Genomic DNA, 70,674 nt, shown 5'->3' with positions numbered 1-70,674 from the left:
AACATTGAGTCAGTAAAGTGTTTGATAACATTGAGTCAGTAAAGTGTTTGAAAACATCGAGTCAGTAAAGTGTTTGAAAACATCGAGTCAGTAAAGTGTTTGATAACATTGAGTGAGTAAAGTGTTTGATAACAATAAGTCAGTAAAGTGTTTGATAACATTGAGTCAGTAAAGTGTTTGATAACATCGAGTCAGTAAAGTGTTTGAAAACATCGAGTCAGTAAAGTGTTTGATAACATCGAGTCAGTAAAGTGTTTGAAAACATCGAGTCAGTAAAGTGTTTGAAAACATTGAGTGAGTAAAGTGTTTGATAACAATAAGTCAGTAAAGTGTTTGATAACATTGAGTCAGTAAAGTGTTTGATAACATTGAGTGAGTAAAATGTTTGATAACATTGAGTCAGTAAAGTGTTTGATAACATTGAGTCAGTAAAGTGTTTGAAAACATCGAGTCAGTAAAGTGTTTGATAACATTGAGTCAGTAAAGTGTTTGAAAACATTGAGTCAGTAAAGTGTTTGATAACATCGAGTCAGTAAAGTGTTTGATAACATTGAGTGAGTAAAGTGTTTGATAACAATAAGTCAGTAAAGTGTTTGATAACATTGAGTGAGTAAAGTGTTTGATAACATCGAGTCAGTAAAGTGTTTGATAACATTGAGTCAGTAAAGTGTTTGAAAACATCGAGTCAGTAAAGTGTTTGATAACATTGAGTCAGTAAAGTGTTTGATAACATCGAGTCAGTAAAGTGTTTGATAACATCGAGTCAGTAAAGTGTTTGATAACATTGAGTCAGTAAAGTGTTTGAAAACATCGAGTCAGTAAAGTGTTTGAAAACATCGAGTCAGTAAAGTGTTTGATAACATCGAGTCAGTAAAGTGTTTGAAAACATTGAGTCAGTAAAGTGTTTGATAACATTGAGTCAGTAAAGTGTTTGAAAACATCGAGTCAGTAAAGTGTTTGATAACATTGAGTCAGTAAAGTGTTTGATAACATTGAGTCAGTAAAGTGTTTGATAACATTGAGTCAGTAAAGTGTTTGATAACATTGAGTCAGTAAAGTGTTTGAAAACATTGAGTCAGTAAAGTGTTTGAAAACATCGAGTCAGTAAAGTGTTTGAAAACATTGAGTCAGTAAAGTGTTTGAAAACATCGAGTCAGTAAAGTGTTTGATAACATTGAGTCAGTAAAGTGTTTGATAACATTGAGTCAGTAAAGTGTTTGATAACATTGAGTCAGTAAAGTGTTTGATAACATTGAGTCAGTAAAGTGTTTGAAAACATCGAGTCAGTAAAGTGTTTGATAACATTGAGTCAGTAAAGTGTTTGATAACATCGAGTCAGTAAAGTGTTTGATAACATTGAGTCAGTAAAGTGTTTGATAACATTGAGTCAGTAAAGTGTTTGATAACATTGAGTCAGTAAAGTGTTTGATAACATTGAGTCAGTAAAGTGTTTGATAACATTGAGTCAGTAAAGTGTTTGATAACATTGAGTCAGTAAAGTGTTTGAAAACATCGAGTCAGTAAAGTGTTTGAAAACATCGAGTCAGTAAAGTGTTTGATAACATTGAGTGAGTAAAGTGTTTGATAACAATAAGTCAGTAAAGTGTTTGATAACATTGAGTCAGTAAAGTGTTTGATAACATCGAGTCAGTAAAGTGTTTGAAAACATCGAGTCAGTAAAGTGTTTGAAAACATTGAGTCAGTAAAGTGTTTGAAAACATTGAGTGAGTAAAGTGTTTGATAACAATAAGTCAGTAAAGTGTTTGATAACATTGAGTCAGTAAAGTGTTTGATAACATTGAGTGAGTAAAGTGTTTGATAACATTGAGTCAGTAAAGTGTTTGATAACATTGAGTCAGTAAAGTGTTTGAAAACATCGAGTCAGTAAAGTGTTTGATAACATTGAGTCAGTAAAGTGTTTGAAAACATTGAGTGAGTAAAGTGTTTGATAACATCGAGTCAGTAAAGTGTTTGATAACATTGAGTGAGTAAAGTGTTTGATAACAATAAGTCAGTAAAGTGTTTGATAACATTGAGTGAGTAAAGTGTTTGATAACATCGAGTCAGTAAAGTGTTTGATAACATTGAGTCAGTAAAGTGTTTGAAAACATCGAGTCAGTAAAGTGTTTGATAACATTGAGTCAGTAAAGTGTTTGATAACATCGAGTCAGTAAAGTGTTTGATAACATCGAGTCAGTAAAGTGTTTGATAACATTGAGTCAGTAAAGTGTTTGAAAACATCGAGTCAGTAAAGTGTTTGAAAACATCGAGTCAGTAAAGTGTTTGATAACATCGAGTCAGTAAAGTGTTTGAAAACATTGAGTCAGTAAAGTGTTTGATAACATTGAGTCAGTAAAGTGTTTGAAAACATCGAGTCAGTAAAGTGTTTGATAACATTGAGTCAGTAAAGTGTTTGATAACATTGAGTCAGTAAAGTGTTTGATAACATTGAGTCAGTAAAGTGTTTGATAACATTGAGTCAGTAAAGTGTTTGATAACATTGAGTCAGTAAAGTGTTTGATAACATCGAGTCAGTAAAGTGTTTGATAACATTGAGTCAGTAAAGTGTTTGATAACATTGAGTCAGTAAAGTGTTTGATAACATTGAGTCAGTAAAGTGTTTGATAACATTGAGTCAGTAAAGTGTTTGATAACATTGAGTCAGTAAAGTGTTTGATAACATTGAGTCAGTAAAGTGTTTGAAAACATCGAGTCAGTAAAGTGTTTGAAAACATCGAGTCAGTAAAGTGTTTGATAACATTGAGTGAGTAAAGTGTTTGATAACAATAAGTCAGTAAAGTGTTTGATAACATTGAGTCAGTAAAGTGTTTGATAACATCGAGTCAGTAAAGTGTTTGAAAACATCGAGTCAGTAAAGTGTTTGATAACATCGAGTCAGTAAAGTGTTTGAAAACATCGAGTCAGTAAAGTGTTTGAAAACATTGAGTGAGTAAAGTGTTTGATAACATTGAGTGAGTAAAGTGTTTGATAACATTGAGTGAGTAAAGTGTTTGATAACATTGAGTCAGTAAAGTGTTTGATAACATCGAGTCAGTAAAGTGTTTGAAAACATCGAGTCAGTAAAGTGTTTGATAACATTGAGTCAGTAAAGTGTTTGATAACATTGAGTCAGTAAAGTGTTTGAAAACATCGAGTCAGTAAAGTGTTTGATAACATTGAGTCAGTAAAGTGTTTGATAACATTGAGTCAGTAAAGTGTTTGATAACATCGAGTCAGTAAAGTGTTTGATAACATTGAGTCAGTAAAGTGTTTGAAAACATCGAGTCAGTAAAGTGTTTGATAACATTGAGTCAGTAAAGTGTTTGATAACATCGAGTCAGTAAAGTGTTTGATAACATTGAGTCAGTAAAGTGTTTGATAACATTGAGTCAGTAAAGTGTTTGATAACATTGAGTCAGTAAAGTGTTTGATAACATTGAGTCAGTAAAGTGTTTGATAACATTGAGTCAGTAAAGTGTTTGAAAACATTGAGTCAGTAAAGTGTTTGAAAACATCGAGTCAGTAAAGTGTTTGATAACATTGAGTCATTAAAGTGTTCGATAACATCGAGTCAGTAAAGTGTTTGATAACATCGAGTCAGTAAAGTGTCTGAAAACATTGAGTCAGTAAAGTGTTTGATAACATTGAGTCAGTAAAGTGTTTGATAACATTGAGTCAGTAAAGTGTTTGATAACATCGAGTCATTAAAGTGTTCGATAACATCGAGTCAGTAAAGTGTTTGATAACATCGAGTCAGTAAAGTGTTTGATAACATTGAGTCAGTAAAGTGTTTGATAACATTGAGTGAGTAAAGTGTTTGATAACATCGAGTCAGTAAAGTGTTTGATAACATCGAGTCATTAAAGTGTTTGATAACATCGAGTCAGTAAAGTGTTTGATAACATCGAGTCAGTAAAGTGTTTGATAACATCGAGTCAGTAAAGTGTTTGATAACATTGAGTCAGTAAAGTGTTTGATAACATCGAGTCAGTAAAGTGTTTGATAACATCGAGTCAGTAAAGTGTTTGATAACATCGAGTCATTAAAGTGTTTGATAACATTGAGTCAGTAAAGTGTTTGATAACATCGAGTCAGTAAAGTGTTTGATAACATCGAGTCAGTAAAGTGTTTGATAACATCGAGTCAGTAAAGTGTTTGATAACATCGAGTCAGTAAAGTGTTTGATAACATCGAGTCAGTAAAGTGTTTGAAAACATTGAGTCAGTAAAGTGTTTGATAACATTGAGTCAGTAAAGTGTTTGAAAACATTGAGTCAGTCGGGCGTTTGAGTCAGTTCAGTGCTTGAATGAGAGTCTCGAGTCAGTGGAGAATCTCACTGAAGAAAATCATGAGTCTGTTGATCCGTGTGAGAACTCAGCCAATGCATATATAAGCCTACTATACACACACACACACACACCAGCACACACACCGCTGTTATGCAAATGTCGCCCTCAAACGAGAATTAAACGTGAATTAAATGAGCTTCTTTTCTCTGTGGGCTCAGTGAATGAGGCGAAGCTCCGTCACCATGGGAGATCCCCACGCCGCCGCCATGGCTGTTATGGGATTGACAAGACGAGAAGTGACATAAATACCGACGCCGGAGCTCAATCCAATTATGTGGTGTGGCCGCCTCAATACCTGCTAGCTTCGCGGCGCAGCGCTGGCGTCCCTGCTTTCAGCTGTGGACACACAAGTGACTGTATTCAGCTTCAGCTGGGAGCCAACGCCGCGGACTCACCTCGGCCAGCGCCGGGCCACGACCAAAGCTCGACCCCCCGACCCGTCAGACACTCCCATGATGCATCAGAGACATTTCAAAGAGTCATTACTCTAGCTCCTGCAACTCAACAACGCTAGCTCCAACAACACACTATAACTCCTACAATGCTAGATCCTACAACTCAACACACTAGCTCCTAAATGCTAGATCCTAAAACTTAACACGCTAACTTGTGCAACTCAACACGCTAGCTCTGACTACTCAACACGCTAGCTCCTACAACACATGAACTCCAACAACGCTTGCTGCTACAACTCAACATGTTAGCTCCTACAACTCAACGCGCTAGCTCCGACAACTCAACACGCTAGCTCCTACAACTCAACACATGAACTCCTACAACGCTTGCTGCTACAACTCGACATGCTAGCTCCTACAACTCAACGCGCTAGCTCCGACAACTCAACACGCTAGCTCCTACAACTCAACACATGAACTCCTACAACGCTTGTTGCTACAACTCAACATGCTAGCTCCTACAACTCAACACGCTAGCTCCGAAAACTCAACAAGCTAGCTCCTACAACTCAACACAATAACTCTTACAACGCTTGCTGCTACAACTCAACACGCTAGCTCTTACAACTCAACACGCTAGCTCCTACAGCTCAACACGCTAGCTCTTAAAACTCAACACAATAACTCCTACATTGTTATCTCCGATAACTCAACATGCTAGCTCCTACAACTCGACATGCTACCTCCTAAAACTCAACACGCTAGCTCCTACAACTCAACACATTAACTCCTACAACGCTTGCTCCTACAACTCAACATGCTAGCTCCTACAATGCTAACTCCTACAACTCAGCAGGCTAGCAAGCTAGCTCCTACAAAACTTGCTCCTACAACTCAGAAAGCTAGCACCTACAACTTATGAACGCTAACTTCTACAACGCTTGCTATACAACTCAACAACGCTTAACTTTACAACCTAAAAATGCTAGCTCCTAGAATGCTAACTTCTACAACCCTGTGCTGTGTCGCAAATCGCATACTAGCGTACTAAAAGTTAGTATTTTTAGTGCGTTAGTGCGTCTCAATTCTTAGTATGTGAAATTTAGTGCTCCATGCACACTAAATTGTCACTAACACGCCCACAAAACTGAGCATGGTTCGATGGACACTAACCACACTAAACGTCCGCCATCTTAATGACGTTTTAAACGGAAGTTACGTCATATATAAATGCATATATATTCATATACTTACAGGTGCATTTTCAGCAGCAGTAGGAGGATAAACACGTCTTCGCTGCTGATACCAGCTTAAATATCTCGCGAATATTTAGATTCTCATATTTTTTCTTTATTTCTTTTCCCAAACTTGCAAAACGTGCTGCCAGCAGGTGGCGATAGAGTTCCAAAAGCTGGTTGAAATCATTGTTAAATGGAAGTAGAAGAAGAAGCTGTCATGTGATTTCCGGTTAGTGTGTAGCAGCAGAGTTTGATTTGAGACATACTATCTGTGGAGAATTTGCGTACTAGTTAGTACGTACACTAAACTGATGCATACTAACTTCTAGTATACTAAGAGTAGTATGCGATTTGAGACACAGCACTGGTGTCTACAACTCACCAACATTAACTCTTAGGACTCTAGAACTCATGTAAGTGTTTATCAATCTATCTTTATCAATATGTGGTAGTAACTGATTTCTTCTGAGGGTCAGGAGGATTAATCTACATCAGAGAAGTTTCTGTTTATCAGTCGATTCAGCAGAAACATTGATTGACAGAAGACGCTTGAAAACATTTTCATGACTGGCGTGTTCGTGCCACTGTACCTTGAACACATATACCAGGTGTTCTCTGGGTCGACTACTGATGACATCACAAAATGTGTTTTAAAATCGCACGTCTTTCTCTAGTGTCTCCACTGCAGAACTTCCCTCATATGTTGTCATCATAACATTCATTCATCCGAACAAACGGTTTCCACCGACGGGCCGAGACGACGAGCGAGTCTGACGACTGTCGCTGTGGGAAAGCAAGTCGACTAATCTGAGAAAACGGCCTCCGTGTCGTCGCCGCCGCCTCGGAACACTCGCGACACTGAGCAGCTCATTGAAGGCTCATTAGCGGGGGATCGGTCACGGAGACTCAGAGCGACACATCGCTGTGCTAACAATCTCCCCCATTATCGGCCATTCATCCATTCACGCTCTAATCTCATCGCCTTCTCCCCGAGTTCCTCGCTCGGCCTGACAGCACCTGGCAGGTTGTTTAGAGTCGAGCTTGTAAACGTCCGTGTTAAAGAGCCTCAAACACAAGCGGTGGTTGGGGGGGCAGAGGGGGAGGGAAGGGGGGTGTCCGGACTGACCCCGACAGGTCTCTTCACTCATGTGCTGGACACGACGCAACAAGTGTCGGCCAACAATATGAAAACCCGCGCAGCCACCATGACGAGGAACACACAAGTGAGAGCGAGACCCCACATCAAACACACAACTGTCGACAAAAAAGGAAGAGAAACAAAGAAACAAAACAAAAGTTTACATATGTGTGCGTGTATGTGTGTGACCGTGTCTGCATGTGTGTGTTTTTGCATATGTATGTCTGTGCATCAGTCTGAATGGATTTGTTTGTGCATGTGTGTGTCTGTTTCTTTGCATGTCTATTTGTGTGTGTGTGTCTCTGCATGTGTCTCTGCGCATGTGTGTGTCTGTGCGCATGTGTTTCTGTGTGCATGCATCCATCTGTATGTGTGTGTCTTTTCCTGTGTGCACGTGTGCATGTTTGTCTGTGAATGTGTGTGTTTCTTTGCATATGTGTGTGTTTATTTGCCTCTGCTCATGCATTTGTGTGCAATGTGAGTGTGTTTGTCTTTGCGTGTGTGTGTGTGTGTGTGTTTATGTGCCTCTGTACATGCGTGTGTTGGTGTGTGTGTGTGTGTGTGTGTCTACACAGGGAGCTGATGTTTAATGGAAAGTTAATATGGTTTTAATGCTTGTCGCAGCACTTGGATTCCCAGAGTCTCACTAATCCTCTCAGTTCCACACAGATGCTGAGAGAGAGGGAGAGAGAGAGAGAGAGAGAGAGAGAGAGGGAGAGAGAGAGAGAGAGAGAGAGGGGGAGAGAGAGAGAGAGAGAGAGGGGGAGAGAGAGACAGAGAGAGAGGGAGGGATAGCGAGAGAGGGAGAGAGAGGGAGAGAGAGAGAGGGAGAGAGAGAGAGGGAGAGAGAGAGAGAGAGGGAGGGATAGTGAGAGAGAGAGAGAGGGAGAGAGAGAGAGAGAGAGAGAGAGAGGGAGGAATAGTGAGAGAGGGAGAGAGAGAGAGAGAGAGAGAGAGAGAGGGAGGAATAGTGAGAGAGGGAGAGCGGGGGAGAGAGAAAGGGGGAGAGACAGAGGGGGGGAGATGAAGTGATGAAAGAGTGAGAGAAAGTTTTTCATTTTCTGCTTCGTCCCAACAAGATTGTGGATGAAGGTCCCACAACATCAAGGTTCCTCCAGGTACTCCAGCCGAAGCTCCGGCAGCATCATCAGCAGCACATGACCCTGGTGACAGTCATCTTTAACCAGCTCCATTGTGGCGCTGAGTCTCCAGAGACCCGTGGAGGTTCTCGCGGGACGTTCACGTCGCCTTAACTCACCGCAGCTGCTGTGCTGGTTAAGATCTGTCCGGACCAGCAGGAATTAGTTCTGCCGGTGAACGGGTTTCCTCCCGAGAGAGCCATCTGCTGCCCGCCGGCACAAAAGAGGGATTTCGTGGAGGAATAAAAGTGTGAACTTCAGTGTCTCTCCTGGTTTCCTATGTTCCACCGCCTCATCCTAGAACCTGCGGTGACCGACAGACGCTCCACTTCCTCTCGACGTCTTCAGCAGCACCTGGAACATTCACCAGGAAGCATGAAGGCAAAACCGCTTCTTAAGGCTGCCAAGGAGGTCATTGTTGCTCTATCTGACGTCAACATATGAATAAAAAGTTATCTCTGTGATCATGTAGGATGTGTTGAGCATAAGAGTTAAGTAGGTTACCTCATGTTAACTTAAGCATGCTAATAACACATGCTAACTGTGGCATGCTAAGCATGCTAACTAAAGCATAAAATAAAAATAAAAATAATGGGGCTAAATTAATAGTAAGTTAATGAAAGATGATGAGTTAAGGGGATAATAAAACCATGACAACTTAAGCATGCTAATCATGCTAACTACAGAATGCTAATCATGCTAACTAAGACATGCTAACCATGCTAACTAAAGTGTGCTAATCATGCTAACTAAAGCGTGCTAATCATGTTAACTTCAGAATGTTAAGCACGCTGAATTAAGCTTGTTAGTGAAAACATGCTAACTTTTAAGCATGTTACTAAAGTCATACAAAAATTAAGCATGTTAGTATTCAAAAAATGCTAACAGCTAGCTCAATAATGCTAAGTGTGACCTGGTCAAAGTGAAACTATAAAACTGATCATACATTTCTTTAAGTCCTGCTGACAATATTTAAAATGAATCTAATGTGTTAATGTAAGTGTGTCTTAAATAGATGTGTGACTCTATTGTTTCATCAGTGTGTTTGTCCAAAACTCTCTTTTCATTGAAATATTGACATTAGAAAATGATCTTAAGCACCGCCCACTGAAAACACTGTTTTTCTGGAGATTAAATCTTGTTTACCAAAACCACACCCACTCTGCTTTGATTGGTCAAACATCAAGGTTTGTCACTGTGCGTCAGCCACCTCAGAGGGACTCGTTGTATAAACAAAGCGGGATGATTAAAGCTGGCTGGAGGAGGAGTGAAGCCATTATTACCTCATAATGGACTCTCGTAACCTCTCGTTCGCCCAGATTTCAGAGCAACTTTATAAAGTAATGAGTTGAAAACATACTGCGTCTTCTATTCAATTCAATTCAATTTTATTTAAAGTGTCTTATCATAACAAAGTTATCTCAAGACACTATACAGTTGAAATAAGACTAGAGTTGATTAAGGAAAAATAGATCCAGCAATTCAACAAAGAGCAAGAAGCGAAACACTGTACAGTGAGCTAAGGCGAGGAAACACTTTCTTTTAGAAGCAGAAACCTTGAGCGGAACCAGACTCATTGTTGACGGCCTGCCGCTCTGACCGGCTGGGAGGAAGGATGGGGGGGTAGACAGATGGATGAGGATCTTGGAGAGAAGAACATTTTAAACATGTGAGTGAGGAGACATTAGTTGACCTTACATTTTTTAGTTTATATGTTAATATATTTAATATTATCAAGTGTATTTTATATATATATAATTTAACAGTGAAACGTATACAGTATACAGTTCATATACTCATTTGTAAATATTAATTTGCAAGAAAAATGAAAACATTATCATATTTTTATAGTTAAAATGATTAATCACAACGAAATGTTAAAAAAGAAAATAAAGATCATTTGAATGAGCGACACTGGATGATCGATGGTTCTAGTGTTCTGATGGTTCTAGTGTTCTGATGGTTCTAGTGTTCCGATGGTTCTAGTGTTCCGATGGTTCTAGTGTTCCGATGGTTCTAGTGTTCCGATGGTTCTAGTGTTCCGATGGTTCTAGTGTTCTGATGGTTCTAGTGTTCTGATGGTTCTAGTGTTCCGATGGTTCTAGTGTTCCGATGGTTCTAGTGTTCCGATGGTTCTAGTGTTCCGATGGTTCTAGTGTTCCGATGGTTCTAGTGTTCTGATGGTTCTAGTGTTCTGATGGTTCTAGTGTTCTGATGGTTCTAGTGTTCTGATGGTTCTAGTGTTCTGATGGTTCTAGTGTTCTGATAGTTCTAGTGTTCTGATGGTTCTAGTGTTCTGATGGTTCTAGTGTTCTGATGGTTGTAGTGTTCTGATGGTTCTAGTGTTCTGATGGTTCTAGTGTTCTGATAGTTCTAGTGTTCTGATAGTTCTAGTGTTCTGATGGTTCTAGTGTTCTGATGGTTCTAGTGTTCTGATGGTTCTAGTGTTCTGATGGTTCTAGTGTTCTGATAGTTCTAGTGTTCTGATGGTTCTAGTGTTCTGATGGTTCTAGTGTTCTGATGGTTCTAGTGTTCTGATGGTTCTAGTGTTCGGATGGTTCTAGTGTTCTGATGGTTCTAGTGTTCTGATGGTTATAGTGTTCTGATGGTTCTAGTGTTCTGATGGTTCTAGTGTTCTGATGGTTCTAGTGTTCGGATGGTTCTAGTGTTCTGATGGTTCTAGTGTTCTGATGGTTCTAGTGTTCTGATGGTTATAGTGTTCTGATGGTTCTAGTGTTCTGATGGTTCTAGTGTTCTGATGGTTCTAGTGTTCGGATGGTTCTAGTGTTCTGATGGTTCTAGTGTTCTGATGGTTATAGTGTTCTGATGGTTCTAGTGTTCTGATGGTTCCGTCACTGACCCATTCGAAACGTTATTATTGTTACAAAAGTTCTGTGAAAGTCTTAGACGGTCACGTGAGGGAAGGGAGAACACACGTTGAAGTGATCAGTCGGTTCGAGTCCAAACATCTAACGGAAGGTTCTGACCAATCCAGGTCCGGACTCGTCCTCCAGCGGCGGACAGCGGGGCTGACGTGAGCGCGCAGGCGTGCACGTGCGCGCAGATATAAACCCCGGAGGTGACCCGGTGTCGTTGCACACTCTCTATCCGCACGAGACTTTGGTTCCGAAAAGGGAGAACCTTCTCAACCGTGACCCGCCATGATGTTCCCCTGCAGCGCGCTGCCGCCTCCGCTCTTCCCGGACCTGACGCGTCCTCCCGCGGCTCTGTCGTCCCCGCTGACCCGCTCCCTGCCGCCCGGGTTCCGAGTCGAGGACCTGCTGCGGATCAGTCCCGCCTACAGCTGCCTGCACCGGACCTTCTCGTCCAGGAGCTGCGGGGAGATGCTGTCACTGTGCTCGGGAGCCTGTCCCGGCTCGGACCGGTCGGTGGTCCAGACCGGCAGCCATCAGAACCGCAGCCACTGCGGGTCTCCGCAGACCTCCTGGCCCGCCGCGGGCTTCCTGAAGTTCGGCGTCAATGCCATCCTGGGACCGAGCACACGGCACCGTGAGTCCTTAACGCGTTCCAATGGATTTAAAATAGGTTTTTAAAAAAATAAAAAACTGAATTAGTGTTCTGAAAGTTTACAAAGTTACTTTTAAAAACTTATAAATACTCTACACTTAAATATTGTTTTTCAAATTTCTTAAAGTTAAAAAAGTAAATAAACACTTTCAAATATTTATTTTTAACGTCTTTTTTTTTTTTCATAATTCAAAATTCTAGTTCCTGGAAGTTTTCACAGCAATAAATTCATTTAAATGTTTATTTTTAATTTGAGTTTTTAAGAATTATTTTAAGGTTAAAGATTTTCTTACGTTTCTGAAAGTTTTCAAGGTCAATAAATGCATTTAAATGTTTATTTTTAATGTAAGTTATTAATAATTATTTTAAAGTTAAAGATTTTCTTACGTTTCTGAAAGTTTTCAGTCAATAAATTCATTAAGTGTTTATTTTTAATAGGAATTTTCAACAATTGTTTTTAAACTTAAATTTTTTTTAGGTTTCTGAAAGTTTTCAAAGTTAATAAATAATTCAAATGTTTATTTTTCTATGTGACTTTTATAAAAAATAAATCATTCATGTTTCAAAATTTTACAGTCAATTTAACGTGTATATTTGTATTTTTGAAACTATTTTACATTCATTATTTTCTTCAAGTTTCTGAAAAGTTTTTCAGATTTTTTTTAAGTTTGTTAATATTAATAGAGTTAATAAACATATAAAATATATATTTTTATTGATGTGTGAAAGTAGTTTCTAAAGTTTCTAAAAGTTTTCAAAGTCAATAAAAATCCAAATGTTTATTGACTCAAATATTAGTTAACGGCCCAAATAATGTTTGATTTATCATCTTTTTAATGACACTAGATTAACTTTCTATTTTAGTTTTTATTTTCACTCATGAGTCAAGTGCACGTGACTCGTGATCACATGACTCACATCAGACTCAGACACACAAACTTCAACTTCCTGTCATGTGACCTCTGAGGAGGCGTGTCAACGCGTCGAGGACCTGATTTAATTTCTGCTCCGTTGATGATTCATGTGAACATCTTGAGTCGCTGCTTGATTGAACGCTCATCGATCACATCGATCATCAGCTCACCTTTGCTTTCCAGGGTGTTCGTCTCCTCCGATCCAGAGTCTGCAGACCAAGTCCGTCCCACTTCCCTTCCTGGACCTGAGTCTCCATCCTTTCATCCGAGCGTCGTACCTCACAGGTGAGTCTGGTCCGGATCATGATGCTGCTTCTGGTTCTGGTCGCTCAGAGCAGGAAACCTTGACGGTGACACTCAAGGGGGGGTCAGAACCAGCTCGGGTCAGTGTGACCGCTGACATGAGCACCAGTCGTCCTGCGCTACAGATTGTCGTGTTTGGTCACGCTGGAGTGATACGAGCGTTTGTCACGCTCTGAATGTGAGGCGGGTTTCTTCCCAGCTCCAGAACCCAGCGTCGCTTCAGCCCCCCCGACCCCCGACCGGCCCACAAAGCCTTGTGCACCGTGACCAAACGGACCTGAAGCCACACACACACACACACACACACTAACACACACACCCCTCCGTGTTGGTCCCTGGGCCGGTTCTGGATCTTTCCAGCCCGGATCTGCGGCTCCCGAGAGAGAAGAGCTCACATTCTTGTGCCGGGCTTTAATGGGCCTGTAATATAGTGGCCTTCCTCGGACGATTCATCGGAACACAATCGGCTTTTCTCCGGGTTCGCGGGCCGAACAATCGTCCGTCGCGCCTCATTAGACGCAGTGTCAGCGCCGCTTTGGAGCGTCGGCCTCATTAGCATCTGCTGTGTTTCCAGCGCCGGACAAATTGGACTTTTAGAAGATTCACAGCAGAACCGAGATGACACACACGACTTCAGAGTGTTGGCTTCCCTCGACGAGTCGTCGTGGTGACTGACGTTTTCTGAAAAAACACTTTTTGAACTTTGACCTTTCTCATCAACTTAGGACTCATCGCTCAGACAAGTGAAGGGTTTAAGGGAACGAGGCTCAAATAGTTGCACTTAATTGTCGCAATTTTCCTACTTCATTAGTATTTAAAAATACATTTCTTTGGCTTTCAAATCACAATGTATTTTTAAGTTATTTTATGGGCTTTACTTCAATGAAGTTTGTTTAGAATAAAATTATTTTATTTACAATCAACACAAATATTCAAATATTGTTAATTTTTGTGTTGCAATTAAACTTCCGGCCGCTAGATGGCAGCAGCCATTACGTCCTGTGCAGTTAAAGAATTCCTCGATGACTGAGGACGAGAGGATACAGTGACTCCAGCAGTTTTAAAGGCTAATGTTTGGACATATTTTGGTTTGAAAACAAATGAAAACAGTTACGACTTCGTCAAGAGTCATGTGGTCTGTAAATACTACAACACCAGAGTCAAGTACTCGACAATACTACACATATATACTTGTTACTACACTATCACAACACTAGAGTCAAGTACTGGAGAATACTACACATATATACTTGTTACTACACTATCACAACACCAGAGTCAAGTACTGGACAATTCTACACATATATACTTGTTACTACACTATCACAACACCAGAGTCAAGTACTGGACAATACTACACATATATACTTGTTACTACACTATCACAACACTAGAGTCAAGTACTGGACAATACTACACATATATACTTGTTACTACACTATCACAATACTAGAGTCAAGTACTGGACAATACTACACATATATACTTGTTACTACACTATCACAACACCAGAGTCAAGTACTGGACAATACTACACCTATATACTTGTTACTACAGTATCACAACACTAGAGTCAAGTACTGGACAATACTACACATATATACTTGTTACTACAGTATTACAATATATCGTATTGTTAATCCTGTATCGTGCCACGAATTGTATGCACAGATTCTTGCCAATACACACTCCTAGTTTTAATTCCATTAGTCAGGTTTCTTCCCAAACTTAATCAAACTGAACTGTGGTCATGATGTTTTAGTTCAAGTGTTTTTACCTCCTTCAGTTCCTGCGTCTATGGTTCCTGTCCCTATATTACTGTCAATTTACTCATTAAAATTTTTATTGTAAGTGTGATTTTTCAATAATGATTTGATACAAAAGTTTCTGAAAGTGTATAAAGTCAATAAACTAATTTAAAGGTTTTTTTTAACGTGGTTTCCATAATAATTTTTAAACTGAAGTTTATTATTGACAGTCAATAAAGACTTTTAAATGTTTATTTACTCATATATTAGTCAGAAGTTCTTTATGTTGATTTATTTTATTTTATTTACACATTTTTTTCAACAATGTTTTGGCTCACCAGTGTGTCCTTGACCTCCTTCAGCCTCCTCGTCCATGGTTCCGGTCCCGGGCACCTTCTCGTGGCCCCTGGCGCCGCGAGGGAAGCCCAGGCGGGGGATGCTGAGGCGGGCCGTGTTCTCGGACCTGCAGAGGAAAGCTCTGGAGAGAACCTTCCAGAAGCAGAAGTACATCAGCAAACCAGAGCGGAAGAAGCTGGCGACCAAACTGGGGCTGAAAGACTCGCAGGTAGATCCGACGCCTCGTAGACCCTCCCTGGTCCTGGTTTGACCCGTGTTGTGGCCCCTGCAGGTGAAGATCTGGTTCCAGAACCGGCGGATGAAGTGGAGGAACTCGAAAGAACGAGAGCTTCTGTCTACGGGCGGCTGTCGCCAGCAGACCCTCCCCACAAAGACCAACCCTCACCCGGACCTCACCGACGTGGGCCAGAAGAACCAGGAGGACCTTCTTCCTCATCATCATCATCATCATCATCATCATCACCACCGGCCCTCGTCAGACAGCGAAGAGATCACCGTGTCCTGAGGCTGACGTGTTTGTAACTGCTGCGTTGTAGCTCAGCTCTGTACAGTGTAAATATGTACATTTGTCTGCGTAGATTCAAGATTCTTCTGGAATAAACAAGTTATTTTCATCCAAGAAACCAAAGTCTGGTGCAAGACAAGTGCCTCTGAAACCACTTGAACCAGGAAGTCCAGCAGGAGTTCAGAGTTGTTGAGTCTCAGGTGCTGAAGACGAGACGAACATTAAGAATAAAGTCACGATGAAGGAAGAAATAAAACAACAACACGAGCATCAACAGAAACACTTGTGTTTTTAACAGTTTGACTACAGTCTGTTTGGAGGAAGTCCACCTTCTGCATGAGGGTCTTTCCATGTCAAATAACTTGTCACAGTTTACATGCACTTAATTTGAAATATTAAATGACTTTCGTGATATTAATTCTCATGTCTAGTAGAGTAAAAGTACTGAGTAAATACGTGGAGAAAAAAACAGCGTTACAGAAGTTTTTAGTTTTGACGGACATGTGTCGTTTATCAGTTAATGTTTTGACAATAAGAGCATTTCAACGATTAGTTAAATCCACTCCATTGATTTAAATTAAAACACTATTGAAACAATATTAAATACAAATTCCATTGATAATATTTCGGTTGAAAAACTTGTTTATTAGCATTAGCACACGCTAATCTATTCACTAGCATAATGTGCTCAAATACCTTTACTTAAGTATCTTTTCTGATACTTTTTAAAAGTAATTGCTCGAATACAACAATAGTTTTACTGTACTCACTGAATAATTGATCTACTGCAGTAACACGGTATTGGTATTTGAGTATATGGTATTTTGAGATGAGTATCTAGCATTAGCAGCATTAGCATCGCGATTTTTCAGCTAGCATGTTAGCTAAAACACACTTAGGCAAAATCTGTGAAAAAAGATCAATTAAAAACTTCACCGGCCCAGACGACCCTCCAGGCAAACATGAGGTGCTGATCCTCATCATGACCGATAACTCGGACTCGTGCGCCCCCTGCTGGCCACTGACGCGGCGACATTAAAGAGAAAAGCTTTGACACGTTTTATTGATCAGGGTTTCAAAATGGTGGAGCCGCGTGACCGACGTTTTCCGCCGCCATCGGGTTAAAAGAAGAAAGACACGGAAGACGAGTTTTAAAAAACAAAACTTTATTGCAATTTTTTCACTTCAGAGTTACAAGAGGAAAAAAGTGACGCGACATGAACAACTAGAATTAAATAAAAAAGAAAACGGTTATTTATTCTTCCATGTCAACATTCAGCGAAGGGACGACGAGTGACGAGCGTCAGTCGAGCAGCAGTCAGTCGACGCCACTTTATTTACAAGAGGATTTCGAAGCGGACGAGATGATGATGACGGGGGTCAAGGGTCGGTATCTACACGCCGCGTCCGTTCGCTCGTCGCCTTCGCCCCCCCGAAAAAACCCTGGAGAGCGCTCGGGTTCAAGAGTTCAAAGGTCCTTCGACCACAAGCAGAGACGACAACTTTGAAATATGTACAAGAGTGAGAGACAGACGGGCGGGGGGGCGACTCGGGAGGAGGCGGAGCCTACATCGGAACTCATCACCTCCACCTCAATTGTGTGTATGTGTGCATGTGTGTGTGTGTGTGTGTGTGTGTGTGCGTCTCACAGGCACATGGGCTGCAGGAGTGCATGACTGGATACAGAGGGTGGGGGGGTGGTGGGTTCGAGCCCCTGGATCTACTGCCTCTTGCTCTTGATGCGCTCCAGACGCTTCTTCAGGTCGTCCAGGTTGGCGGCCGGCGAGGTGGAGCGAGCGTTGGCCGGAGGGTTGTGCTCCTCACGGTAAAGCTCCCGCGACTCCTTCAGCTGCGACAGCTTGCTGTGCAGCATGTCGGTGGACGAGGCCACGGAGGGCTTGGAGGACAGCAGCGAGGAGATGGGGGGACGCTGCTGGGGCTCGTCGTCGCCCACTCTGCCGCCCTGAAGACACGTGGAGACGAAGGCGACGGTTAAACATTTCACAGGAATTATTATTTACGGCATTTGATTATTCAGTGATTCCACCTTTTATCGGGTCACGTTCTGAAAACCTGTCGCATTAATAACATCTGCAAACTTTACTTGTTCGCTTGGAATACATTTTTAAAATTCATGTTTTGCGTTTATTCTAAAACACAACTTTATAAGTTGAAGATACAAGAACCGATATCTTTAGACATTATTGTGACGATGAGTTTTGTTGCCACTGTGTGTCAGTGTTGTTGTGTTTGTGTGGAGTTACATCCACAATAATGTGTTTTATTATAAAAGATGTGATGCTAACTAAACAAACCTTTGGATCATTACAAACAAAACAATGACCATCTTATAAAATGTGTTTTGTTTTTTTTAATTTTTACAATGTTTTTGTTTGTAAATAATATCACTTTAACTTTGTTTTTGTTTGTAAATAACATAACTTTAACTTTGTTTTTGTTTGTAAATAACATAACTTTAACTATGTTTTGTTTGTAAATAACATAACTTTAACTATGTTTTGTTTGTAAATAACATAACTTTAACTTTGTTTTTGTTTGTAAATAATATAACTTTAACTTTGTTTTTGTTTGTAAATAACATAACTTTGTTTTTGTTTGTAAATAACATAACTTTAACTTTGTTTTTGTTTGTAAATAACATAACTTTAACTTTGTTTTTGTTTGTAAATAACATCACTTTAACTTTGTTTTTGTTTGTAAATAATATAACTTTGTTTTAGTTAGTAAATAACATAACTTTAACTTTGTTTTTGTTTGTAAATAATATAACTTTAACTTTGTTTTTGTTTGCAAATAACATCACTTTAACTTTGTTTTTGTTTGTAAATAATATAACTTTGTTTTAGTTTGTAAATAACATAACTTTAACTTTGTTTTAGTTTGTAAATAATATAACTTTAACTTTGTTTTTGTTTGTAAATAACATAACTTTAACTTTGTTTTTGTTTGTAAATAACATAACTTTAACTTTGTTTTTGTTTGTAAATAACATAACTTTGTTTTTGTTTGTAAATAACATAACTTTGTTTGTTTGTTTTTGTTTGTAAATAACATAACTTTAACTTTGTTTTTGTTTGTAAATAACATAACTTTAACTTTGTTTTTGTTTGTAAATAACATAACTTTAACTTTGTTTTTGTTTGTAAATAACATAACTTTAACTTTGTTTTTGTTTGTAAATAACATAACTTTAACTTTGTTTTTGTTTGTAAATAACATAACTTTAACTTTGTTTTAGTTTGTAAATAACATAACTTTAACTTTGTTTTTGTTTGTAAATAACATAACTTTAACTTTGTTTTTGTTTGTAAATAACATAACTTTAACTTTGTTTTTGTTTGTAAATAACACAACTTTAACTTTGTTTTTGTTTGTAAATAACATAACTTTAACTTTGTTTTTGTTTGTAAATAACATAACTTTAACTTTGTTTTTGTTTGTAAATAACATAACTTTAACTTTGTTTTAGTTTGTAAATAACATAACTTTAACTTTGTTTTTGTTTGTAAATAACATAACTTTAACTTTGTTTTAGTTTGTAAATAACATAACTTTAACTTTGTTTTTGTTTGTAAATAACATAACTTTAACTTTGTTTTTGTTTGTAAATAACATAACTTTAACTTTGTTTTTGTTTGTAAATAACATAACTTTAACTTTGTTTTTGTTTGTAAATAACATAACTTTGTTTTTGTTTGTAAATAAAATAACTTTAACTTTGTTTTAGTTTGTAAATAATATAACTTTAACTTTGTTTTAGTTTGTAAATAATATAACTTTAACTTTCTTTTAGTTTGTTAATAACATAACTTTGTTTTTGTTTGTAAATAACATCACTTTAACTTTGTTTTTGTTTGTAAATAACATCACTTTAACTTTGTTTTTGTTTGTAAATAACATCACTTTAACTTTGTTTTTGTTTGTAAATAATATAACTTTGTTTTAGTTTGTAAATAATATAACTTTAACTTTGTTTTAGTTTGTAAATAATATAACTTTAACCTTGTTTTTGTTTGTAAATAACATCACTTTAACTTTGTTTTTGTTTGTAAATAATATAACTTTGTTTTAGTTTGTAAATAATATAACTTTAACTTTGTTTTTGTTTGTAAATAACATCACTTTAACTTTGTTTTTGTTTGTAAATAATATAACTTTGTTTTAGTTTGTAAATAACATAACTTTAACTTTGTTTTTGTTTGTAAATAACATAACTTTGTTTTTGTTTGTAAATAACATAACTTTGTTTTTGTTTGTAAATAACATAACTTTGTTTTTGTTTGTAAATAACATAACTTTAACTTTGTTTTTGTTTGTAAATAACATAACTTTAACTTTGTTTTTGTTTGTAAATAACATAACTTTAACTTTGTTTTTGTTTGTAAATAACATAACTTTAACTTTGTTTTTGTTTGTAAATAACATAACTTTAACTTTGTTTTTGTTTGTAAATAACATAACTTTAACTTTGTTTTAGTTTGTAAATAACATAACTTTAACTTTGTTTTTGTTTGTAAATAACATAACTTTGTTTTTGTTTGTAAATAAAATAACTTTAACTTTGTTTTTGTTTGTAAATAACATAACTTTAACTTTGTTTTAGTTTGTAAATAACATAACTTTAACTTTGTTTTTGTTTGTAAATAACATAACTTTGTTTTTGTTTGTAAATAAAATAACTTTAACTTTGTTTTTGTTTGTAAATAACATAACTTTAACTTTGTTTTAGTTTGTAAATAACATAACTTTAACTTTGTTTTTGTTTGTAAATAACATAACTTTAACTTTGTTTTAGTTTGTAAATAACATAACTTTAACTTTGTTTTTGTTTGTAAATAACATAACTTTAACTTTGTTTTAGTTTGTAAATAACATAACTTTAACTTTGTTTTTGTTTGTAAATAACATAACTTTAACTTTGTTTTTGTTTGTAAATAACATAACTTTAACTTTGTTTTTGTTTGTAAATAACATAACTTTAACTTTGTTTTTGTTTGTAAATAACATAACTTTAACTTTGTTTTAGTTTGTAAATAACATAACTTTAACTTTGTTTTTGTTTGTAAATAACATAACTTTAACTTTGTTTTTGTTTGTAAATAACAACTTTGTTTTTGTTTGTAAATAAAATAACTTTAACTTTGTTTTAGTTTGTAAATAATATAACTTTAACTTTGTTTTAGTTTGTAAATAATATAACTTTGTTTTTGTTTGTAAATAACATAACTTTAACTTTGTTTTTGTTTGTAAATAACATAACTTTAACTTTGTTTTTGTTTGTAAATAACATCACTTTAACTTTGTTTTTGTTTGTAAATAACATAACTTTAACTATGTTTTTGTTTGTAAATAACACAACTTTAACTTTGTTTTTATACCATAACTCGAAGTGTGGTTCAGTTTCAAACCGACTGCACCAACATTAGACTCACCCTGGTGTTCTCCAGTCCTTGTCTCTGTCGCAGGATCTTCAGTCTCTCGTAGTAGACGGCGGGTTTAGGTTCTTCGCTTCCACTTAAGTTGGAGTCTCCAGTGTGCTGCGGGATCACTGCACACACACACACACACACACACACGTGAGTCTCCAGCTCCGGACCGAGGGCTCTGCAGCCGACCTACCTGCCGAGGTCTGGATGCAGGTCTTGCCCTCCCTCTCGGTCTCGATCATGCGGAGGCCTCGCTCCACGTAGTTCTGGAAGAACTGAGTGGTGTTTTTGAGGAACGGCTCCAGGTCCGCGTCCGTGTACTTCTGCTTAAACTCGTAGAGCTCGGTCAGACCCTGGAGGAGGTTCAGGCTTTAGTGACGGTGCAAGAAAATATCCATTCACATGTTTCTTCACAATACAAGCATCAATATTCATCGGCTTTTAAATCATATTTTAGCTATTTTTAAAGACTTTATTAAAATATTATTAGAGTCGCAGCTAAAGAAACGATGGAATCCCACGATGACTGAGGACAAGAGGATACAGTTGTGAGTCTGACCTCTTTTGTGTTCTCCTTGGAGCCAATCTTTTTGAAGATCTCTGACAGAAGGTCGTTGACCTTAGCCTTTGACATTCGGTCGTCCTGAACACAGAATAAAAAAAGAAAAACCTTTAGAGTTCCCCCAACACCAGGAGCCATGTTGCCCTCAGGTGTGTGAGCTCACCAGCCGCCCGCCGCCCTTCTCGTTCCCGTGGTCGCTCTTCTGTCCGGACAGGTTGCCGGAGTGCTTGACCACTCGCCTCAGGTGAGCCTCCAACTCCGACTCGTTACGGTTCTCGATCATGGACAGATGATCCAGGATCTGTCGGGTCATCAGGCCAGCGTGAGTCCAACTGTGTGTGTGTGTGTGCTTTTTTGTTTCAGTGTGTGTGTGTGTGTGTTTTTTTTGTTTCAGTGTGTGTGTGTGTGTGTAGGTGTGTGTGTGCTTTTTTGTTTCAGTGTGTGTGTGTGTGTGTGTGTGGGGGTGCTTTTTTGTTTCAGTGTGTGTGTGTGTGTGTGTGTATCAGTACGTGTTTGTGTATACAAGTTTGTGTGTGTAGGTGTGTATAAATGCATTAGTTTGACTAAAAGTAATGTGTGTATCAATACGTTATGATGTACAAGTGTCTGTGTGTGTTTGTGTGTATCAGTACGTGTTTGTGTATACTTGTACAAGTGTGTGTGTGCGCGTGTGTGTGTGTATAAATGCATTAGTTTGACTAAAAGAAATGTGTGTATCAGTACGTTATGATGTACAAGTGTGTGTCTGTTTGTTTGTATCAGTACGTGTTTGTGTATACTTGTACAAGTGTGTGTGTGTGTGTGTGTGTGTGTGTGTGTGTGTGTGTGTGTGTGTATAAATGCATTAGTTTGACTAAAAGAAATGTGTGTATCAGTACGTTATGGTGTACTAAGTGTGTCTACAAGTGTTAACAAGTGCATGTATCAGTACATGTTTGTGTATACGTGTGTAAAAGTATGAATGTGTGTAGATGTGTTCGTTTCTATAAGTGCATGCATGGCTTTGTACATGTGTGTGTAAGTGTATGTGTATATATATATATGTGCGTTTGTTACCTTGGCTCCAGTGAGCTTGCACATGGTGTGCAGCAGCGTCTTGAGGGTCCTGTGTGGGATGTCGCTCTTCAGCTGCTTGAGTTTCTCTTTGGGGAAAACCTTCATGAAGTTGTGGATGTCCAGCAGGATCCGGTCCAGGTTGACGCTGTTGATGGTCTCGGGGAGGAAGCGGATGATCCTCCACAGGCACTGGACGTTCAGAGGAACCGTCAGTCACGGGCGTCACCTCTCGGCGGGCGGAGGTCACTCACCTTCATGACCAGCTCAGAGAACATGGGAGGTCCAACCGTGACGACCAGAGAGTCTTGGAGCAGGACCAGCAGAGCGCTGAGGACACAGCGGTGAGAAGTCAAACCTCACAGAACCACGAGTCTGAGACACTCGTTAAGATATTGAAGATCATCTCATGCTGGATGTTCATGAAGTAAAAAGCAACTGATCTTCTCCCTGGTGAACCACTGACCTCATGATGTTGGTCTGGTCCGACTTCTCCAGGACTCGGACCAACAGCAGGTTGACCGACCTGATGAGGTGCTGTCCGTCCTCGATGTCCTCCACTCTGCTGTCCAGCATGATGGTGAGGAGTCCGTGCATCATGTCCTTCAGCACCCCCATGGAGGCCTCCCGGGCCAGAGACTCCATGGTGAACAGCTGCGGGCGAGAAGGTCCTGGTGAGAACTCTGGGCCGACGGTGGACCCGAGTGACGCTCGCGACTCACCGACAGCATGTTCCCGATGATGCAGCTGTAGAGCTTGAAGATGTCCTTCTTGTCCAGCCGGTCGTCGGCCATGTGTGTGCTGTAGATGAGTCGCAGCTGCATGAAGGTGGCGATGAGGAACTGGTCTATGTGGCTGGACATGACCTCGGCCTTGTCCTCCTGCCGCAGCACCTCGTCGATCTGTTGACAAGAAGAACTCGAGTCAGATTTTTACCTCGGTGACATGACAGCGTTCCCTCAGCTGCCCTCGTCCTACTGGACTCGATGCAGGTTCAAGACTAGATGATTCAAGCGTTTGATGACTCAGAGTCGCGTCAATTTAACGGAAAATTAAAAAAAATGTTAATTTGGAATGGAATCACAAATGGGTTAAAATCCTGTCATTCAACTCATTTCATGTGGCCTGACAGCAGGTCGTCGCCCATAATTAACGCATGAAGGAAAACATTGATCTTCTTTGATTCTGAGTGAGAAAATGTCCACACACTTAAATCTTGCCATCATTTTTTGCCTGATAAAATATCTAATTCATCAGTTGTTGAAAAAACTAAAAAGTATTTATTATACTATTAATATGCAAATATCACAACGTTTTTACATTTTTGTGTTATAATAAAGTTCTGGCCACTAGATGGCAGAAGTAATAGAGTCAGCAAGCATCGACAACTGGGCACGAGAGGATACAGTGAATCCAGAAGCTTTTAAAGCTGATGTTTGAACATATATGGTTTGAAAACAAATGAAAGCAGTTACGACTTCGTCAAGAGTCATGTGGTCTGTAAATACTACAACACCAGAGTCAAGTACTCGACAATACTACACATATATACTCGTTACTACACTTTCACAACACCAGAGTCAAGTACTGGACAATACTACACATATATACTAGTTACTACACTATCACAACACCAGAGTCAAGTACTGGACAATACTACACATATATACTGGTTACTACACTATCACAACACCAGAGTCAAGTACTGGACAATACTACACCTATATACGTGTTACTACACTATCACAATACCAGAGTCAAGTACTGGACAATACTACACATATATACGTGTTACTACACTATCACAACACCAGAGTCAAGTACTCGACAATACTACACATATATACGTGTTACTACACTATCACAACACCAGAGTCAAGTACTGGACAATACTACACATATATCCTTGTTACTACACTATCACAACACCAGAGTCAAGTGCTCGACAATACTACAAATATATCCTTGTTACTACACTATCACAACACCAGAGTCAAGTACTCGACAATACTACACATATATACGTGTTACTACAGTATCACAACACCATAGTCAAGTACTGGACAATACTACACATATATACTTGTTACTACAGTATCACAACACCATAGTCAAGTACTGGACAATACTAAACATATATACTTGTTACTACAGTATCACAACACCAGAGTCAAGTGCTCGACAATACTACACATATATACTCGTTACTACACTATCACAACACCAGAGTCAAGTACTCGACAATACTACACATATATACGTGTTACTACACTATCACAACACCAGAGTCAAGTACTCGACAATACTACACATATATACGTGTTACTACACTATCACAACACCAGAGTCAAGTGCTCGACAATACTACAAATATATCCTTGTTACTACAGTATCACAACACCATAGTCAAGTACTGGACAATACTACACATATATACTTGTTACTACAGTATCACAACACCATAGTCAAGTACTGGACAATACTAAACATATATACTTGTTACTACAGTATCACAACACCAGAGTCAAGTACTGGACAATACTACACATATATACTTGTTACTACACTATCACAACACCAGAGTCAAGTACTGGACAATACTACACATATATACTTGTTACTACACTATCACAACACCAGAGTCAAGTACTGGACAATACTACACATATATACTTGTTACTATAGTATCACTATATATTGTATTGTTGTCTCTGTATTGTGATACACGTCGTATCAGACTCTCCAGTCCTCACCATGACAACAACTATCATAGTGAGACCATTAGTTTGGTGCAGAGTGTCTCCAGGAAGCTCTACCTGTGCCAGCGCCTGGATGCTGGTGTTGATGTCACTGCTGGCCACCTGCGAGATGACAAAGTTGATGGTGGAGGAGGTGCTGTTATGGAGGTCGTCATAGTGTGGCGTGACGGAGCAGATCCTGGACAGGTGGGACCACATGAGCACGAGGGTCAGGGGATTATTCTGGAGCTGCACAGTTCGGGTTTCGAACTCACTTGGGCTCAGGAAGGTTGATGGGCTCCAGCAGCTCATCCAGCTTGAACTGGACCAGTTCTGGAAGCTCGCACACTCGGTTCTGGTCCGTCTCGATCATGTCTAGGTCCAGCTGGAACTCCTTGGGTATGGAAGGGTGTGAGGCCTCGCTGTGGTTCTGCCGGGCTTGACTGTGTGAGGAGAAGACAGGAGGTGAGTGACACCATGACGGATCCACGTCCTTGAAAAGACCTTCTAGAGCAGAACACTGAGGGCTGGAGTGCGGGTGGAAGCGGCACCAGAACAGAAGCGAGACAGAAACGGGACACTATAGCAGCGTGACCTCGGAGAGACAACATGCATCGGAAGGTAAGTTGTGTTGAGCGTCGTGTGCCGTATGACGTTTGCTCGTGAGTCGTGAGGATCTGACAACGCGGAGAGTCAACGGTCGACAGACCAACATTTGAACCGTCGATTCAAAATGGCATCACGATTAAATTAAAAAAAAAACAGAAGGTGGCGGCAGAAACGAAAGTGAACGGAGAAGACGCACCTCATCGTTATTAATGACAATGAACATCACAAATTATAATATGGTCCATTCCAAACGTGTTTGTCCCAAGGTTTTTTATTTTTTCAGTTCAAAAGTTTAATTCCATTAAAACTTTCAAAATAGTCTTTTCTTTTAACCCAAAGCTCCAAATGCTTCAGCCATAATCATTTAATGAAGGAACCAGCGACGTGAGTCTCATCAATCTCAGGATGCGGGTCTAACACTAAAACGTTGTGTCTTCTGTCCTAAATATTTATCAAATTCTCCATTTAACAATCAAAGCCTCTCCTGCCCCCGAAAGCCATCTCACGCGGATGCAAGTTCACTGCATCGCAAACAAAAAAAATTCAATGTCTACAGATAAGTTCTGCCATAAAAATGAAAAACTGATATTCCTTCACGATATTCTCTAAAAATAATTCAAACTGCAAACAAATAGACTAGGATGGATCAGTGACGTCAGAAGGACTGACCGTTTATTCTAAAAAACAATTTTATTTGCTCATTATTATTAATTTTCATATTTTATATGATATATTTTTGATATACATTTATATTTAAAATATTTTTATATGAATAGATTTTTTATTTTATTTCTTATTCGTTTTTCTAATATTATTGCCCTTTTTGCAGTATCCACTGTTTCGTCTCAGACGATTTTCTTTCACTGTGACCAAACATTTTAGTAAGTGAGGCGTTTCTACAAAATTACATTTTTTGCTCATTTCTATCATGTACCTGTTTTTCCTCTTAACGCTCATGTTCTTGGAGGAACGTTTGAAAAAACGTACAAAAGGTTGAGATAACATAAAAATTGTTTGTTTTTTTTAGGAATTTTGCATTTTTAGGTTTTAAAAGTGAAATTTAGCATCAGTGGTGAATGTGTTCAAAAGTAGTTTGTGGGAAACATGGCAACGAAAATAAATATAATTTAGAAAAATATTTGGTTTCATGCTGATAAAATCCTATCAAGAAACATCTTAAGACTATTTTATTTGTTCAGACTTTTCCTTAATTTTCTGGAACTCCTGTTGTGTTATCAGTTTTATCTTGATCTTTAAAGTATATACTTTATTGAATATTGTTTTGATTGTTTAAGCGCTTTGTGACCCTGGTCTGGAAAAGCGCTATACAAATAAAAATGACTTACTTACTTACTTTATTTAATATTTTGTAAGACGTTCACCTGATGTTGAACTTTAACTAGTAAACACGAGTCCTGACGGAAGCGTCTCGTCCCGACTGAACGACAACAGTATTCAGGTTCAACAGACGCCGGCGTGAGGCATGGTGCTGACGTGAGAAGATGAAATGACGACGTCATCCAACAAACTTTGAGCACAGTCCACACAGTTAGGGAAGGATGATGGCGTCGAAGCGAGCGGAGTGAAGGACGTTTTTGTTCGGTCAGTCGTGTCAGTGACATGGAGGCAGCGGGACGAGGAAGGTACTCACATCCTATACGTGCGATACATTAGCCTGCTCCAGGCGTGGTGGAGCAGAGAGTTGAAGTCACACGGGAGAGAAGGGTTAAGAAACAGGCAGTTAGCGAGAAACAGAGGGTCTGATCCACAGCGTGCAGCTCAGAACAGGAAGAACAGATCAGTCCGGAGACAAACGTGAGGCGAAAGAAGTCAGATCCTTTTTTTTTGTTGGTGAGATGAACCAGTCGCAAACTTCCTGGGTCCGTCAAACAAAAGCCAGTCACAGGTCACCATGACAACCACCCCGACACTTACTTGATCTTGTTGGGGTCCTCTTGAGGGGGTTTCCGAAGGAAGGTGGAGTTGGGGTTCCCCGGATGATCCCGCTGCGTCTTCTCGGCCGCGGTCTGCTTGGCCGGTACGGCGGCGGTCTTCTTGGCCGAACGCTTGATCCGCTCCTCCAGCATGCTCATGTCCTTCTCCGACAGCTGGGCGGGGGGGAAAAGAGGGGGCGTCAGCAGGTTCCACAGCAGCTAGTCGGGGGTCCGGGGGTTGTTGCGACGTCGTTGCTCACGTTGCCGATGAGTTTGTAGACCTGCTCCCCGCAGACGTTGTAGACCGCCACCACCGTGTTCAGGGCGGCGTTACGCACCGAGGTGTCCCGGTCGCCGATGTGAACGGCGATCTCCTTCAGGGACTTGGACGGAGTGGGTTGACACACGTTCATGCCGTACCCCTCGATCAGGCAGCCCAGCTCATCCAGACACTCTGACGACACAATGTTAACTTCTTTACGGAGAGGAAAGAAAAACCTTGAAGCTTCACTTGGTGTTGGTTTCATCCGAGTGATGGTTTTTTTTTTCATAAAAGCTTGTGAGATATTTAAAAGAATTTAGTTTATTTTTATGATGTCTGCCATCTCTGGTTGAATAATATAGTTTAAAGTAGGATACCTTGGGGATACCCTAGTGATATAGGGATACCCCCCTTTTTTTTTATATCCGTGTTAATCCAAATATACAATTTAGGGGGGTAAGAAAATATTGATGCACTTAAATATTGCAATACTTTTTTCACGATACTGTACCGATATTCAACTGCACTGTATAAATATTGTTATTATTATCTTATGGTTGACATTTTAAAAAAAGTCTTTAAAGTCAGTTTAATATAAAGTAAATGTTTTTTAAATTCACAATCAAAATGCAAATATTAATGTTTGTTCATTTATAGGTTGCAATTGAACTTCTGGCCACTAGATGGCCGTAGTCACCAGGTGGAACAATGAAATCCTGCAAGATCCCACCAATGACTGAGGACGAGAGGATACAGTGACTCCAGCGGCTTTTAAAGCTGATGTTTGGACATATTTTGGCTTGAAAACAAATGGAAGCAGTTACGACTTCGTCAAGAGTCATGTGGTCTGTAAATACTACAACACCAGAGTCAAGTACTGGACAATACTACACATATATACTTGTTACTACACTATCACAACACCAGAGTAAAGTACTGGACAATACTACACATATATACTTGTTACTACAGTATCACTATATATTGTATCATTGACCCTGTATTGTAATACAAATAGTATCAGATTCTTTCCAATACACATAGTACAGTTATTATGCAAGTTTGCTGTTTATTTTGTTGATAATTAGATCTTTCAACCATTTGTAATAAAAGATCCTCATGTTCTCAACACATATGTACAACTATTATTGGCAACTTGGGTCCAGACTTACCAGCTCTCTGTTTGGAGTTCTTGGACTTGGTTCCTTCCATGAGGAAAGGAAAGACCTTGGACGCCGGGTAAACCTTGCACAGCATGGTCAGAATGGCCCGCACATCTTTCCGCACCACATCCTTGGACTCCCCGACCTGTGAAGGCAGTTAAAGGAAGTGAAGCTTCCACTTGTAGGACTTGAAGGTTCGACATCAGAGGCAGATCAGACGGACCTTGAGGATGAGGTAGGGGACGAAAGAATTGGCCTCGTACTCCGTCAGATGGTAGCCCTCTCGGTTCAACATGACAAACAGCAGCTTCAGGTACTCCAGAACCTTCATCAGGACCGTGGTGTTGGTGTCGAAGAAGCGCAGCGTGAACCACTTCAGTATGAGGTCCAAGCAGCCGATGGTGGCGTCGCACTCGTTCTCCAACCTCTGCGCAGACACACACACACGTGGTCAGAGTCCATCACGATCGGTGTCCGGCGGAGAAAAGGTTCCTACCTCGATCATCACTCCGATGGCCTTGACGTGTCGCTGGAAGTCGAAGTGGAACAGCTCGTCCTGCAGCCACTTGGCGAAGCAGGTGGACATCTGGGTCTTCAGCTGCTCCACGTACTCGTCTCTGGGAGTCATGAAGTTCCACTTGAGGATCTACAAGAAATCAGAGGCGGATCGAGCATCAGAATCCTTTACTTTGTCTCAATCACAGAAGAAACTACCTCAACATCTTGAGGTGGAGACATCAGGACTACAAGGAAAACTTCATGTGTGAGGCTAGAGCTGCAACTTTTATCACACTGTGTGATTACAAATCTCACTAATGATTTGTGATTCTCTCTCTTTTACACCTTCTTAACCACAAACCTAGCAGTTCAACCATTGAGGCATTTGAAAGTAACAGATAATTACACAGATGAGCACAAAATGCTGGTTTGATTGTAGACTTTTTGTTTACAGGGAACATACATACATATACATATACATATATATATACTTATTTTCTACAGCTATATCCTGTTACTTCCCCCGTTTCTTTTCGATTTACTCAACGATCTTGCCATTTCCTGACACTGTTGATCTTTGTGGAATTTCAATAAACCAAGTTTGAACTAAAACAAATACTGTATAACAAAAAGTTGATATAACTAAAAGTCTTTTGTGTTAATGTTTTCTAAACTTCACTTATCAACACAAAATTCGTATATATATCATGTTACGATGCAATCTGAGCCGAGGACACAACCGCGCTCTCTTTTTCCCCCCCATTCTTAAACTCTGGTCAGCCGGTTCACACAATCTGGTTCAGGTAAAACCTGCTTGAAGATTTTCACTCCGAATCGTCATGGCAACACTGCAGAGGCCACCAACCTTCAGCTGCTTCTCCTCTTTGATCCTCTGCTCTTTAGCGTTGGGGATGAAGGTAAAGATGGGACCGGATCGGTCCTCCTCGTCTTTTGAGGCCTTGACTCCGGGCTTCTTGACGGCGGCCGCCTGAGAGCGAGAGCAAAGTCGTAAGAAACTTCCCCGAGTGGACTGAGCCCCAAACCAGGTGATGATAAGTCAGTGGAGGTGGACGGACACACGGGTGGAGAAGAGGTTAAACAGAAACGACACACATGCAGTGAAGTGCTCGGAAAGTCGGAGACACTTCAGGCAGGTGTGTGTGTGGGGGGGGGGGGGTGTGGGGGGTCAGACTCCTCCTGATAGGACAGCATTAGTGGGGACAGGGACAGCACCAGAGCCCAGTGGACTCAAACACTTGTTAGCCTCGCACACGCAAGACTTCACCTGTTGACCGCCAGCAGCCGCCTTTCCTTTGCCGGAAGGCTTTTTACTAGCGTTACTGTCCTTGTCCTTGGTGGGTGGGGGAGGGTCTTCGGGTGGGGAGGGGGGCTGAGTGGACACAAGAACCACATCACGTTCAAATGAAGAGACGAGCGGGGACGAGGCACAGACGAGTCAAACGGATAAACATGACGGTGGCTGTGAGCGAGACCGAGAACAATCTGCAGGTTGAAGGAGATCAGAATTTGGTGTGTAAGAAAATATCGATACACTTATAAAAACTGATGCAGTGTTAAGTATCGAAGAAAATATTCTGTCGGTACCATAATCAATATTTAATGCTGCATCAGTTTCATAAGTGTTTTTTTTTATTTGCTTTAAAATTCTAAAGATTTATTGTTCCTTCATGGCTTATATTTCAATAAAGTTAAAGTTGTGTTTTGAATTTACAATAAACATCCTAATGTCCATGATGTTTATTTTTGTGAAATCCTGCAAGATTCCAAAGATGAGACTGAGAACGAGAGGATACAGTCGACTTCAGCAGCTTTTAAAGAGTCATGTGGTCTGTAATTTCTGCAACACCAGAGTCAATCACTCGACAATACTACACATATATACTTGTTACTACACTATCACAACACCAGAGTCAAGTACTGGACAATACTACACATATATACTTGTTACTACACAATCACAACACCAGAGTCAAGTACTGGACAATACTACACATATATACTTGTTACTACACTATCACAACACCAGAGTCAAGTACTGGACAATACTACACATATATACTTGTTACTACACTATCACAACACCAGAGTCAAGTACTGGACAATACTACACATATATACTTGTTACTACACAATCACAACACCAGAGTCAAGTACTGGACAATACTACACATATATACTTGTTACTACACTATCACAACACCAGAGTCAAGTACTGGACAATACTACACATATATACTTGTTACTACACCATCACAACACCAGAGTCAAGTACTGGACAATACTACACATATATACTTGTTACTACAATATCACAACACCAGAGTCAAGTACTGGACAATACTACACATATATACTTGTTACTACACTATCACAACACCAGAGTCAAGTACTGGACAATACTACACATATATACTTGTTACTACACTATCACTACACCAGAGTCAAGTACTGGACAATACTACACATGTATACTTGTTACTACACTATCACAACACCAGAGTCAAGTACTGGACAATACTACACATATATACTTGGTACTACATTATCACTACACCAGAGTCAAGTACTGGACAATACTACACATATATACTTGTTACTACACTATCACTACACCAGAGTCAAGTACTGGACAATACTACACATATATACTTGTTACTACACTATCACTACACCAGAGTCAAGTACTGGACAATACTACACATATATACTTGTTACTACACTATCACTACACCAGAGTCAAGTACTGGACAATACTACACATAACCACAAACTCCTACAGCTTGGTTTCAACAACAATCTGTTAAAAGCAGAGCTAGAAGAATGTTTAAAGAATGTAGCGACTGTTCCAAGTTCTAAACATCATCAATATTTTTGCTCAACAGGAACTGGTACAAACCTTCTTAACAGCGGTTCCTCCTCGCACCTTCTTGGCTTCAGGCCGACTGTCCACCGTGTCGTCGATGGGTGGAGATCTGGAGGCTGCAGGAGAAACATGTGACGTTCAAGGTTAACAATACGTTGCTCATAAACAACAAAAACAATTAACAAGAACATTTTTAAAAAGTCTCAAAGTAACAAAGTTGGTCTACAGACCTGAGGGAGCTCTGCTGGTCTCGGCGGACTTCCCTCCAGTTTTGGCGGGAGCGGCAGGCTTGGCCGGCATCACGGCTCTGGCCTTCTCCAACATGCCGAGCACCTGATCCTTGGACGCCGGCTGCAGAGATGAACACGATCAACGAGCTGCGACTCCAAAGTTAGTTCGAGCGTTCGCACCTTCAGTTTGCCCGTGGCCTTGTTCATCTTGTCGTAGCCGAGGTGCATCATGAACAGGGGGAGAGCGTCCTGGGCCTTCTTCCTCACGTCTCCGTTTCTGTCCTCCAGGCAGGTGAAGAGGTTGGGGACGCACAACATGAGGTCTTGGGGTACGGCCCTCATCGTAGGCAACTTTTCTGCCAGCCAGCCCAAGAGCTGAGGGACAAGGAAACCATCAGTCCAGTGTATCGCACCTCAGTCAAAGATCCGCTCAGAGCGTCGGAACGTACCTCCTGACGGAGGAAGGGATTTTCCCTTTTCAGCTCGTCGGCCAGGTCCTCCCCCTCGAGCCAGTCCTTCATCCCGGTCTGCTCCACCCAGGCCTGTAGTGTTGCCATGGCAGCCGCTCGTACATTCGTCTGCACAGAGGAGACCGTTGAAGCATTTAAATATTCAAATAGAGATATCTATATCTATATATATATATAGATATATATATCCAATAAAATACATTTTATTAAACACAGAGTGTCTATTTGGGAAATAAGTTACATTTTGAAAATTAAAACTATAAAATAAAAGTTAAATTAAATGTAACCAATTCATTCTTTCAATATAGAAATAATTGAATTCAATTATTCAAAAAGAAAAGTAACTTAAAAAAGAAAATCAACATTACAAATGTTAGATTAAACCAATAATGCCGAGAGCAGTAACAGAGCTTCAGTACTTTGCTGTCGCCCAGCACGGTGATGACCGGGATGCCGAGTGCCTTCACGTGCTGCTTCAGTCCTGGTCCCATCGCAGTGGCCAGCTGCTGCAGGATGGTCAGACTCTGCTGCACCTGCACATACATCATCTGTTAAACATCTCCAGAGGGACAGAAGAAACACTGGTTCGAAGAGGTTCAAGGACACTGACCAGGATCTTGTTGGAGTCAGAGAGCCGGGATTTAAGGGCGAGCGGCAAATCTCCGATGCTGGACGTTATGAACTTGGCCTCGGAGATGATGGCGGCCACCTCGTCCAGACCCTCCTTCCTGATCTTCCAGTTCTTGTCGCCGACCTTGGACACCAGGTCTGATGTGATTTTGTCACTGAGGGCACAGAGATGCAGTTTAGTCGAGGCGACTTGACCTCATGACCTTTACCCTCAAACAGAATTTTGTGTCCAGAGAGTGACGAGACGTCATCAGTACACCTAGTCACATTGTTCTTTTTTTTTTCTCTTCACATTTGACTATTATATTCTGTTAATGAAAGTACATTTACAACTTTAATGACACTACATGCTCACAGAAAACATTTTTTGTTAAGGTCGAGATGATTGGATCAGCTCGCCCACAATTTAGAAAACCAATTAATAGGTCAATTTCTTCGCCCTAAGCTTTGAGTCAGAGCACTAAAAGATTTTATTAGATCAGTCAGCTGTCAACTAAAACTAACTTGATTAAACTAACCAAACAGTGTTAAGAGAGGCCGTCATAAGATAATGAATAATAAGTCATTCATACTCTGCAAATGTTTTATTTTGAAAATTTACCTCAATTTTTTTCTTTTACTCATTTCCTGCCTGAACCAGCCAATCGAAGTGAAATGACATAATGATCAATTCTTTAATACATTTTTAAAATGTTCTCATTCGACGCTCAAGTGGATTTACATTAGTTCCATTTTTCCAGGCGGTGGAAATAATGCTGTTCTGCCTTTTTTTGTTGAGTCTCTTCATGACGCAGGTCTGCAGATTTGTAAAGTTAATTATGAAAGTTAAATTCTTTTGTGTCACCGCCACGTCGCCCTTTTAGGGAATAGAGTGAAATGACTTTCTTAGGCAAATCATATTAAATCAGAGACTTTGACCTGAAGTTAATTCAACTTTTTTTTTTGTTATAGAAAAGTCATTAAGAAGAGCTCGACAGAAGAACATGTCGCTCCAGTGACTGTCCAGGTTCTCAAACATAAAACTAACTCAGCATCAAAATTAACAAGCGTCACAGACCTGATGTCTGTTCTGGGCAGGAGGTCCATGATGTCGTGTCCTCCTCCGTCCTCTTCCTGCTCGTCTCCGTCGTCGGCCTCATCTTCAGCGGCGGACTTCTTGGACCTGAAGGCGGCCGGAGGAGACTGACCCTGCATCTGATGACCGGGATACAGTGTTACAAGCAGGGATGAGAGAACATCGACACTGGTATATAGCAATGTTTTTATGATGCAGTAACAATTAAAACGGTACTTTGATTGTTTCAATCTTTTTTTTTCTTCAAATCACTTTTTTAATCATAGATCTTTTAAGGATTGAATTACAATCAAATGTGTTTAACTTAAAAACATGTTGTTTTTTTATTTAGTTTAGTTACATACAAATATTTAAAGCAATTACTGCCATCTAGCGGTCAGAAGTTTCATTTCAACACAAATGAACAGTCAATATGCGCCCCACAGCTTAAGAAACAATCATTCCCGCAAGAATGACTGAGGACGAGAGGATACAGTGACTCCAGCAGCTTTTAACGCTGATGTTTGGACATATTTTGGTTTTAAAACAAAGGAAAACCGTTACGACTTGGCTGAGACAGCAGACGTTCGTACCTTCTCGAACTCCGCGTCGATCTGAGACAGCAGCGCCGGCTTCTCGTCCTCGAAGAACATGCGAAGAGGCGCGCCCATGTACAGGTACATGACGCCGAGCAGGGCGATGGCGGCCGTGCGCACAGCCGGGTTGGTGGCGGCCAGCGCCGTCTTCACGTTGTTGATGAACGCCTTCACGTTGATGCTGCAGCACAAACAGACGTCACACACACAACTTCCACAGTCGAGCCGTGAGGTGAAGGTCGCGTTACCCAGCGAAGCCGAACTCCTTCATGGCGTTCGACAGCCAGTTGAGACTCTCCGCCTGGTTCTTTGGGTTCTTTTGTGCAAATGCCAGAGACACCACCTGAAACGAAGGAGGATAATCTCACCATGTGCACCAAAAAATGTATCTTTCAAATTAAAAAAAGATATTAATAAGATTAAAATCTGATTTTCTCTGAAAAATGATCTGATCCTGCCTTACACCCCAGCTCGGGCTCTGAGGTCTGTGGATCAGAATCTACTGATGGTTCGTGAACACGGTTCAGGACCAGAGGAGAGAAATCCTTCCAGACTGTTGCTCCTAAGCTTTGGAACCATCTCTGTGTTTGATGATCTACTGACTCCTTCAAGAAACATCTTAAGACGTTTTTATTTAAGGTAAGGTAAGGTAAAACTTTATTGATCCCTCAGGAGGTCTCCTTCGGGAAATTGTTTTGGGAAGTTGTTGGGAAATTTGTTCAGGCTTTTCCTTGATTTTCTGGAACTCCTGTTGTGTTATCAGTTTTATCTTGACCTTTAAAGTATATACTTTATTGAATATTGTTTTGATTGTTTAAGCGCTTTGTGACCCTGGTCTGGAAAAGCGCTATATAAATAAAAATTACTTTCTAAAAAAGGATTCATGTTGTTAAGACAATTGAGTGAGAAATTGAGAACATCCCAAGAAGTGGGAGTATTTTTTGACGTCATCCTGATTGGTCGATATTTCTCATGCAATTGAACGATCAAAATTTACTCAAAGATCCTTTTTTTTTTAAACACACAGTGAAAGGAATTTAGAACTTTTAGTCATTACTTGTTTACTCGTCAAGTAGACGAGTTAGACTGGAAGAAACATGTCAATCACAGGATTGCCATCGTGCTTTAAATAGTGCAGGAATTTATTTGTTAACTTAACACGAAACAATGTATATGTACAACTGAATGGTGTTCACTCTTGTAAGCAAATGAACAAGACAGAAAACAAACAAACTTATTTTAATTTGAAACCTTTGCACAAACAAAGATGAGTTGCACGTCAGACGACAAAGAAGTCACCTGTCCCCACACACACTCTCACACTCTCACACTCTCACACTCTCACACTCTCACACTCTCACACTCTCACACTCTCACACTCTCACACTCTCACACTCTCACACTCTCACACTCTCACACTCTCACACTCTCACACACTCACACACTCACACACTCACACACTCACACACTCACACACTCACACACTCACACACTCACACACTCACACACTCACACACTCACACACTCACACACTCACACACTCACACACTCACACACTCACACACTCACCTGTTCAGCAGTCCAGGGCAGAGAGCAGGCTTCTCCGATGGCCGTCAGCCCTTCCTTGGCGTTTCCGCCGCACTTGACGTCGCCGACTTTATCCACCAGTCCGTCCAGCACCACGGAGGCGGACGTTCTTGAGAAGTTTCCCCGCTGAGCGACCAGAGCCACCACGTGCAGCTTCATCTGCATCACCTGCCACACAGCAGCGACGACGTCACTCAAGGCGCCTGAAGACCAGGATGTAACGACTGCTCACCTGGAAGTTGGTTTCCTTCCAGCCTGGCTTCTTGGCCAACATCCGAACCAAGGCCTGGCACGGCATCACAGACTTGTCCATGGTCTCTACAGACTGGGAGAGACACACAATGGTTTTATCCAGTCTGTTAGCGCCGTTTTACAGGCATTGCTACGAAAAAACAAGTATTAGTCTAAATGTTTCAAAAGGTTTGCTCTATAGTCCAGAAATTATGATACATTTAATGTTATTTGAAAGGACAAAAAGGTGACGCTTTAAAGAAAAGAAGTAAAATGATCGGAAGTCAAGTTGTGGGGGCAGCAGCCGGAGTGAAGAGGTCCATGCTTTCCTCAGAAACCTCTTCTGGGAGAAGACCCTGGTGTCCTCAGATCAAGGAGAAGACATAGTCTCTCAAACATGTCCTGAGTCTGCCTAGAGATCTCCACCCAGTTGGACTAGCCGAGAACACCTCGCAAGGGAGGCCCTGAGGACTCATCAGATAAAGATGGCTAAGCCACCTTAACTGGTCTCTCCAGGTGGAGGAGCAGGTGTTCCACCCTGAGCCCCTTTTTGAATGACTGAGCTGCTCATCATAAAAGACAAGTAAAAATCTTGTTTCCCATCGTCGCTCTTGATGTTTGGGTCACAAAGCTGGAGACCATAGATTAGAGTAGAAACATAGATGGTGTATTGAGCTTTTGTCTTAGCTCTTTTTTAACCACGACAGCTGGGAGATACAGAGACCTCACCACTGAAGATGGTACTAATCCATCTTCCAATCGCCCTTTTCCTACTTAGCACCATGGAGAGCATCGGTCCAGAGTCGCCCACAGCGTCACATAAAGTAGTAGAAAAGTTCCTGAGGTCACCAAATCAAAGACTCGCTTTACTTCATCACCATTTCTGAATTTAAACTGTAATAAATAAAAATGAAGTTGTTTGCCGTCATACTTTAACTGCATTAGTGATCATGTGGAAGTATTTCTGACTTCATTAGGGCCACAAATGCAGTCAATGGGGAGCATGAGGCTTCCAAATGTAATTTAAATGTAAAGCCATTTTTATTGGATTAAAAAGAAACAATTAAAAGATTTTAATATTTTTCAAATTAATGGTTTTTACTTTTCACACATGTATTTTTTAAATGATTGGAATTAAAATATCTATTTTGTAACTTAAATATTTGATAAATTGTAGCCCTTTATATTCAATGTAAAAATGTTAAATATAATATTGAATATTAAAATAAAACATTGAATTTAAAATTAAAGAATAATAATTTGAATGTCAATCCGTGTAAAAAAAAAAAAAGTAAATAAATCATTCAACCAACACCCACGGACTGACCTGGGCAGTCGCCCCACAACCTCAAAGTCATTTTTAAGGACATTACCCTCTGGAATTCCTCCATACTGGCCAGTCGTTCCTTCCAGTTGGAAGAGTCCATCTGCTGTAGACAGGAAGCAGGAAGTACTCCGGCTGCCAGGTCTTCACTGGCCTCCACCTGAAGACACAGACGATGAGTTCCACCCCCGAACAAGACGCTCCGTCCATCCAGACTCACCGTCAGTTCACTCTCGGCAACATCCTTGTTGTCCGCAGACTTCTTGCCCTTTCCCCCGGCGGCTGCAGCAGGTTTGCCTCTCTTGGGTGGACCTGTCGCCTGCAGGAGTTTGTTTTTTTTAACACTTTTACACTGAAGCAGTCAAACAATCGTCCACGAGGATCTCGTCTGTTGCGTTCCGGTACCTTCGCTGGAGCAGACGCCTGAGGTTTCTTGGTCGGGGCAGAAGATTTGGGAGGCGCCTCAGCAACAGGCGCAACTTTGGCGGTCGGCTTTTTGTCTCCTCCGCCCGCAGCCTTCTTCCCTCCAGGGAGATCAACCTTGTCAGCGGACTCCTTGATCTGAGGGGGGGTCGAGAGGGGTCAGCGGAGGCCAGTGTTAAAAGGTTGTGTGTGGGGACCTCACCCTGTCCAGCTTGAGTTTATCCAGATCGCTCAGGAAAGGATTGACGGCTTTCTCTCCGACCACCTTCATGGCCGTGCCCAGGGCTTCGAACGCTGCATCGCGCACCTCTGGAGCAGAGTCGTTCACTTGCTGGTGGACACCAAGACAGAGAAGAGTCCTTTAAACAGCTGCATGTAGTCTTGTTTTGGTTTTTTTAATAGTAACTCTGAATAGAATTTTATTTGATCGTCTGTGCGCCGCATGATCGACCACAAATATTTAATTTATTTTATTGATTTTTGAGTTATTGGACTTAGAATATCAACTTCCATGCTAAAATAAAATCCATTCATTTTATAAACAATATTGATTTTTATTTTTTAATTATTTATATTTAAAAAACAAATTGAATTCATCATTTTTACATTGAAAGATTAAGTTATTTAACTACTCTAAATAAATATTTATTTTTAAGCAATTAAGAAATTAAAAAAAGGGTTAATATTTAACATACAACACTCAGTATTGTGACGGCACTGATGTTCTACCAACACTGTCAACATCAACAGTCTTTGAACCTGGAGGCCACAGGGAGCTCACCTTGATCAGAGCCGCACACAGGGGCTTGAGGACACTCTTGGGCAGCGTGGTCTGGGTGCAGCTTCTGAAGCAGCGGGCCAGGAACAGAGACGCCTGCTGCTTGATGGACGGGTTCTTGTTGTCCATCACGGCCAGGACGTCCTCGGACAGGTTCTGCAGTGTGGTCTGGACGGTTGAGGAGAACATTCGTGATGAGTCTCCGGTGGAGTCACTTCAAGTCCATGAAGCCGTCGAGTCGACTCACCGTGTGAAACATGGCATCGATGGCTTCTTGCAGGGCCTGAACCACCTGAGGCTTCTTCTCCTTAAACTTCTCCAGAACGGTGGGAACCACCTGAGAGGACGACGACAGGTGAAGATACAAATCGCACTGTCCCAGCTAGCCAGGGCTTTGATGCAACACTCTGCTCACCAGCCCCGCATACGATCCAAACTTCTTCCTGAGCCCGGACGCGAGTGCAGCTAAACACTTTGCCGCCAGAGTCACCAGCATCACGTTGGTGTCTTTGCCGACAACCTGCGACACAAGCGGGTTGTTAACAAGCAGCTCGGACTCACTTCCTCTCCTGGTGTTTACCTTCTTCAGGGCTCTGACCAGATCCCCGTAGTCTCCGTTCTCCAGCTTGGGGTTCTTGGTGAGGGTCTCAACAGCCTCCAGCGCCTCCTTCCTCTCCTGCCATTTCTTTGCTTCCTGCAGACACAGCAGTGGTCAGTAGGTTGTAAGAAAGATACGCTTGAATATTGTGAGGCTTTTTTCCCCAAGATATTGTAACAATATTCAACAAATGATATTTAAAAATAAAAATAAAAACTAGTTATGTTTTAAGCGCAATATTTATTTACAATTAACATGCAAGGCTTTGGTTCATTTTTGTGTTACAATTATAATCCCAGTCCACTAGATGGCAGTAGTCATTACACCCTCTGCAGCTAAAGTAAATGAATTCCTGCGAGATCCTGCCGATGACCAATCCTCGTTACTACACTATCACAACACCAGAGTCTAATACTCGACAATACTACACATATATCCTTGTTACTACAGTATCACAACACCAGAGTCTAATACTCGACAATACTACACATATATCCTCGTTACTACAGTATCACAACACCAGAGTCTAATACTCGACAATACTACACATATATCCTTGTTACTACAGTATCACAACACCAGAGTCTAATACTCGACAATACTACACATATATCCTCGTTACTACAGTATCACAACACCAGAGTCTAATACTCGACAATACTACACATATATCCTCGTTACTACACCATCACAACACCAGAGTCTAATACTCGACAATACTACACATATATCCTTGTTACTACAGTATCACAACACCAGAGTCTAATACTCGACAATACTACACATATATCCTTGTTACTACAGTATCACAACACTAGAGTCTAATACTCGACAATACTACACATATATCCTTGTTACTACAGTATCACAACACCAGAGTCTAATACTCGACAATACTACACATATATCCTCGTTACTACACTATCACAACACCAGAGTCTAATACTGGACAATACTACACATATATCCTTGTTACTACACTATCACAACACCAGAATCTAATACTGGACAATACTACACATATATCCTTGTTACTACAGTATCACAACACTAGAGTCTAATACTCGACAATACTACACATATATGCTCGTTACTACACTATCACAACACCAGAGTCTAATACTCGACAATACTACACATATATCCTTGTTACTACACTATCACAACACCAGAGTCTAATACTCGACAATACTACACATATATCCTTGTTACTACAGTATCACAACACTAGAGTCAAGTACTGGACAATACTACACCTATATACTTGTTACTACACTATCACAACACCAGAGTCTAATACTCGACAATACTCCACATATATACTTGTTACTACAGTATCACAATATAACGTATCGTTGACACTGTATCGTGATACGTGTCCAACACCAGATGATGCCAATACACAGCCCTATTCCTCAGTGGAGCGTCATAAACAAGTGTCAGGTTCTGGTCACTCACTATCTTGTCGTAGAAATCTTTGGGCAGCTTGGAGAGGATCTCCACTGGTTCCAGCAGCTCATAAGGATCCACTGCCACAGCCACTTCCTCCTCATCGTCGTCTCCTGAAAACATGGTAGAAGGTTTAGGTCGTCGGGAGGAGCAACTGTCAACATCACAGCATCACTTCCCTTTCCCCGAATGTGTGGGGTCACCCCGAAACCTGCCCTCGGATCGCTCAACACAGTGAAATGAGCACAGCCGACATTATCTTACGTCACCAAAGGGACTCGCACCAAAAAGCTCCCGGGAAAATGGAGCTAATGCAAATCCACCAGAGGACCAGCATGGAAAGCAGGAGGCACCATTTTGTGTGAGATTCATGATTATTCCATTTAATGTGCTTTGTGATGCTGCAACAATGTGTGGTTCAGGCGGGAAACGGGTGATAAAGTATTTAAATTAAATTATTCACCGACATCAAAACACTTTTCATTAATCAGAATTATCAGAATACTCCTTAACTGGCACATGTGCACCAAGGTGTCCCACCATGAGAGGGTCTCGCTTTACTTATGCTACAACATTTCATCATTTTAATCCAAACATCTTCAAAAAGATCAAATTAACCATTTTAATTGACAGCTGGGTATTCCAATGAAATATTTGAGTACTCTGTAGTGTCAATAAAGTTCTAAATGTACTTATATTAACAGAATATAATATACATGCTATATTTGACAAGAATAATGCGACTAAACTGATGTCGCACATTGAGATACCAGTTCCGGGTCGAGTCATAAAAAGCTCTACGTTGACTTCACATGTCAATCAGGGGCTTGTTGTTGTGAAGGACCAGACTCGTACCAGAAGCTTCAGATCCAGAGTAGATTTGAATATTTCCCTAAACACTTCCAAACATTTCAATAACAAATGAGTTGATGCTGAATTAGAAACGAGTGCAGGAGAGCAACAGCGTCGTACCGTCACACTGGTCGTCTCCTTGTGCCTGCTGCTGCTGAAACTTGGCCTTCAAGTCCTGCTGCGAGCGCAGGAAGCGGCTCTGCTTGGGAGGCGAGGAGGGCAGCTTGACCCACTCCTCCTCGAGCTCCTTCAGCTGTGGGCGACAAGCCATCAACGTTTGAGTGATGCAGGTGAGATGAAGCGGCGAGATGACGGATCGAACCGCCTCACCTGCAGAGCGTTGATGCCCTGCAGCGGAGCTCTCAGGGCGTCCCGGATCCATCTGTAGATCTCTACGGCCAGTTGCTTGGCCTCGTCCCTCACGGCCTTCTCTCGGGACTCAAACTGTTTGGTGAGAACCTTCACCACGGGTTTCAACGTCACGATCTTGGAGCCAAACTCACTGTGGGCGCAAACAAAAGGTAGGATGTTCATCACAGCGACTGGACTGACACAGAAAAAGCGAACATTCACACATTTGTCTCATGAACTGCTGGATTGATTGTCAAACATTCTCAATCCGGATGGAGACGATATGAAAGTCACTTCCGTCTGAGCTCGAACAGTTCAGTCCAACTGACACAAGGACACAGTGGTTCTTAAAGTTGCAAGTTTGGAGGAAACTGGGGCAAACAAAGACAAAAATACTTTTGGTACAACCAGCAAAACACAGAAAGGACAAATCTTTGTCTCTGAGGAGTCTTTGAACGCAGCACGGTTGTCTCAGTGTGTATGGTTTATTGAGACAATATTAGTTACAATACTTTAATGTATGCAAATGTATGCTAAATGAAGGGGAAACTTGATCGTCGGCCGTCACACGATTGGCTGAAACTTTGATCTTTTGGTGTCGTCTGGTGGCACCTTTATACCAACATTTAAATGTTATAATGTATTTGGAAGCCTACAAAAATGTTTGTATTTTTATTTTTTAAATAATAATAATAATCTTAATATATATAAAGAATTAAAATTAAAATGTTTAATAAAATAAAATAAATAAATAAATAAAATAAGTTAAAAAGAATTATTCAAAAGAAGCCAAATCCCACTATAAAGTATTAAAATTACTACATTAAAAAATAATAATAATAGTTAATAAAGAGGAGTTTGTATGTTTCCCCATATTATGTGGGTTTACTCCGGGCACTCCGGTTTCCTCCCACAGTCCAAAAACATACAGAGTTCGACTGAGAACTTGGGAAAATTGTCCATAGGCGTGAGTGTGTGTGTGAATGGTTGTCTATATTTGTGTGCCCTGTGACGGACTGGCGTCCTGTCCAGGGTGTCCCCTGCCTCTCGCCCAATTAAACTGGGATAGGCTCCAGTCTTCCGGCGACCCCCATAATGGATAAAGCGGTAGAAATTAATTAATTAATAATGAAAGAAAGAATAAAGTCAACATTGGAAATGTTGAATTCACCCATTAAAAATTCTGATGACACTTCCTTAGCAATGTGTGGTCGAGTCTTTGAAGGTGAAAAAAAGAATGTTCAGAAACTATTCAAGTAGATTTTGTCCGCTCTGATGAAAAAGTGGCATATTTTTCTTACAACGACACAGACATGCAAGGAATTTTACAGCCAATCTGAACTGACCTCAGAGCTTTCCTGAGCGTCTCCAGACAGGCCACCACAATCTTGGGGTTCTTGTTCTCCAGGCCTTTGAGCAGCTCGTCCTGCACCACCTCAGCCTTCTCGATCTCCACGTACATCAGGCAGATTTCCATGCCCAGCTCTTTGGCGCGAGCTTTGGGCTGGTTGAACACTTTGGAGACCACGCCGGAGACCACGTCTCCCGTCGTCCTGCGGGAAAATAAAAAGGTGGAAGTTCAGAGGATGAAAACTCTCAATCACGAGAAAGAATTGGAAACAATGAGGTCTTAGAAATCAATAGAAAGAAATGCAATGATGATCAAAGATATTTTTCTACTCATAGGACAAAGGGACACTTGCTCTCCCGCAGGTAACAAAGAGCATTTAACAATTGCTACCGTAGCTGTTAATGTCTTAATGAACTCCATTAGTAATTGATTAAATAAACCATCATTGTGCAGACGTTCGTTTCAGCAAGAGGCGGACAGACGAGGTTAATTGACAATTCAACGTTATACAAATGAGGTCTTCACAATTTAGTGTGGCTTAGTTAGACAGCGTTAAAAAAAATACTTGTCTGGAGATAATTTGATTTAGACAACAGTTGTATTGACATTTCCCCGCATAGCGTAACTGTTTTAATGGATCTTTTTCTGCCTTTTATGACTTGTGTGTGCGTGCGTCAAAAATAAAGAAATTTGATTTGTTTATTTACAATTATTTAGTGTTTGTTAATCATTACGTCCTCCACAGCTAAAGGAGGAAGGAAATCCCGCAATATCCGGACGATGACCGTGGACGAGAGGATACAGTCGACTCCAGCAGCTTTTAAAAGCTGATGTTTCGAGATTTAGAGGTTTTCAGTTCCATTGATTCAAAGTAAGTAATATTTATTACATATTTATATTTATTACATATTTATTATTATAAAGGGGAGTTAAACAACCAGATGTCACTAAAATGCATTACCCCCCTAAAAAGATTAAAGCATAAAAATCGTATTGAAATAGATATCGTACCGAATCACATCGTAGAATTAGTGTATAGTTTAATGAAGACAATAGTAAGATGTTTAAGGGACTGTCCACCAATGAATGAAGAGTGAAAAAAGATTAGTTTGTTACACGTCCTTATTTAAACTGCGATACTAAAGAGTACATCTAAAAAAAACTCCCTCTATCTTACAACTAAATAGTATTTTTAAATATATTTTTAAATATTATATTAATACTTTTTAGATGTCCCTAACCGCAACACTGACGGAAAATAAATTAATTTATATTTTTATCGTTTTCATGTTAGTTTGAATCAAATTATTTTCCGTTTTCATCTGCATACTTTGATATTAATCTACAAAATCTAAAATATTTGCAGCCAATGAAGTGCTTATAAGACCCGATAGTCACACTTTCAAAAAAAGTAAACCAAGAGCAAAGATCGTTGAGCGACTTCTGCGCCGTCACCTCCGGCCAGAATGCCGACGTTCACCGGTTCAAAAAGCGCGACTCACCTTCCGGCGACGTGAGCGTTCTCCACGAAGGCGAGCGCCGCCTCCAGGCCCTTCAGCTGAGCCACGACATTCGACTCTGTGACGAACTTCTTCACCAGCCCGAGGTACTTCCCCCACTCTGGACTCTTCTCATCTCCTATCCTGTTGAACAGCTTCAGTGCTTCTTCATAGCCATTCAGACGGGCTTTCCAAACCTGGATGACAGGGCATGAATGGAGAACAGGAGTGTTAATATCTTAAGGAATTCAGACCGTCTCGCAGGGTGCTCGCAGGAACATGGCAAGTTGGGACATAATCCAATTATTATTGACTACAAGTGGGAAATCGAAAAGTTTGAACAAACGCTGACCTTGTGTTCACACTTCTGGTCGATGGGAAGCTTCATCCACTCGCTGTCGTCCCCCATGGTGACCACTCAGGGATGTGGGGGGGCTGCCCCGACAACGTATTCACCTGCAAAAGAAAGATGACTGTAAGAGATGCATAGAAAAAGGACAATCGTGTGATTTCTCCATTGTTCCTATAAACGTTTTATGATATTAAGCATCAGTCGGATTACAAGCGACCAGAAGCAAGAGTTTTTTTTGTTTTATATATGAAGGACCCATATTCCAATGAAGGTAGTTTGAGTTTCTTGCCGAGCGTCGAAAGGAAGAAACTGCACGAATGCTCCTACCCAGTTGCAAAACAAATAGACTCAGGGACTCATTCATTCCTCGGGCTATTAAATTGTAAAATTCTGAGTTCGGGGGCAGGAGTGGAGTGAAAGTATCTGGATGTTCTGTTCTATGTTAGTCTTTGTATCCTTTGTCTTTGTTGTTTTTCTTTGCCCTATGTTCTTTGTCTTTATCTTTAGACTTAGATTGTGTCATCTTGTTCTTTCTCTTTATGTTCTTCTTCTTATTTTATTTTGTATGTATTATTTTTTATTGTTTATGAAAAATTGCTGGCTACCGGAAAAAAACAATTTCATCATATCAATAAAGTTTTACCTACCTACCTACAGTGATCAGATCCAGACTTACACCCCAGCTCAGGCTCTTAGGTCTGTGGATTTTTAACTTTTGTTAACACGTGGGTAGCTAAACTTGGCATCAAAAGACTTGGAATACTCTTAGGTACTGCGGAAGCATTTTGGTCGTTGACACAAAAGAACTGAAGTTAGAAACCCAGCCCTACAATGGTGTATAAAGTGCTTAATTATTGAATAAAAACCAAATGTCTCGTTACGGACGCTGAGCCAAATGAGACAAGATATTGAGTGTCATAGTATCATAGTTCCTTATGGTTTATATTTCACAGAGTATGTATATATATATAAAAAAAAAAGATTTACAATTACAGCCAATATTCACAGCAGTTTTTCTTTTTGTGTTGGAATTAAATTTCTGGCTTCTAGATGGCAGCAGTTATTACGACCTCTGCAGGTAGAGGAACAACAAAATCCCACGAAATCTGCAGCTTCTAACACTGATGTTGGGACATATTTTGGTTTCAAAATAAATGAAATCAGTTACAACTTCGTCAAGAGTCATGTGGTCTGTAAATTCCTCAGGCATTCCTACAATAGAAATCATTGTTGCAACATTATCACAATATAAAGCACTGCATATGAAATGACTTTACTTTTAATAACTAATTATAAGCTCAAGTATTTAGTTATGCAGTTGGAATAGAAAAAATATTGTTCAGCAACCTCTTACAGGGCCATGAAAAGTTTTAGATAACGATACCATCAGACAGCTCAACGGACTTTGTATTCACTTAAAAGTGTTCTCCGTCAAGATAAAAGGTGGCACAGACCTGCAGAAAAGTCACTTCTAGTAAAACAGAATATGCATTTTGGTTCATCCGTCTAGTTCAGCCAAGCGTTCAGAAAAATCAAGATTTCAAGCTTCGTATTATGTATTCGTAAAGATCTTCAGAAATCTCGAGTCATGTTCCCCTGCAAGCGCTTCACTCGAACGCTAGAGCATGTGCTCGTCTAATGCACGTTCAGGGAGGGTCCGAGGCTTCACATTACACATCGATCCATCTGGGCGGCTAAAACAAAGTGCATCCTGGCATGAAGATAAACATTGTTGGAGCATCAGGAAGAGAAACTGATCCACTGACCAGTTTAAACTTTTAAATTTCCTCTAGGTGGACGAGAGAAATCAAACTAATGAGATCACGCAATTTTTTTTACTTCTTCCATGTCCCCTGAAGGGCTCCGTAGTTTTCAGTTCTATCAAGTGTTTATAATTTATTTTTTTTACAATAAAACATGCTAGGACTGCACAATATATCGAAAAAAAATATTGATATTGCAATATTGGCATGTGCGATATGCATATCGAAAACATGTGCGATAATTTATCATTTTTCATTGTATTTTGACCAATCAGTGTCACGTTCTGTAAACTTGTCAATGTGTACTTATATGTCTCGTTATCGTTTACGTCTCATCTGACTGTGAGGCGCAGTTTGATAGGCTTGGTTGCTATGGCGACGCATCTTGTCGGTGCACTGACTTAGCTCAGGATATACACGGAAGTAATACTAACTTATGGTCAAACACTAGTGATCCAGTCACTCGTCTCTTTTAACTTCCTTTGTTAAAGCAACATATTGCATGAAGTTTTCATCTCGTCTCAGTTATTTTCAGCGTTTTTATAAGATCGTGAACTTCCAAACAAGTGTAAACCTGCTGTCTTTGCCGTATGCTAATAAGCTAAATTGTTATCAGGTGATTTATAAAGTGTCATGTGTGTGTGTACAAGGAGGTGGATTTATTATTGATTTGGTGATATCGCGATCCGCCGGCGGCTCCTCTCTGGTGTCGCTCAGTTTCGCTGGAAACCAATGCAAGTCCCGCATGACTGAGCGTTATAAGTGATATTTTTCACATAGTCTACCTTCCCCTACAGTACTTGCACGCGGACAGGTGAAAGAAAAAATATCGCACTAATATAAATATCGCAAATTAAAACACCAATATCGCACATATTTCCAACATGGTACAGCCCTAAAACATGCAAATAGCCACAGCATTTATTCTTTTTCTGTTTCCATTAAACTTCTGGTCGCCATATGACAGAAGTCATTACCAGCTTTAAGAACAATGCAACGCTGGGAGACCGTAGCGATTACTAAGGACGAGAGGATACAGTTGACTCCAGCAGCTTTTACAGCTGACGTTTAAGCAGTTTGATTTCAAAACAAATTAAAGCAGTTACAACTTCATCGAGATGTGGACTATAAATTCAGCAAGAGTCAAGTACTCGGACACCACTACACATATATCCTTGTTCATTACAGTATCGCAATAAATCGCAGTATATTGTATCGTATCGCCAGATTCTTGCCATTTCACAATCCTAATCCTGTGCTCACGTTAAGACTTTTGAAAAAACGCTATTTAGGACATAATAATGCCAATTTGGGGCCTTGTTTCTGAGCCACAATTTGAATGCCTTTCAAGAGTTTGTCCGGATCCTCGTGAACCCTGAAGGCGTCACGCGTCAACACCGGGTCAACACTTGAACGCAGCGTCTGACGTGCAGGAGACGAACAGCGTCTCAGTGAAAACCTTGACCCAGCATCAACCATCATTTATGCTCCATCAGTTTTATGAATGATCATCATAGTCCAAGAACCGGGGAGTGGTCAGCAACTTAACTAGCTTAACTAGAAGGGCTAACTTAGCACCGCGCTGTCAGTCGCACGTCCAAACCGCTCCAAGTCAAAACACAACCTTCCGTCCATTTTAGGATTTGTTTTGTGCTCTTCATGACTGACGAGGACAATTAAATACGCGATAAATAGCCTGGAAATGGTGTCCGCGGGCGTTGTTGTTAGCTAGCGAGCTCGTCTAGCATCCAGGCTACTAAGCTAACATTCATTCCGCGCCAACGTCGTCAGGCCTGACAACGCAGCAAACACCGACAGCCACGGCGGGAGGTTTTTATGAACGAATGGCGTCGTTTACCTGCCGCGAATGAATGTTTCTTTATCGCCGAAATACCTGTTATTGTCTGCGCGCTGGGGTGTGACGGCTGCCGTCCAGTAAGATGGAGGTAATAATAAGAGCACTGGCTCCCTCGAGCTTTATACAAGACACGTCAATGTGACCCAGCTTACAACAACCCACTTCCGGTTCAAAATAAAACCCAAAGTAAACCGTTCATTTTACAGTATTTAACATCGTTATGTTTCCTTAAAGCTACAATAATGATACACGCAAAACTCCAGAGACAAAACTTGACTTATTTTGTTTCGTTTTAGACACGATATAAAGATATATATTTTACAGAATGTGTCCTATTTCCGGTTTGATCAATGTGGTGACATCTAACTTGTTGCGAGGGCGGGGCGAGCTTTCGTTCTTATTCTTCCTACTTCACGTCAACTAATGCTTTATATTTACGCCATTTGCAACAACCGATATATCGCTGCAGAAGGACTACTGATGGCGCTAACCTTTATTTGCGATGCTATTTTAGACAGCATGTATTCAAGTGCGTACGTGGTGGACACTCCCGCTCTGATTGGTTCATTTAAAACTAAGCTACGCCCCGTGGATAGAATACCCGCTTGTGATTGGTGGATTCGGTGTCGGGCCTGTCATGAGCGCATTTGAAACTTCAACTGGTCGCTTCTAACATTTGAACTGTGGAGGAGTTATGCACGTGCCCTACAGAATTTATGTGATTCTGATTGATGATTTTAAGTATTCTGTAAACCTCAGCTTGTAAGCATTGTCTTCAGCGGAAGATATAAAACAAAACTAAAATGATTTTAGTTTTGTTTCTATTTTCAAGATGACAAATGTTAAAAATGTCTGAGAGTTTGAACATAGACACATGCACAACCATAAAGTTGACTTTGTTCTTCTCTTGAGTCATGGACATGAGGACACGATCACAGATTCTAGCAAGTGGTTAATCCTCCCCACTCTGTCTGGCTTCACAGACGTGGAGCAAAGCTGACCCTTCGAAAATTAAAGAAGACTTGTGGTGGATTGTAACAAAATGTGTATTGTAGGTGAACATTTAAAAACGACTAAAAGATTATTTATTAAAAGTAACATTTTAATTATACAAACTTTTATTGTGAACCAAAACGCATGTTACCAAATTCCATATTTAGTTTTTAAACCGTACGAACATAATGTGTTTAAAGCTAATAAAACCGAAATTGTTTGATCACAGTTGCTTTATTCTCTGAGGCCGAAAACAAGGAGCACAATCGGGCCCTAAAAACGTGTAAAGTTGTCACCTTTGACCGCTGCAACAAGAAAGAGGTTGATCATAAATGAATAACTTTCTTAATTAAGTTTACAGATAAAAAAAACATTTTGTTTGGTAATTTGGTTAGTGAATGATAATACTAAAAAAATTAATTGTCAAATTTCGAATAATCGTAATTTAACAGCGACACAGGAACTACCTCGTTGTCGTGTTGACGGGGGACACCTTATGACGGAACTCACAACATCCGGCTGTTTCCATAGATACACGGAGCTAAGCTAAGCTAGCTGGCTAGCGAGTGACTGTAGCCGTTTATTCCATCATTGCCTTCATGAATGAATGATCGCTCGAGTGTCTTCAATGTGCTTCTGTAATGTCCGCTAGAATGAACCGCTTTAACTCCACGGTGTCGGTGGACGAATATCTCGGTATGAACCTGTTTGCTCTCTTTTCAAATCTGCTGTTTTATCTGTGACTTCACGATAGAAGTCATTATTGAACCAATGTGTGTGTGAACATTAAGGTGTTACTCACGCGTTGGTGGAAAGGTAGGAAAATAGCCAATATTGTTTAAAAACCCAAATCATTGGGCATATTCTGAAGATGTCAATTTTTTAAATGTTTATCGTTTTATGACTGGAATACTTATTAATGTTCTTGGTTCTTATTCATACTTTTCTATTTAAACGAGAACTTACTTCATACTTACAGATTGATGTTATCTATGTTCTTCAATCATTTAATCCAGTGGAATTTTCCACTAAGCTTTTAAGGTCGTTGTTTTTTTTATTTAATTTTTAATGATCATTAATTTCAAATTTCTACAGTAAAATCTCTCCACCAGGATAGGATAGTCAAGGTCATCATGAATCATAATCTTTCACTAAATTTTTAAGGATTTTTTAAATTTAATTTTGAAAATGGCATCATTAACATATAATGACTATATTTAATGATCATTTATTTCAAATGTATACAGTAACATCTCTCCAAATTTACCAGGATAGTAGTCAAGGTCATCATGAATCATAATACAGTGTCATTTTTCACTAAGCTTTTAAGGTTGTTGTTGTTTTTGTTTTTTTAATCGTCATTAATTTTAAATTTCAACATTAAAATCTCTCCATTTTTTTCAGGATAATGGTCTTCATGAATCATAATCCAGTGGAATTTTTCACTAACCTTTAAAGAGTTTCATTCTATGATATTTAAAATAAATGTGTAGTAATTGACAGATTATAATGATATAACTTTGAATTTCCCCCATAAAAGTTTAAAATAAATTCCCGCCAAAGCGCTATCAACACAATTTAAATTAGTTAATTCGTATTGTTAGTTAAAATAAATAAATGGAAACATAATAAATATAAATAAATGATATAATCATTTAGTCCAAAGAAAATAGAACAGGATTGCATCAGGTTGAATAAACAACATAAAACATTATTACTGTTAATTTATTGCGTGACAAAAACAAAGCTTAGCAACAGACGCACAAGATTCCTTCAGTGCGGGCTCACGTGACGGCAGTATAATGTGTGTGTCCGTTGACATGTTAAACATTTAAACATTATGTCCTTTAAATAAAAATGTTAAAAGTCCTTCATGCATTTCCTTCAACTGAGAAAAATCTCTAAACTTAGGAAAATGTTGTTGGAACATGATCTGGAGCTTGTAATCCATGCGTTTGTTTCTTCTCGTCTGGACTATTGCAGATCGTTTTCATGTCTAAACAAGAAGGATGTGTCTCGCCTGCAGTTGATTCAGAACTCTGCAGCGAGAATTCTGAGCCGCTCTAGTAGAAGAACTCACATTTCTCCGATCCTTAAAACTCTTCACTGGCTGCCAGTTTCTTTCAGAATCAATTCTGGTTCTTGTTTTCAGATCTATTCATGGTCAGACCTTCCATCAGTGATCTGATCCAGACTTACACCCCAGCTCGGGCTCTGAGGTCTGTGGATCAGAATCTACTGATGGTTCCTGAACACGCTTCAGGACCAGAGGAGAGAAATCCTTCCAGACTGTTGCTCCTAAGCTTTAGAACGATCTTCCTCTCTTTGCTCTTGATGATCTACTGACTCCTTTAAGAAACATCTTAAGACGTTTCTATTTGTTCAGGCTTTTCCTTAATTTTCTGGAACTCCTGTTGTGTTATCAGTTTTATCTTGATCTTTAAAGTATATACTTTATTGAGTATTGTTTTGATTGTTTAAGCGCTTTGTGACCCTGGTCTGGAAAAGCACTATATAAATAAAAATTACTTACTTACTTACATTTATGTGATTATTATGTTTGCCTTCTAAACATTGTGTGTTTCATGTGAAATGCATTTATTCCTTCAACGAGTCAGTCTGGTCTGTAACGGTGTGATCAAACAATTGTTTATTTTTAGATAAAAACGTGTCCGGTTTGCCTCTAATCAGAAGATCCGTCTATAATTCAATATTTAACTGTGGTGTGATTGTGTCTGTCAGCGGAGAGTCATGTGCTTTTCTACCTGAGCGACGCCGTGACGCAGCTGCTGGAGCACAAAGAGGAATACACTCAGTTCGGGATCACGCGATACTTTGCTGAGTAGTAAGTGTCGCTCGCATCGAAAACACAAGTGTGTGTGTGTGTGTTTGTGTGTGTGTGTGTGTGTGTGTGTGTACGTACGTGTGTGTGTACGTGTGTGTGCGTATGTGTGTCCCTGTGTGTACGTGTGTGTACGTGTGTGTGTACGTGTGTGTGCGTGTGTGTGTGTGTGCGTGTGTGTGTCCCTGTGTGTCCCTGTGTGTATGTGTGTGTGTGTATGTGTGTGTACGTGTGTGTGTGTGTACGTGTGTGTGTGTGTACGTGTGTGTGCGTGTGTGTGTCCCTGTGTGTATGTGTGTATGTGTGTGTGTGTGTGTACGTGTGTGTACGTGTGTTCATGTGTGCGTGTGTGTTCGTTCGTGTGTGCCTGTGTGTGTACGTGTGTGTGTGTGTACGTGTGTGTGTGCGTGTGTGTGTCCCTGTGTGTATGTGTGTGTGTGTACGTGTGTGTACGTGTGTTCGTGTGTGCGTGTGTGTGTTTGTGTGTTCGTTCGTGTGTGCGTGTGTGCGTGTGTGCGTGTGTGCGTGTGTGCGTGTGTGCGTGTGTGCGTGTGTGCGTGTGTGCGTGTGCGTGTGCGTGTGCGTGTGCGTGTGCGTGTGCGTGCGTGCGTGCGTGTGTGTGTGTGTGAGTGTGTGTGTGTGCGCTCAGACGGTCTGTTGTAGTTTCAGCAGCGTGAAGAACAGCAACCACGTCCTCCTCAGAGAGTTCAGCTACATCCGAGCGACGCCGCACAACAGAGCTTCCTTCCTCCGAGTCTTCTGGAGGTGCTACAGACAGATCGGCAAGAGTGGAGGTGAGACGCGAACCACTGTCGCTCTGCGTCAACCCGGTGCGTGTTCTAGCATGACCTCGAGGATCCTGACCTCTGACCTCTTTTCTCCTCCAGACCTTTTGTCCGTCCTGGAGTTCCGGTCCCTGCTTCAGCTGCTGTGTCCAGACTTCCCAGTGGACGTGGTCAAGGGTGCGGCCAGGTCAGAGGTCACCACAATGTCTCTGTGGGCGCCACACTGGAGTCGAGTGAAACGATTGTCTGAACTTGCAGGATTGTCCTGATGGAGGACGCTCTGGACTGTCTCATGTCCTTCTCCGACTTCCTCTTCGCCTTCCAGCTGCAGCTCTTCTACCAGGGTGGGTCTTACGTTTCCCACCTGTGACCTCGACTTGATGAAATTGACTGTGTGTGTGTGTGTGTGTGTGTGTGTGTGAAGAGTTTCTGGACAGCGTGTTGATCATCTACCAGGACCTGCTGGCGGGCAAGAGTCCCAACACGGTCATCGTCCCCACGTCCAGCTCGCTGGAGCTGCTGCCCTCCCTGGCGTCGGAGGAGAACAGCAGGGAGGAGCAGCACGGGGAGGTGGACGCCGCGACCTTGGCTCAGTGCGTGGACACGCTGTGCGAGCGCTTCAGACACAGGTCGGACCCCCGCTGTGCTGACCACCTGGTTGCCTCTGCCAAGGAGCTTATCGAGGGTCGACCATTTATCCATTTAACTTAACCATGTTGTTGTGAAGTTCATCTGGACTCGGGGAGGCTTTGAAGGTTATTTTAGCTACTTATGTGTTTTAGCTGCTCTGTTCACAACTGAAGCTTGAGTCATTTGACAAGAGCTCCTTGGCAGAGGTATGTTTGTGAGTTGAAATGAAGTTGATGGATAATCATGGTTGCTGATCAATTCTCTCTGTGTACATGTACGTTTGTTTGTGTGTACATGTGTGTGTACGTGTGTGTGTATGTGTGTATGTGTGTAGTCACCCTCCAAGGTCGTGTCTGAGAGAAATTCTGGATCAGACCGATAAGATCTCATACTACAGTCTTCTAATGAGTTTGGCCAAACATGACTCTGTCAACCAAACCATTGGTAAGTGAGAACACACACACACACACACACACACACACACACACACACACACACACACACACACACACACACACACACACACACAGGGACACGCATACACACGCATACACACGCACACACACACACACACACACGGACACACACACACACGTACACACACACACACACAGGGACACGCATACACACGCATACACACACGGACGCACACACACACACGTACACACACACACGCATACACACGCACACACGGACACACACGTACACACACACACACACGTACACACAGGCACACACACACACACATACTCACACAGGGACACGCATACACACGCACACACAGACACACACGGACACACACGTACACACACATACACACATGTACACACACACACACGGACACACACGGACACACACGTACACACACGTACACACACGTACACACACACACACATATACACACATATACACACGGACACACACGGACACACACAGACACACACGTACACACACACACGTATACACGCGTACACACACACATACACACACGGACTCACACACAAGAATGGTAAAAAGGTTTCTTTCACAGGAGCACTGCCCAGCAAGTCTGACCTGCTGGTGGACCCAGAGATGGACCAGGAGCTGGACAGACTGTAAGAATGACGCTCACTCTTGTGCAGTCAGTGTGTTGTTGTCGTCATGTGTGCGACTTGTGTGTGTGTGTGTGTGTGTGTGTGTGCAGCATCGCTCAGGTGTCCATCAGTCCCAGCAGCAACAGCAGCGGCAGTGCGGTGGGCGTGTTGAAGGAGGTGCAGAAGAAGGCGTCGCCGCGCAGGAACCTCCACCACCGGCGGAGGATGGAGGTGGAGAGCGACGGCTCCACCGAGGAGACGGACTCGTCTGAGAACTGATGTCACACCATGTCTCTCATGAGCTTGTAAACCTTTTTTATTTATTGATCATCATCATCACACTGTGCTCCTCGTCGGGTCATGCGTAGAACTCGAACATCTCTGTACACCATATATATTTATGTTTTATTTACACGCTGACGTCCCACACAGAGCGACCTCTAGTGGTGCAGCTGAGAAGGTCTGTTCGTCTTCCAGATGTGACGCCTGTTTATTTATTTTTATCATTCAATGTGAAGCTCGTGTCAACAATAAAGCTTTTAACTCGTGACTCTCTGAATGGAACGCTCTCTGCTCCGGGACGACCGTCTCAGCTGGACCAGAGTCTGGTTCTGTGACCGGACACTTCAGCTCAGACGGAAAGAAAGAGGCACTGATCTTCAAAAAAAACAACTAAAATGTCTTGCTGGACTTCACCTGCTCAGACCTGATGACGAACCGGTGGACGTCCACTTCCTACAGCAGGAAGAACTTTGGTCTGGCTTTGAGGGACGAGCGGGACACGCACCCCGACTCTGAGCAGGTGAAGTGGACAGGCTTGGTGGACTGGACCGCTGGGTCACAACACGAGGGGCGTCACGGGTCGGAGGTCTCAGGCACATGAACAGAAACATCAGATTGTCTCTGGTTTTAAACAACCATCCACAACACGTTAATACTCTTTATAAGATTCTCAGCCGCGGAAAAAGTGCCTCGAGAGGAACAACCTCGGGACGTGAGCATCGGTTTCATCTTCATGCACGTTGTTTGTTGGGCCTTTAAAGATCCGGACCAGTACCATGTCAGACGTTTGGACCAGAGTGTAACTGCGGACATGCAACGGAGAAGGTAACGACTCCTGCTCAGTGTTTTGGTTTTTGAGGAGATAAGATTTGGAATGTTGCAGAATATAAATTTAATTTCTAGGAGACTCGGAGATGAGTTTAGGGGCGCGGACGTATGATTAGGACGCCTCCTGGTAGGACATGATGGAGAAACGGGCCTGGGAGGTCCTCAGGGTCCCCTAAGCAATATCTAGACCAGGGTTGTCAAATCACACAAGAGGCCAACATTTTTTTAGCACTCTTGGTTACGGTCCAAACTCATTTTATATTTACCAAACTGTCAACAGGTTAATAACAGGGTTTTAAATCCCCATCACCCTCATTTTTACTCTTATCTGGAGTCTCTTTCATCTCTTTATCAACATGAAGATTATTCTACTTTGGTTTTGATAAAAGTGATCCAGTGGGACTCATAAAACGACATGGCGAGCCAGGTTTGATAGTAGAGCTCTAGACGATGTAACTGCCGGGAGGAATGTTCTGGGGCCTCCGTCCTGCGACCCAACCCTGGATGAAGAGAAAAGTTCTGAACGACGGTAGCCATGACGACATCGAACCGACACACTCGAGTCGCTCGGACTCGACTCCTCACGAGTACGTTAAAGCGTCGGTGCTACGAGTGTTTTTGATGAGCAGACGAGTCACTTCTGGACGAGTCCAGACTTTGTTTCACAAAGTTAGTTTCTCTCTCTTCCTGATCCAAAACATTCCGTGTTTGTTGGTTTGTTCATCCCTCCATCAGTGGGACGGCAGGAGGTCAGAGGTCAGTCAGAAGGACCCGTGCTTGAGTGTGGACCGGATCGTGTGGCGTGAAGGGGTCACTCGATGAAGATGTCCTCTGTGGGACACGAGTAGCCGATGTGCTCCTTGTAGTACTGCTGGAAGGCTTTCCTGTGGGACACACCGAGCCGAGGGTCACACGGGAGACGAGGACCTCAGAGTAGAGGTGGGACATGATACTGTATCCATATTCAACAACATCGTAAGAGTTTATTTTTATGTCTTCACTTTATTTTTATAAATTAATTAGATTTTCTATTAACAATTAAAATGCAAATATTCACATTATTTAGTTTTGTGTTGCAATTAAACTTCTGAGATGGCAGCAGTCATTTCGTCCACTGCAGCTAAACAATGAGATCCTGTTGATGACTGAGGACGAGAGGATACAGTGACTCCAGCAGCTTTTAAAGCTGATGTTTGGACATTTTTTGGTTTGAAAACAAATGAAAGCAGTTACAACTTTGTCAAGAGTCATGTGGTCTGTAAATACTACAACACCACAGCCGATTTATCGCAATACTTCCTTTCACAATACTGTATCGATATTTGATAGCAATGTATCGATTTTATTTATTTATTTATTTTTAATTTTGGGAGGATTTCGAACATGTTAACAAAGCTCTTTTATGGTAAATAGTTCAATAGAATTTGTGTACAATAAAATATTTGTTTGTTTTTTAATACATGTAGCTAAAGGAAGAATGAAATCCTGTGGGATCCGACCAGCTACTGAGGACGAGAGGATACAGTGACTCCGGCAGCTTTTAAAGCTGATGTTTGGACATATTTTGGTTTGAAAACAAATGAAAGTAGTTACGCACCAGAGTCAAGTACTGGACAATACTACACACATATACTTGTTTCTACACTATCACAACACCAGAGTCAAGTACTGGACAATACTACACATATATCCTTGTTACTACACTATCACAACACCAGAGTCAAGTACTCGACAATACTACACATATATACTTGTTACTACAGTATCACAACACCAGAGTCAAGTACTCGACAATACTACACATATATACTTGTTACTACACTATCACAACACCAGAGTCAAGTACTCGACAATACTACACATATATACTTGTTACTACAGTATCACAACACCAGAGTCAAGTACTGGACAATACTACACATATATACTTTTTACTACACTATCACAACACCAGAGTCAAGTACTGGACAATACTACACATATATACTTGTTACTACAGTATCACAACACCAGAGTCAAGTACTCGACAATACTACACATATATACTTGTTACTACAGTATCACAACACCAGAGTCAAATACTGGACAATACTACACATATATACTTGTTACTACACTATCACAACACCAGAGTCAAGTACTGGACAATACTACACATATATACTTGTTACTACACTATCACAACACCAGAGTCAAGTACTGGACAATACTACACATATATACTTGTTTCTACACTATCACAACACCAGAGTCAAGTACTCGACAATACTACACATATATACTTGTTACTACAGTATCACAACACCAGAGTCAAGTACTGGACAATACTACACATAAATATACTTGTTACTACACTATCACAACACCAGAGTCAAGTACTGGACAATACTACACATATATACTTGTTACTACACTATCACAACACCAGAGTCAAGTACTCGACAATACTACACATATATACTTGTTACTACAGTATCACAACACCAGAGTCAAGTACTGGACAATACTACACATATATACTTGTTACTACACTATCACAACACCAGAGTAAAGTACTGGACAATACTACACATATACCCCTGTTACTACAGTTTCAGTATATATCATATCACTGACCCTGTATCGTGATACGTATCGTAGCGACTGATAAGATGCAGGGACATCAGGGACAAGTTTCTAGACCATCACACGACACCTATAAACTACACACAACAACACTTGGCCTCCATTAATCGGACCGGAACAATGTCGGACTGGAGGAGACTCACCGGACGGCCTCGCCCAGAGGAAGCAGCGAGGACTCGGCCACCACCACATGGCAGGCGAAGCGCTGCTGGTCCGGGTGTTTGGTGATGAACCCGAAATATCTGGGAGATGGAGAAGGATGAGAGCAGAACCTCGAGACCTCACCTGAGACTCACCTGCTGTGCTTGGGATGGCAGCCACAGAAGGAGACGTTCTTCAGCTGGAAGAAGTGGAAACACTGGTCGCCCTGCACGCATAGAAGAGACCTGTAGTTCCAGCCCACAGACGCTGGGAGGCGCTGCACTGAGACTGACCCTGTGAGCCAACTGACACTCGTCCTGCACGCTGATCTTCACTCCCCTCACGCTGACCTCCAGCACGCAGGTGGCCGGAGGCTGGCCTGCTGACCGCCTGTTGTACGCCACCTGTTGGCAAAAAATGTTTTAAAGACCATTTGGATCAAACAAGATGTTGATATAATTATACATTTAAATCAAGGTTGAACTGTTTTTTATTAAAAAGAATAAATGTATGAACGTATCTAAAAATGTACTTATTTATTATTGTAATTTGAATATGAATTCAATATTCTGATGGCTCTGATATACTATTTCCGGTGGTCTTTTCTTTTTTCTGACGCCTCAGTGAAAAATAGCTGCAGTATGTCATCTACCTCACGGGGGCGCTGTTGGAGCGACATGCTGAGTCAGACGTCCGTTTACCTTCTGCATGGCAGCACACAGCACGTCGTTGCCCTTGTGCATGGGCACCTGGACCGAACCCAGGAACCGAACCGTGAACTCGTCCGCGCAGCCGTCCCTTTGCACTAAGAGAGGAACCACGACACATGGCGTCACGTGACCACATCCTCTTCCCCATGACGTGTCACGCACCTTTGGCGCCATCTTTGGCGACGGCGATGGCGTAGAAGGCGGGAAAGATGCCGGTGGCTCCGGTCCTCATGTTGTAGCCCTGACACCACAGGTCCTCGCAGCGGCTCACCATCAGGACCGGGTCGTCGGCCTCCAGGTACAGCTCGTCGGCGTGTCGGGGTACGAACCTTAAGGCGCGGCAGAAACGGGGGTCAGCGAGAAGAAGGCGAGCGGCGTCGCGTCGAAGTCGTCACCTGTAGGCCGCTCTGTGGGTCTGCTGTCGCTCCACGCCGTCCAGGACGCATGAGAAGACCCCAAACGAGCCGGCGCCTGCAGCACAACACTCCAGCTTAGACCCACATCAAAACGGTGACTCCGAGTCCAACCCACCGGTGGCGCTGTAGTGACTGTTCTCTTTGGTGAACAGGTTGCGAAACTTCCTGCTGCTCGGAGGTCTGGCTCCGTTCGCCTCCTCCTCCGACACAACGGCTGCTTTGGACGGTTTCGCTCGAGCCACCACGTCCCTCCTCCTCTTCACCTCCTCCTCCCTCCTCCTCCTCAAGTCCTCCTCCCTCCTCCTCCTCCTCTCCTCTTCCTCCTTCTTCCTGTGTTCTTCTTCTCTCCTGCACTCTGCTACGACACACAACACACACAAGTCCTGTTGAGTGTTTCGACATCGACACTGAACGTCAAGGTGACGGTTGGCTTCCAACGCTGTATCCTCTCGACCTCAGTCATCGCTGGGGTTATACAGGATTTCGTACTTTCTTTAGCCGCGGAGGACGTGATGACTGCTGCCACCTAGAGGCTGGAAGTTTAATTTCAACACTTTCTGAATATTTACATGTTAATTGTAAATAATATATATATATATATATATATATATATATATATATTTAAATCTCATTATTTTATTTGGTGCACACTTTATTGAAATATAAACTATCATAAGAACCATCATAAAGTAAAACATGATTTGAAAGCAAAAATAAATTTGTATATTTATTTCAGTACATTGCTGATCGATATCAATACGTTAAAGTGAAAAATATTATCGCAATATTTATATTTTTTACATCCCTAATGGCTCGTCTCCCAAAATACCTGTAAGAGGTTTCAAGGAAGTGAAAAGTCGGGACCTCTTTGTTTTGGCTGCTGCCCCCACGACCCTACACGCACCACTACTCTTGACCACTTTCCTGAACTTGTAAAGCAAAGAGCTGCAAACAACTTGAGGTCACACTAAACCTCGACCTCTCCTCTGTCTCACCATGCTTCCTCGCGTCCTCCTTCTTCTTCCTCCTCTCCTCCTGGTACTCGGGGTCCTCCTCCTCGTTGGCCGACTGGTAGACGGTCTCCGTGTCGCTGTCGTCGTGTCCGTGGTAACGGTTCTTGAGGCTGAGCTCCAGCTGAGCGTCTTCGTCGTCCACCAGCATGTACTTGACCGAGTCGTAACTCAAGCCCGCCGCTCTCTCCCTCGTCTCCACGCCGCGACGCTGCACGGCGCCCTCCTTTGACACCTCTTCGGCGGGTCTGAAGGGGTCGTTGTCCACGGGGGACCTCATGAAGTCCACCTGAAGAGTCTCTGGCTGTACCTCAGACCTACTGGAGTCTGCCTCGTTGTGCAGGGTCAGGCAGGGCGTGGGCGTCCCCTCGCCGTCCTCCTCCTTGATGGGATTGCTCCGGTTACTTGCGGGTGGGTTGAGGGGCCCCGGCGGAGGTCCCTCTGTGTCCGAGCTGAGGGACATCCTGTTGGACCCCCCCTCGCTGCTGGACCGAGACAGAGCAGGTGCATCTTTGACCCGCTTCCTGTCGTGGTTCTGACCTGAGGACACAGGAGCGAGTGAGCGGGTGAGGAAAGACCTTCATGTCACGCTGCACTCACCCGGCTCTCGGCCCTTGTCCTTCTTCCGCGGGGTCACGGGGGTCCGAGGGACCACCATGGCCGTCAGCAGAACTTCCTGCTGAGACAGAGCCTTGTTCGCCTTCACTCCTCCTCTGTTCTCCGCTCTCGCCGTCACTTTAGTTTTCGTGTCGTTGGCTCCATTCCTCAGGCTGTTTGTCAGTCGCAACCTCTGATGCGTGACCTTGTCCCGGTCCTTGACCCTGGACTCCTCGCACAGACGTCCTCCTCGTCTGTCCTCCTTCCCCACCGTCGCTCCGTCTTTCCCCTTCACCTCTGAGGTGTTCTTCTCCTTCATGTCCCCCCTTCCTCTCCCCCGGCCCAACCCGCCGACTCTGCGCTGAGTCCTGGGGGAGCTGAAGGTCTTAGGGGGTCCGGGGGGCAGCTTGTCCCGGGGGCGAGTGCGAGGGTCCTCGGAGGGAGCCTGAGTGACCGACCTGCTGTTGGCTCCATTGGTGGTGGGAGGCTTCGGTGCCGGGCGCCTTGTTGAGACTCGAACTTTGTCCTCAGCTTTAGTTTTGCTGTCGGGAGCTGCTTGTTGATCCCCTTCACACACATGCACACACACATGCACACACACACAACCACACACACACACACACACACACAAACACACACACAGACACACACAGACACACACAAACACACGCATACACACAAACAAACAAAGACACACACAAGGAAACAAAAGGATCAGATTATATGTTGGGCAACCAGCTGCAGGAGGATTATTGAAAACCTAAATTACACAACAGATTAAAGAATGTTTTCACTTTTATAAAATTACAGAAAATAAACAACTTCAAAAAAATAACTCTTGTCCTGTTAAACATCCGCAAGTTTATCTCTGACCTGCTCAGAGGTTTTAAGTCACGATGCTAACTATGCTAACGAACGTCTGCTAATCTTAATCTTTTCGTCTGACAAGACGAAACAGAATTTAAAGTTGTGTTCAAACTCCTGTCAAACACATCTTGGACTGTGTTCACAGAGACAGATTAAATTCTAAAAACGTATAAAATACACATATAAACTTACAAAATAAGTGTATTTCTTCTGTTGAACCTTCGCAAGCTCACGATTTTAGCCTGTGATGCTAACTATGCTAACAAACTTCTGCTAATCTTCATCTGTTCGTCTGATTAGAAGAAAATAGAATTTAAAGTTGTGTTCAAACTCCTGTCACACATCTTGGACTGTGTTCACAGAGACAGATTTAATTCGAATTAAAAACGTATAAAACACACATATAAACTTACAAAAGAAGTGTATTTCTTCTGTTGAACATTCGCGAGCTCACGATTTTAGCCTGTGATGCTAACTATGCTAACACATCCGGAGCTAGTCGTCCTGATCCTCCACTGTTCCTCTAATAAGATAAAACTAAATTCAAAGTTGTGTTTAAACTCCTGTCAAGCACCACCTGGACCGTGTTTACAGACAGATTTATAAACTTACAAAATGACCATATTTTTTCTCTTGTATCATTTGTAGCTTCAAGATTTTAACTTGCGTTGCTAGCTCTGCTAACAGTTCTACAAATCAGAAATGTGGTAATTGACATATTTATTATTTATTTATTTATTTTTGTGTTTATTTGAGATAGTTCTTTTTGTGTATTACTGTTTTAAAAGTACTATATGTCCACATGTCATTTGTATGTATGTTTATTTTTTTAATGAATTACTATAACAACTTAAACTCCCCCAAAGTGTGAAGAATCAAGGTATATTTTTACAGACTTTGCAGAAGCAACAAGACCGTCAGAGGAGCTGATACATGTGGACTGTGGGAGGAAACCAGAGTGTCTGAAGTTCACCTTTGATGTGTGGAGAAGAAGAGCGCGACGCTTTCCAGCCGCCCTTCCTGCCCAAAGAGTTGTTGTTGATGGAGTCCTGCAACACACACACACACACACACACACACAGTGAGAGTAACAGACACACACACTCTGATGACATCACCGCATGGACCAGGAAGTGAGTGACCTCGCGGCCGACACGTCATCTTCTCCACCAGCATCCGTTTTCCCTCCATCACAGCTCGTATGTTGCCACGGCAACTCGGCAAGTGCGATCACTCCTTCTGAGGAGCGAAGGTTTCTCATCTACGGTCCAGGACGACTCTACTGGTGGTCATAATGTTCTGGCTATTATTATAGCACAGTAGTTCACTCAGGTGATATTCTACCATGATAAGAAGCACACCTTCAGAACCTTCCCAGGTCCAGATGTAACTACACAACAACAACATCACAACCATATCAGAGGCTCCTGCAGCGACTGACGATCATGTGACCTCCGATATATCATATTTCTGACGTCCACTTCCTGTGACAGCAGCCGCCATGTTTGTTGTTTTCTTTCCACTTGATTCTAAAAATAGAGGAACTGAATTTGGGTCAAATTCTCTCTGAAGACGCGTCCACTCACTCCGGCTGGTTCTGAGGTGGCCCCGCCAGCCGACCCCGGAGAGTCCTAACATAGAAGAAGTGTGTGACCGTGACTCTGGCGGCAGATGCTCCGATCACCTTCTAATCTGCGGAGATCAGACCAGAGACACCTGCCACGAGGGCGGCGGGTCATGTGATCGAGTTGGGAGTCCAGCTTCAACACCACCACCTGGGGGGGATTCTGGGCCGAGGCCCCCGTGACTCGTAAACAGGAAGCTGCTCTCTGACCGACGCAGAAGCAGCAGGAGGAGGGTGTTGTTGAGATGATGACACACCTAAAAAAAAATCGTCATCAACATCTTGACGACCCAGTCACGTGACCACACCTGTGTCGGTTCCCAACACAGTGCCCTTGAGCCAGGCAGCAGCTGAGGGCCTCAGATCATGACGCGAGGGTAGACACGTCAAGAGCTGCAGCATCTCTCACACACACACACACACACACACACACACACACACACACACTGACCAGGAGCGTCAAGAAAACACCCAGACCTTCAACGACGGATGGAGCTGTTGTCTCACAACCACACACACACACACACACTCTCGGCGGACCCTCCCAGGGTGGTACCTGTGTTCCGGCGGGTGGCATCTGAGGGAACAGATTGAGGGTGGTGGGCCTCTTGGGTCGGTGCTTGTCCATGACAGCGCGGGTGGACCTCCTCCTCCGCCCTCCTCCACCTGTTCCTCCTGGATCCAGCCGGGCGCCTCTCTGCTGGTCTAGGCCTCCCCCACCCTGGCGCTCCTCGTCTTCCACCTCCTGGTCCTCCTCCTCAGCATCGATCGGCTCCTGCTCGTCATCACGCCCTCCTCGCGCACGACGTCCTGTCCGCCCATTGGTCGACGTCACGTCACAGGGACGTGAGCGCGTGCAGGAGATGCGAGGAGGGAGGAGGAGTTCGACCAATCCCGGCTCGGCGTGACGTCATTAGCCGCTCCTAGCGTCACCGTGGAGGCGATCACACGACTGGGTCTGGGTTCTTGTGTGCGATTGTGTGTTAAGTCGTCGGAACCGTTTGGATTACAATCAATGAGCACAGAGGACTAGCGCCCTCTGGTGGTGAGAGTTGCAGTGAGCAGGTAAACTAAACAACTAAACAAGGTCAGGTATCCCTAAAAATCCACCATGACAAGGACCCCAAACACCATGAGATGGACCGGGACCGTCTACAAAACACAGTAAAAGTGTTTTAGAGCAGATGTTTGGAATTGAATGTCCCCGGGAGCCGCATTTTACACAAAGTCTGTCGTAAGGGGCCGTCAAGTAAAAACAAAATTGAAATTGTGACAACAGGAATCGAATCAAAGCAATTTAAAAAATGAATCTGATTAGAGTTAACAGTTCTTAATTTTCAGGTAAAAATATATATATAATTCCTATCGCCATATGTAAGGCTACTAATACGTTTTAGATCATCTTGGACCTTAAGGGGAATATTTTAATACAAAGGGCAGCATGTGGTCCACATGTTCTTGTGAATTTCCTTAATTCACATTTTCTTCATCAATATGTCAAGCATTCATGCGTTTGTTTCTTCTCACCTGGACTATTGCAACAGTTCGTTTTCATGTCTTAACAAGAAGGATGTGTCTCGCCTGCAGTTGATTCAGAACTCTGCAGCGAGAATTCTGACCCGCTCTAGTAGAAGAACTCACATTTCTCCGATCTTTAAAACTCTTCACTAGCTGCCATTTTCTTTCAGCATCAACTTTAAAATTCTGGTTCTTATTTTCAGATCTATTCATGGTCAGACCTTCCATCAGTGATCTGATCCAGACTTACACCCCAGCTCGGGCTCTGAGGTCTGTGGATCAGAATCTACTGATGGTTCATGAACACGGTTCAGGACCAGAGGAGAGAAATCCTTCCAGACTGTTGCTCCTAAACGTTGGAATTATCCCCGCTTTGCACTTGATGATCTACTGACTCCTTCAAGAAACATCTTAAGACGTTTTCATTTGTTCAGGCTTTTCCTTGATTTTCTGGAACTTTTGTTGTGTTAGTTTTATCTTGATCTTTAAAGTATATACTTTATTGAATATTTTGATTGTTTAAGCGCTTTGTGACCCTGGTCTGGAAAAGCGCTATAATTAAATAAAGACTACTTACAGGTCATCATGGCCAAGCAGCAAACATAAAGCCAAACTTTATGTTCGCTGCCTCATCATTTCCACAGCAGTGTCGTTGATGTTTCAGATCATAGTCTATTCCTCCCAAACATATGGTCCCTTTAGATTCAGTCTACATAAAGCATGTTAAAAATGACCAAAGACTTGAATGTTCCGTGTCATTCCAAAAAAAAAACTTTTATTGCCAAAGACCACGTCGTCATCTGCTGCGACTCATCTCTAGACCGAAGCCTTTTTGACTGGCTCTTTGACTGGCTTTTGGACTGGCTTTGGGTCCAGTGGTGGAGCAGGGGGCGCAGGGGGCGCAGCGGGGATGTAGGTGGTCTCCACGAACACGGCTCGCCCCCTCTGGTACCGAGACCGAGATCTGAAGGAGTAAACCAGTTCCAGGTCGGACACGTCGCTGAAGACGGGCTCCTCGGTCGCGCTCACGACCGGACCCTCCTCCGGAGTTTCTGGGGTCTTAGAAGCATCGTCGACCGGAGAAGCATCGTCGACCGGAGCGTCGTATGCCGGAGCGCGGTAAGCCACGTACGGACTCTGGTTGATTCCTGTGCTGGGGTTGACCACCACGCTACCGGAAGACCAGTAGTTGTCGTAGGGCGGGTTGGACCCTGCTGGACAAAGACCACCATGAACAGACACAAGAGTAAAATCTCAAATGTAGTGATTGCACAAAAAGTAATTTATATTTGTAAAGTGCTTTTCCAGACCAGGGTCACAAAGCGCTTCAAAAATACTCCATAAAACATAAGCTTGAAAAGGTCAAGACAGTGAGACAGGTTAGCATCATACCCGGGTACACAGGCAGGCAGACAGTTGTGCCGACCAAGAGACTGAGAACCATCAACGACCTGCAACAGAAACAGCAGTTTGACTGAAGATCATCCAAGAACATTCGAGAGCTTTAAAACATCACCAGCGATGACAGGAAGTATCAAAATGTACAAGGAGTTCGACGGGTTCTACTCACACCATCCTGGGTGGACGCAGGGGTCAGAGGTCAGGCAGCTTAAACGTTAGGACAAGAAAATTGACGCTGAGCTCAGACAGAGCACGACAGAACTGGAGCTTCACACCAGAAACTGCCTTTAACCTCCTCTGTTGATTCTGGATCACCTGCAGCGGAGGCTCCAGGTCACATGACCTCTTTGAGCTCATGAAGGCCACATCAAAGTCGAGTACTTCACTGCCCCCTGCTGACCATCCTCACACACTCCATGGATGAAATATATATAGTTAGGGCTAACACAGGTTGTAAGTAAGTAAGTAATATTTATTTATATAGCGCTTTTCGAGACCAGGGTCACAAAGCGCTTAAACAATCAAAACAATACTCAAAAAGGTACATACTTTAAAGATCAAGATAATACTTGATATTGTTGGGTTCTTATCTTATTTAACGCTGGAAATCATTGACTCAGTTATATTTAAGTAAGAAACACATACACACTTACATCAACACACACATACAACATAGAATTACCAACAACCTTCCTCCAGTATCACGGCCGTATGGAACATTTCAGCTGATTTAAGACATGAAAATAAGATGTAAAATAAAGTAGAAACCCTCAAGTTCATAGTGGAACTTGTTTTGATCAGAACACCAGGCTGCTGAGTTTCCGGCGCACGTGAGGAGATGTCAAGGCCAACAGGAGCCGGGGTCAGGCCGACCTGGAATTAGGAAAGAGGGGTGTTTGGAAGCTGCCAAAACTGAGCCGGGTCAGCCAAGACCTCCCTACATGGAAGTGTAACGAACATTGAGGTGATAAAGGTCGGGACTGCAATGACATGTTGTTCGATTACCGAGAAATCACGTAACTTCTGGTCAGGAGGAGAGCTTCAATAAACCTGCTCATCCCGTCATTGCTGTGTGTTCTGCTTCCTCTGGGCCACAATACATGGAATAAAAAATAAATACATAACACAGATAATATCGGATCTGTCATAAAATCTTCTTCAATCCCAAACACGGGTCACCAACATGGTGCCCGCAGACACTGAAGCAGCGCTTGGGCCTGTTTAAAAAAATATTTTTTATACATCTTGTGTTTGGTTTTGTGTTTCTTTTCTCGTTGCCCCCCTTGGTATTTATTGAAGGATCACTAATGTGATCAGTGTATTAGAGGAACAGCATTTATCAGCCATAATTATACAGTTTATATGTCAAGTTATTTCAAATGTTTGTAGCAAACTGATGGTAGCCCTTCAGGTCACATGGTGCCATTGGAGAAGCAAAAAGGTTGATGACCCCTGATTCAGAACATAAGACATTTCGTAATTTCTTTGGGTCACTCCACTGTTCCACTGACGTGTAAATATGTTAATGTTGATATTGCTTAACCGATAAAAAGCGCATTCACCCGTCATTAACCTCATTATTCTATGTCTGTTGACCTTTGATGTTCCATTTTATGTCAATGCAAGTAGATTTAGAATTTGATTGACAGTTACAGATTTCCTGCCTGGACGTCAGCGCCACAACATGAAACTGATAAAAATGGAAATCCTTCAGCAGAGCATCTTTGTTCCATTTTTCCCAGCTTGTCTATTTTTTTTGGGGGGGGGGGGGGGGTTACACCCTTTGAAGTTGTTCAGTTAAAGCGTTTACTAAACTGAAAAAGTTAAATATTGATCAAGGAGATACAAAAAGCCACCTCATGTTCTGAAAAACAAAACTCATGGACCTTAACTGGGTCCCAAGGACGATCATGAGCCATAAAAAAGGTCACCAAGGCCAAGATGCAGACAACATGCGTTCCAAATAAGTTCCAACATTTTATTTTTTCAAAATCCAGTGTTCAGTAGTTCCCCAGAGACTGGACCTCATCTGGACCATAGACTTTAGCAGGTACAGCAGGAGGAGGAGGAGGAGGACGAGGGATGTAGGTGGTCTCGGCGAACACGGCACGACCCCTCTGGTAGCGAGAGCGAGATTTGAAGGCGTAGACTGGTTCCAGGTCAGACACGTCA

The 70,674-nt window shown here is 41.9% G+C and overlaps 5 protein-coding genes across 12 annotated transcripts; 2 read left to right on the top strand and 3 right to left on the bottom strand.

The window, feature by feature from the left end:
• The first annotated feature begins 11,354 nt into the window (after positions 1-11,354).
• On the top strand, positions 11,355-15,801 carry LOC148074350 (homeobox protein DBX1-B-like). The gene is made up of 4 exons (XM_087796589.1): positions 11,355-11,769; positions 12,885-12,986; positions 15,115-15,317; positions 15,381-15,801. The coding sequence occupies exons 1-4, from the start codon at positions 11,421-11,423 to the stop codon at positions 15,612-15,614; spliced, it is 888 nt and encodes a 295-aa protein (XP_087652715.1). The 5' UTR covers positions 11,355-11,420; the 3' UTR covers positions 15,615-15,801.
• Positions 15,802-16,758: 957 nt separating this feature from the next.
• Positions 16,759-50,293, bottom strand: ckap5 (cytoskeleton associated protein 5). 5 transcript variants are annotated; one of them, XM_087796583.1, is made up of 45 exons: positions 50,197-50,293; positions 46,540-46,643; positions 46,191-46,384; positions 44,684-44,890; positions 43,317-43,488; positions 43,107-43,239; positions 42,144-42,247; positions 40,668-40,781; positions 40,503-40,607; positions 40,335-40,424; positions 40,091-40,255; positions 39,512-39,640; positions 39,292-39,447; positions 39,107-39,205; positions 38,936-39,046; positions 37,564-37,656; positions 37,314-37,499; positions 35,993-36,087; positions 35,742-35,925; positions 35,152-35,288; positions 34,075-34,249; positions 33,884-33,997; positions 33,444-33,572; positions 33,175-33,369; positions 32,995-33,115; positions 32,798-32,880; positions 31,166-31,270; positions 30,746-30,868; positions 29,879-30,028; positions 29,606-29,809; positions 29,392-29,527; positions 28,218-28,411; positions 27,959-28,131; positions 27,675-27,698; positions 25,690-25,857; positions 25,493-25,613; positions 23,399-23,578; positions 23,143-23,330; positions 22,931-23,006; positions 22,680-22,868; positions 21,787-21,924; positions 21,621-21,704; positions 21,255-21,414; positions 21,068-21,183; positions 16,759-17,577 (listed from the first exon to the last, which is right to left on the bottom strand). In XM_087796583.1, the coding sequence occupies exons 2-45, from the start codon at positions 46,594-46,596 to the stop codon at positions 17,335-17,337; spliced, it is 6,120 nt and encodes a 2,039-aa protein (XP_087652709.1). In that variant the 5' UTR covers positions 46,597-46,643; positions 50,197-50,293; the 3' UTR covers positions 16,759-17,334. The 5 variants fall into 5 exon arrangements, with proteins under 5 accessions (XP_087652709.1, XP_087652710.1, XP_087652711.1 ...); XM_087796584.1 differs by having other exon boundaries at positions 42,144-42,244; XM_087796585.1 differs by lacking the exon at positions 27,675-27,698.
• Positions 50,294-51,711: 1,418 nt separating this feature from the next.
• cstpp1 (centriolar satellite-associated tubulin polyglutamylase complex regulator 1) lies at positions 51,712-57,033 on the top strand. Its single transcript, XM_087797719.1, has 9 exons — positions 51,712-51,849; positions 53,896-53,998; positions 54,659-54,789; positions 54,883-54,967; positions 55,039-55,124; positions 55,205-55,409; positions 55,745-55,854; positions 56,441-56,504; positions 56,594-57,033. The coding sequence occupies exons 1-9, from the start codon at positions 51,795-51,797 to the stop codon at positions 56,760-56,762; spliced, it is 1,008 nt and encodes a 335-aa protein (XP_087653845.1). The 5' UTR covers positions 51,712-51,794; the 3' UTR covers positions 56,763-57,033.
• LOC148074347 (C-Jun-amino-terminal kinase-interacting protein 1-like) lies at positions 56,777-66,352 on the bottom strand. Of its 3 annotated transcripts, none has more exons than XM_087797716.1 (12): positions 66,140-66,352; positions 64,933-65,008; positions 63,096-63,659; positions 62,481-63,035; positions 61,601-61,843; positions 61,465-61,540; positions 61,232-61,398; positions 61,061-61,164; positions 60,653-60,763; positions 60,515-60,585; positions 60,362-60,460; positions 56,777-58,477 (listed from the first exon to the last, which is right to left on the bottom strand). In XM_087797716.1, exons 1-12 carry the CDS (start codon positions 66,209-66,211, stop codon positions 58,405-58,407), a joined length of 2,211 nt encoding a protein of 736 aa, XP_087653842.1. In that variant the 5' UTR covers positions 66,212-66,352; the 3' UTR covers positions 56,777-58,404. The 3 variants fall into 3 exon arrangements, with proteins under 3 accessions (XP_087653842.1, XP_087653843.1, XP_087653844.1); XM_087797717.1 differs by having other exon boundaries at positions 61,601-61,840; XM_087797718.1 differs by having other exon boundaries at positions 63,096-63,644.
• Positions 66,353-67,879: 1,527 nt separating this feature from the next.
• LOC148074346 (uncharacterized) lies at positions 67,880-68,755 on the bottom strand. 2 transcript variants are annotated; one of them, XM_087798061.1, is made up of 3 exons: positions 68,672-68,755; positions 68,494-68,552; positions 67,880-68,315 (listed from the first exon to the last, which is right to left on the bottom strand). In XM_087798061.1, exons 1-3 carry the CDS (start codon positions 68,674-68,676, stop codon positions 67,918-67,920), a joined length of 462 nt encoding a protein of 153 aa, XP_087654187.1. In that variant the 5' UTR covers positions 68,677-68,755; the 3' UTR covers positions 67,880-67,917. The 2 variants fall into 2 exon arrangements, with proteins under 2 accessions (XP_087654187.1, XP_087654188.1); XM_087798062.1 differs by having other exon boundaries at positions 67,880-68,312.
• Between the last annotated feature and the right edge of the window lie 1,919 nt (positions 68,756-70,674).

This window comes from Callionymus lyra, chromosome 8, assembly GCF_982586985.1.
Source record: "Callionymus lyra chromosome 8, fCalLyr1.hap1.1, whole genome shotgun sequence".
NCBI lineage: Eukaryota > Metazoa > Chordata > Actinopteri > Syngnathiformes > Callionymidae > Callionymus > Callionymus lyra.
The sequence above is the reverse complement of the archived record's forward strand: the minus strand, read 5'-3'. Positions and strand labels throughout refer to the sequence as shown.

Bases quoted from the DNA above. Each gene is read 5' to 3' on its own strand.
- LOC148074350 (XM_087796589.1), top strand. From the start codon at position 11,421: ATGATGTTCCCCTGCAGCGCGCTGCCGCCTCCGCTCTTCCCGGACCTG. The intron at 11,770-12,884 runs GTGAGTCCTTAA...TTTGCTTTCCAG, and splicing joins GGGACCGAGCACACGGCACC to GGTGTTCGTCTCCTCCGATC. The intron at 12,987-15,114 runs GTGAGTCTGGTC...GACCTCCTTCAG, and splicing joins CCGAGCGTCGTACCTCACAG to CCTCCTCGTCCATGGTTCCG.
- ckap5 (XM_087796583.1), bottom strand. From the start codon at position 46,596: ATGGGGGACGACAGCGAGTGGATGAAGCTTCCCATCGACCAGAAGTGT. The intron at 40,782-42,143 runs GTGAGTGACCAG...CTGTGTCTGCAG, and splicing joins AAGATTTCTACGACAAGATA to GAAGCAAAGAAATGGCAGGA. The intron at 23,007-23,142 runs GTCAGTGGTTCA...CTGTGTCCTCAG, and splicing joins GACCAGACCAACATCATGAG to CGCTCTGCTGGTCCTGCTCC.
- cstpp1 (XM_087797719.1), top strand. From the start codon at position 51,795: ATGTCCGCTAGAATGAACCGCTTTAACTCCACGGTGTCGGTGGACGAA. The intron at 55,125-55,204 runs GTGGGTCTTACG...GTGTGTGTGAAG, and splicing joins GCTGCAGCTCTTCTACCAGG to AGTTTCTGGACAGCGTGTTG. The intron at 56,505-56,593 runs GTAAGAATGACG...GTGTGTGTGCAG, and splicing joins GACCAGGAGCTGGACAGACT to CATCGCTCAGGTGTCCATCA.
- LOC148074347 (XM_087797716.1), bottom strand. From the start codon at position 66,211: ATGGACAAGCACCGACCCAAGAGGCCCACCACCCTCAATCTGTTCCCT. The intron at 65,009-66,139 runs GTACCACCCTGG...TGTGTGTTGCAG, and splicing joins TGCCACCCGCCGGAACACAG to GACTCCATCAACAACAACTC. The intron at 63,036-63,095 runs GTGAGTGCAGCG...CTGTGTCCTCAG, and splicing joins GGACAAGGGCCGAGAGCCGG to GTCAGAACCACGACAGGAAG.
- LOC148074346 (XM_087798061.1), bottom strand. The intron at 68,316-68,493 runs GTATGATGCTAA...GTCTTTGTCCAG, and splicing joins CTGCCTGCCTGTGTACCCGG to CAGGGTCCAACCCGCCCTAC.